Consider the following 72089-nt stretch of genomic DNA (forward strand, 5'->3'; position numbering starts at 1 on the left):
AATACGTTTTCTGCTTAAATGTTATTTTGCTAGAATTTAATGACTTGTAAGGGGCATGGAAGTTGACCAAGAAGGCAGTGTATTCCATATCTTAGTGCTACTCTAGTCTACAGTGTGCTTTGTCAGGAGTGTAATTTGGGTTAGTTTAGTGGAGATGAGAAATGGTTGCATCCCAAATAGCACCCTGTTCCCTATTTAGGGATAAGTGCCCCGTCAACGGGACAGTTGTAAATCATGCAGTAACTTGTGTCAAGATCGCAGATTTTAGAGAAACAACAAATGTCGGTACATATAAGTGTCTTATATCGACTGAAAGCTTAAATTCTTGTTAATATAACTGCACTGTCCGATTTACAGTAGCTATTACTGCAAAAAAATGCCATGCTATTATTTGAGGAAAGCTCCTAACAACAAAGCACTTTTTTCACCGCAATAGGTTTGATAAATTCACCTCTGAAGGTGAAATGTGTACTTACATTCTGAAATCTTGCTCTGATTTACTATCCAAAGGGTCCCAGAGATAACATGAAGTGTCGTTTTGTTAGACAAAATCCTTTTTCATATCCTAAAAAGGTTCAAATAGCATGCATGATCAATTTTGTAAACGCTGTTCCAACCAGTCTGTAACGTCCTGACCAGAGTTCTTATGTGTTTTGCTTGTTTAGTGTTGGTCAGGACGTGAGCTGGGTGGGAATTCTATGTTGTGTGTCTAGTTCGTCTGTTTCTATGTTCAGCCTGATATGGTTCTCAATCAGAGACAGCTGTCAATCGTTGTCCCTGATTGAGAATCATATATAGGTGGCTTGTTTTGTGTTGGGGATTGTGGGTGGTTGTTTCCTGTCTCTGTGTTTGTGTTCTGCACCAGCTAGGACTGTGACGGTATGTTCTTTTGTTATTTTGTATAGTGTTTTTGTTTTGTCCATTAAATTCATTATGTCAAATTACCACGCTGCACATTGGTCCTCTGATCCTTCTCGCCTCTCCTCGTCTGAGGAGGAGGACGAAGTAGACTGCCGTTACACAGTCAAATCACGTTCGTATGTATTCCTCAGAGATCCTAGAACGTAACCAGACTTCACTATATCATTAGGGGTGTAGTATATCCTATAGAACACCATATTTGGTCAGAGAGCGACGCCTTCATGGCATGCCGATGACGCGGGCGGTCTTCACTTGAACAACTCTAATTTTGTCAAATAAGTACCAATCGGGGTCAAACAAAGATAGCTAGATAGACAATGACCTGGGCTTTACGGAAGTATCTGGAAACCCTGTATCTGTCGTAAAATGTAGCTACTAACCTTGTGCGACAGTATGCCTTATCCTTTTGGACAAAAATTACAAGAATATTCAGAATTATGAAGTTATGAAAACTGGTTGTTTTGAACATTTTGAACTTATAATATGGCTACTAATACTGGAAAAGCTAAATCAAAGTCCAAGTATACAGATTTGACGATATTCCTGCAGAGAAATGTATATGAATTCAAATGTCTCCTTCATGATTTACCAAAATGTACCTGGGTGACTTCACACTAATGTCATGTAGTTCACTCATACTTCAAGTTATCTGTCTGAAACTTTGCACATACACTGCTGCCATCTTGTGGACACCATCAGAATTACAACCAGAGTGATGGCTAAAACTGGGACCTTTCTATTGCATTTCAAAGATGGTGGTAGAAAAAAGGTTGTTTTTTCTTTGTATTTTCTTCTACCAGATCTATTGTGTTATATTGTCCTACATTCAATTCACCTTTCCACAAACTTCAAAGTGTTTCCTTTCAAATGGTACCAAGAATATGCATATCCTTGCTTCAGGGCCTGAGCTACAGGCAGTTAGATTTGGGTATGTCATTTTAGGCGAAAATTGAAAAAAAGGGGGCTAACCCTAAGAAGAGTTGAGGAGATGAGCAGTGGTTGCGTCCCAATAGCACCCTGTTCCCTATATAGTGAACAACCCTAGCCCTATGGGCCCTGGTCAAAAGTAGTGCACCACATAGGGAATAGGGTTCCACTATTCCCTATCTGAAGGAGGAGGAGGAGCAGGTCAGTCTTCACACTCAGATGAACCTTAAAAGAGAGACATAAAAGAGAGGTCTCATCTTTAAATTATTTTTTAACTGACACATAAATGATATTACACTTACAGGGCACTTTCTCATGCTTATACCCCCCACCCACAAAAAAAACATGAGGTAGTCTAAAAGCTGGGTTATATATATATATATATTTTTTTTTATCCCATTTTCTCCCCAATTTTCGTGGTATCCAATCACTAGTAATTACTATCTTGTCTCATCGCTACAACTCCCGTACGGGCTCGGGAGAGACGAAGGTCGAAAGCCATGCGTCCTCTGAAGCACAACCCAACCAAGCCGCACTGCTTCTTAACACAGCGCGCCTCCAACCCGGAAGCCAGCCGCACCAATGTGTCAGAGGAAACACCGTGTACCTGGCCCCCTTGGTTTAGCGCGCACTGCGCCCGGCCCGCCACAGGAGTCGCTGGAGCGCGATGAGACAAGGATATCCCTACCGGCCAAACCCTCCCTGCTATGCCAATTGTGCGTCGCCCCACGGACCTCCCGGTCGCGGCCGGCTGCGACAGAGCCTGGGCGCGAACCCAGAGACTCTGGTGGCGCAGCTCGCACTGCGATGCAGTGCCCTAGACCAATGCGCCACCCGGGAGGCTCCTGGGTTATATTTTTAAACAAATGACCATCGGGTCTGGTAGATAGTGAGATTGAACTTCATGACATCCAGTATACTGTACCTAAGATAACTAGCATTCAGTGCTATTGACAACTCCTGTACAGACAACGAAATGTCCAAATCTGGGTGTATAACTCAATGGCTGTATTAGTAAGAGGATAGCATCTATCATGTTCAACATCATAGTTCAGTGTAAAAAACATTAAAAACACCTGCGCTTTCCATGACATAGATTGACCAGGTGTATCCAGGTGAAAGCTATGATCTCTTATTGATGTCACCTGTTAAATCGGGTGGCATGTAGCCTAGTGGTTAGAGCGTTGGACTAGTAACCGAGAGGTTGCAAGATTGAATCCCCGAGCTGACAAGGTAAAATCTGTTGTTCTGCCCCTGAACAAGGCAATTAACCCACTGGTCATAGGCCGTCATTGAAAATAAGAATTTGTTCTTAACTGACTTGCCTAGTTAAATAAAGGTTCAATAAAAATAATAATATAAAAAAATCATCTTCAATCAGTGGGGATGAAGGGGAGGAGACAGTTTGAAGAAGGATTTGATAAGCCTTGAGACAATTGAGACATGGATTGTATGTGTCATTCAGAGGGTGAATGTGCAAGACAAAATATGTAAGTGCCTTTGAATGGAGTATGGTAGTAGGTGCCAGGGACACTGGTTTGTGTCAAGAACTGCAACGCTGCTGGGTTTTTCATGCTCAACATTTTCCTATGTGTATCAATGGACATCCAGCCAACTTGACACAACAATGGAAAGCATTGGAGTCAACATGGGCCAGCATCCCTGTGGAACACTTTCGACACTTTGTAGAGTCCATGCCGCAATGAATTGAGGCTGTTCTGAAGGCAAAAGGGGAGTGGGGTGTAACTCAACAATTGGAAGGTGTTCCATGTTTGGTTTACTCAGTGTACATTTCCCTCCCTGATGTCCAGATCTAGACAGTACTACTGTAATCTAGACGCAAGTAGACAGTACTACTGTAATCTAGATCTGCATATGCAGATGTATGGTGGTCATGGACAGCTTGTGTCTGCTTCAAATATATGAAACATTCATGATTTGAGTACAGGAATGTTTTGGAGGTAGAGTTTTTCTACTACTGATGGTTTCAGGTCACCAACTAATCTACTAAAGACAAATACTGCAAGTGTTTCATTTTGCTTAAATCATTCAAATGATTTGCAAGACGCTGGATCTGGATCATATTATGGACATGGACTGGATAAATTGGTATACTACAGTGTAACTGAGGACAGCACATTTGGTTGTAAACCTATTGTAAATTGGAGAACCAACACATTTTAATAATCTATTATGAACATACTGCATAGTTGGATACTGTACTCACAGTACTAAATACCAACCTGGACATCTGTAATTCATTCAGCTGGATACTGTACACAGTAGTGAATATCAACCCGGATATCTGTCATTCATTCAGCTGAAGATACTGTACAGAGTATTGTACAACAGGTAGGTCTAATCCTGAATGCTGATTGGTTCAAAGCGCATTCCGGCCGGTGTCTATTCCACAAGTTACCACCGGCTAAATCTATGACGTTAATATACCTATTACTCTGTTCCATCTGACTGCAATCCACTGTCTCATCAGCCTGGCCAGGCAATTTATAAACTTGATCTCCTCTATAAAAAGCATCTAGACATTATCTCACTTTTCTTTTAGACTAACATTTAGTTTTCAACAGCAGAGATTTGTATAAACCTTGCTTTCTGTCTCTCTGACACCTACAACATTGTTTCAATATTCAAATTCAATCTCCAGCTGTCCCATAGTAATGAACATGTTGGGAGCCGGCAGGCAGCGTTTCTCAGCCAGTCGAAATCATGAATCAGCATAATTTTTATGAATATATACAATAAACTCTCTACACAAACAGGTAAAACGAAACGAAGTGCAGCTAGTTTGCAGTCTTTCCAGCTTCAGTTTGTAGTGATTGTGTTAGTTGTGTTGTTGGCTAGCTCCTCTGAACAACAGTGTCCTGACAAGTGTCCACATTTTTTATGCCAGGGGAAATCGTGGGACATTAGCTCATTGTTATGGATGTATCCAAATAAACGTCACTAGAAAACAGCTTTAAAAAACCCAAATGCAGCTACTTTGTTGTTATTCTGGCTGCACTTTTTGACGTGACTGTTAGCTGTACTTGGCTAGCTAGCAAGCAATGGATAAGAACGTTGCCAGCCAGTATGGCAATGGAACAATTAGAACGAACAACTGGGTCGCGAACATAGACACAGAACAAAAAGACTGAACGTCTAGGTCGTGTCTCTGACAACCGAACCGATAGAATGAATGATCAACCGGCTTGGATAGCAACCCTAGATTTGTGTCAGGACTATATCTTGTGGAAGGATAAAATAGTATGAATAAATTCATCACTTTATGAAAAAGAAATCAATCATTATTTGAATATGTTGGTAACTCGTTGTATAAAGGTCCTGTCATACTTACAACTCACCATGCCCTTCCTTAGGTAGGTGTGATGCTGCTCTCAAGGATGATGATGATGATGATGATGATGATTATGGGTTTTGTCTAGAAAGGATACAGCTTTTGTCAAAATGTTCTGTTCATAGCAGGTTTAGGAGAACTTACGCAGCAGATAGGATAATTAACATAGCCGTTAGGAGAATCAGGTTAAGATTAGGAAAAGGGTTAGGGTTAGCTAAAATCTAAAATAAACTTTGACAAAATCTATATCCCAACTAGACATGACCATGATGATTGGCCATGTGATCTAGGTAATCTGCTCTGTGCCACACAGTAGGAACAGAAGAAATTGAATTAGCCGACTGTCAGTCATTCATGTGGGTATTGAAGTGAGCCCACCATGAAACAACCAAACAGATGGCTTGCCATTAAGGCTTTGAGAATGCACCCCCACCCAGCCCAGCCGTGGACGTGCTCCCTGGGTAGTTTACAGTAAGCTCTTTAGTTTATGTCCATGCCTCTCACTAATTTGGTTCTTCATCAACGCAGTATTATAATTTTTTACACATAAATTGATTCACCAAAAAAGGCCCCTTTTAACGTGCCATGTCAATGCTATGATCTATACAATAGGTACTGTATAACACTTGTTTTTCTTTATAGATAATGCTGAAAATGGTTGAGTGTGATTTAATTATTTTCCTGCCAATAAATCTGAGCTAGCTGGTGCTTAAGACTATAGCATGCCATAGGGAGGGATGAGAGACAGGTCTATTTTGTGCCAGGGCAGGCGACCACCCCCAACACCAAAGCAAGCAGAAGACTAGAGGAGGAGACTATAGCCCAAGCAGAGCAGGTGTCTCTTGTGACATCTGCCTCAGTTCACTAGGGAACCACAAGCACCCTGCAGCAACATTCAGCCCTCACAATGCCACTGAAGTGCCCCGCTCTATCTTCATATAAATAAGGTACTCTTCTCACACTTCCTCACTCTTTCCCACTTGTTTCTATGTGCTATGATTCTTTCAGAAGCATCACAATATATTTTGTATATTGTTGTGCATCATTGGATCATGATTTTAAGAGTGGAATGATTAATTATTTGTATGAAAAATTCTAGAAAATTTGCATCATGCAAAATGTTTCGTTTTCTGAATCGCTGTCTCTCAGTATATACTTTCATTTTATGAACTGAAACAGCTACATTTCAGAATACAGATAGAATGATTATTTTCTACACACACAAAAAAAAAAATTGCTAGATTTTATCTCATGTAATATTGATGCGTTCATATTTGTTCATCAACCCAATTTCCTTTTGAATTTAATCAGGCTGTCAAGACAAACCCACAAGACTGTTGATCCAGACAAACTATTGATCCATGCAGATCCGTGTTAAATTGACCCATGGGCATCTTATAAAGAGGCAGTCATCATTGAACCTTTGCATTAAATCTGTCTATCCCTCCTCTACCCAGACCTGGCTTATCAGATTATCAGAAAGCTTGTTACAGTTTGTAGTTTTTGTGTGTGTATTTGTTGTAATCACTCATTGATCTAACAGGGCTAGAGTGGTGATGTGCTTATGGAAAAATATATGGTTGTGACAAAGAGGGTATATAGGGATGGGAATAGAGAGTGAGTGATGGCAACTTGAGGGAGATGGACGGGGAATTGAGGGTGAGTAAGGGGCTTATAGGAAGGAGCCTCTCATAGAAATTCAGGGCATGCTCATGACAAGTGATATGGATCCCAGTCCAAGCATATCCTCCTCCTGTAAATATGTATCTGTGGCTGTGTCCCAAATGGCACCCTATTCCCTAAATAGTGCACTACTTTTGACCAGGGCCCATAGGCCTCTATATAGTGCACTACATAGGAAATAAGGTGCCAATTGTGACACAACCTATCCCAACAAAGAGACCAGTGGCCTTATCAGTTTAATCATGGGACATTATTGCAGAGCACTGCTGAGAGAGCGGTGAGAGAGGTAGACGGCCTCAAGGTAAAGTTACTTTCGCATTCCATGTGAACTCACTGAGACGGGTGGCCATTTGGTTTTGATTGAAAATGGTTTTCTAAAAGGTCACTGAGACCATAGTTATTCCAGATGTATTTTAAGTGCCGGTAGATTTGAATGACTGCAGTACACACCAAAGATATATTAATGACTTATGGCCAGGTCTGATTTGTGCTCTCTCACGCATGGGTTGCTCTTTTCTGACAGGTTTTGGCACAATTTGTCAACTTGGTCTTTTTAAACTGACAAACCATCATTGCTTATCTTTCAACTGGGCGAATGAGAGACTCTAAAACCCAAATGTCAGGATGTGAAATTGATCTTTCATCATGGCCAGGTAACAGGCTTTGTGTATTTTGGCAGCTTTAGATGTCTCCCAGGTCATGACTTCTCTCTGTATGGTAGACTGTGGTAACCTGAAGAGCAGGGAGCACGTGGTCCCTGTGCTGGGTGGAGAAGGGTCCAAGCTTATTTTAGGCCAGGGGGACTTGAGACTGAAGCCGTGCGGAGCTGGCATCAGTCTGTCTGAGGATGGAATTAAATTGTGAGTGTGGAGGTGAGGGTTTTGAAACAGAGCAGCAGCCCCTGGACTGCCCTAGTATGATCTTCACACTCAAACATGATTTTCCTTAAAAAACTTATTGTCAATAGGGGGGTGTTATTTTCACTTTGGAAAAAATCGTGCCCAATTTAAATGGCCTCGTACTCTATTCTAGATCATACAATATGCATATTATTATTACTATTGGATAGAAAACACTCTCAAGTTTCAAAAACTGTTTGAATTATATCTGTGAGTAAAACAGAACTCATTTTGCAGCAAACTTCCATGCAGGAAGTGAAAAATCTGAAAACGAGGCTCTGTTTCAGGGCCTGCCTATTCAATTGCCTTATATTTATCGATATGCATGCACTTCATACGCCTTCCACTAGATGTCAACAGGCAGTGGAAGGTGGAATGGGGTGTCTATCTTGATCGAACAAGGTCGAACAAGAGCTTTTGGAGTGGCAGGTCAGGAATTTCCTTTCTCTACCAAGGCGCGAGGCGGAGCTCGACATTAGCTTCTGAAAAGCTTTCGGTTTACACGGCGAATATCTCCGGCTCTGATTTTATTTGATACATGTGATAATAACATCGTAAAGTAGTTTTTTTCAACCGAGTTTTATCAGTTTATTCAACGTTTATTGGGACTTTTGGAGTTTTCCATTCTTTGCGTCAAGAGAGGGTGGGAACGTTATCAACCTTGGCTAGCACTGTTGGCGCAAATTCGACAGAAGAAAAGGACATTCTAAAACCAAACAACGATTTATTCTCGACCAAGGACTCCTTGTACAAGATTCTGATGGAAGCTCAGCAAAAGTAAGAACAATTTATGATGTTATTTCGTATTTCTGTGGAAAATGTTGATTCCTATTCTCTGCCGTTTTGGCGAGCGCTGTCTCGCAATAACGCAAGCTGTTTGTTATGGTAAAGTTATTTTTAAAACTCTAACACGGCGGTTGCATTAAGAACCAGTGTATCTTTCATTTGCCATACAACAAGTATTTTTATGTAAAGTTTATGATGAGTTCTTTGGTCAGATTAGGTGAGTGTCCAAAATATCTCTGGAGATTCTGGTGAATCGATGCTACGTATTCACAATCTATAATCAGGATTTGTAGCTCTAAATATGCACATTTTCGAACAAAACATAAGTGTATTGTATAACCTGATGTTATAAGACTGTCATCTGATGAATTTGTTCAAGGTTAGTGATTAATTTTATCTCTATTTTGTCGGTTTTGTGCAAGCTATTTTTGCGGGGAGTAAATTGCGTTGTGTGTTTGGCTACTGTAGTGAGCTAATAGAAATATGTATTGTGTTTTCGCTGTAAAACACTTAAAAAATCGGAAATATTGGCTGGATTCACAAGATGTTTATCTTTCATTTGCTGTACACCATGTATTTTTCATAAATGTTTTATGATGAGTATTTAGGTATTTCACGTTGCTCTCTGTAATTATTCTGGCTGCTTCGGTGCTATTTGTGATGGCAGCTGCAATGTAAAACTATGATTTATACCTCAAATATGCAAATTTTTAGAACAAAACATAAATGTATTGTATAACATGTTATAAGACTGTCATCTGATGAAGTTGTTTCTTGGTTAGTGACTAATTATATCTCTATTTGGTCGGTTTTGTGATAGCTACCTATGCGGTAGAAACATGGTGAAAATATGCGGTTGAGTCTTTGGCTATTGTGGTTAGCTAATAGAAATACATATTGTGTTTTCGCTGTAAAACATTTTAAAAATCGGAAATGATGGCTGGATTCACAAGATGTTTATCTTTCATTTGCTGTATTGGACTTGTGATTTCATGAAAATTATATTATATGATATCCCTGTCCCGTTAGGCTAGGCTATGCTAGTCAGCTTTTTTGATGAGGATGCTCCCGGATCCGGGATGGGTATCACTGAAAGGTTAAATGCAAACAAGGGTGGTTTCTTGACAAGGTACATTTTTACCTGTCTAACATGGTTATTGTGCTGTGCCATTACGTCTATACAACAGTCTTTTAGAATGTAGAGGTGTTACATTTTCAGATATAGGCCAGTAAATTACCTTGTGGGTAACCGACATTGAGCCGTGAAAGGATCGGAGCCATCCATGTCATTATTTTCCATGTTTTATTTCAGAAGGTTCATACATGCTCTGAGCATTTTATAGCAGTGCATTAGCATGTTAAAAGCTGTGTCACAAAAGTGTTTCCTTTAAATTTGCCCCCAGGAAGCGCAGACCTTGGAAGTCAAGTAGATATTAGTTACTGCAGCCTTTGGCTTGTTCAGTCTCAATATATTACCTTGTGTTTTAACAATGAGCAATTGGAGTTGAGGTGTCTACATAATTCACCATGCAAACTTGTATGCATCTTCTCAAGTGTCAAAGACTACCTACATGTGTAGTGAATACTCAGGGGGGAAAAATTGTAGATTCACACGCAGAGCGCGGCAGGTGTTTATTTCGCCGTCACAGGCAGGCAATGGTCATACACAGGTAGGCAAACAGGCAGTTGAATCAAAACTAGGACTGAAGGCTATAACTGGTTCTCACAAACAAGCTAGGAAAAGGCTTAGTAGAGTCAAAATGAACAATACCTCACAAAGGCATAAACAGAATGAACTGAACTAAATAAGGAGCTGATGAGACCAGGTGAGTAACTAACAGGTGAAATCAATGAACAAAAATGAAACAGGGCTACACAACGAAGCAGAACACAAGGTCGACTAAGAAAATAAATACAGAACCTCAAAGTACACCCCCCCCCCCCTACAGAGGCTCTTGACGACCCAAAGGCTGATGTCCAGTGGGTCTGTTCGGGGGTTGACCCCGAGGTCGGGCAGCGGGACAATCCGGATGGTTACGGTGGAATGCCTGAATCATCTACGGGTCAAGGAGGTCCTGGTCGGGGACCCAGGACCGGTCTTCAGGCCCCTAACCTTCCCAGTCAACTAGATAGTGGATGCGACCTGAAGCATTTGGAATCAAGGACGGCCTGAATGGCATAGCCAGGTTCCCCTCCGACGTCCAACGGTGGGGGTGCACTGTGGGTAGAGACTGGAGGCTGAAGAGGACTGTAGGTGACCGGTTTTAACAGAGACACATGGAAGGACGAGGAGATTTTATACTGACAGGGTAACTGGAGGTGGTACGTGACAGGATTGATGCGATGGGTTATCTTGAAGGGATCAATGAAGCGAGGACAGAACTTTTGCAGGGGAGGCGGATCTCTCTGGGAGAGAGCCACACACACTGTCCGTAGGTCGGCAGTGTCCGCCGGCAAAGCGTTTCTGGGTATTAGAGGCTTCCTGCAGATGCCAGTGAGCGGTCTCCCATACCCGCTCACTACGCCGAAACCAGTCATCGACAGCTGGGAAAATACCAGGCTCGACCAAGTACACACGGAAACGGAGTAAGGAGGAGGGATGAATGCCTGAGTGAGTTCTGAGCGTATTCGGCCAGGCCATATACCGACTCCAGTCGTGTGGAGAGGCAGAACATTGTTTGCGGAGGTACTTCCCCATTTCTTGGTTCAGGCATTCCGTCTGCCCATTGGTCTAGGGATGGAACCCGGAGGGGAGGCTGACGGCGACCCCCAGTCGGTCACAGAAGGCTCGCCACACCCGGGAGACAAACTTGGGCCCACGGTCAGAGACGATGTCCTCCGGAATCCCATAAAGACGGAACACCTGCTGGAACATACACTCAACCAATTCCATGGTGTTAGGTAAATGAGGAGCCAGACACATTTTTGAAAAACGGTCCACTATTACAAGGATTGTGGTGTTACCAGAGGAGTCAGGAAGGTCTGTGATGAAGTCTACAGCTATGAGGGACCAGGGTCTGTGAGGGATTGGCAAAGGTTAAAGCTTCCTGGAAGGGAGATGACGAGGGCTTTTGGTTTGGGCACAGACTGGACAGGAGAGTATGTAATCTCTTACGTCGGATGCCAGTGAGTACCACCAGAATTTATGGGCTAGAAGTTCGGTGGTTCGTGTAATGCCCGGATGTCCTGACCCCAAGGACGTGTGACACAATTGCATCAGTTGGAATCTAACAGCTGCTGGTACGTAACTCTTCCCAGCTGGTGTCTCAGGAGGAGCCGGGTCTGAGGTTAGGGCTTCTTGTATGGCAGAGTGAACCTCCCACTGTACCGGTCCCATAATGCAAGAGGAAGGAAGAATGGGCGTAGGGTCTGATTTAGTGGTCGGAAGGTCAAACTGGCGGGAGAGAGCATCAGCTTTTATGTTTTTCCTTCTAGGGATGTAAGTAACATGAAAATGGAATCGTGTGAAGAAGATAGACCAGTGGGCTTGTCTGGAGTTTAATATCTTAGACCCTCTGATACATTCCAGATTATGATGATCTGTTAGGATGAGAAAGGGATGTTGTGTGCCCTCCAACCGGTGACACCACTCCTCGAGGGCCAGCTTGATGGCGAGGAGTTCTGTTCCCTACATCATAATTTCTCTCAGCGAGGGACAACTGAGGCAACAAAGGCACAGGGATGTGATTTTGGAGGTGTTTCCACCCGCTGAGAGAGTATGGAGTTCCTTAATGGTGGTGGGTTTGGGCCGGTTACTGAAGGCGGTGACTGTTCTAATCCATGCTGACCGCTCCAGGTGTCAGTACAAAACCGAGTTTGAGGTTACATGGAAGGTGCTCTTTTCAGTCTTCACATGAAGAAGGCCGAATGAAACCGTTTGAGTGTTTCATCAATGTAGTTCTCCATTGCCTCATTTTCTGGGATAGGGGGTAAACACGGCCCTTTGGTGGGGACACTCCAGGGAGTAAGTCAATAGCACAGTCCCCTGGGCGATGTGGTGGCAGAGTGGAGGCCTTGATTTTGCTGAAGACATTGCTGTACTGGACGTATTCAGATGGTATGGTGGGTGGCACTGCAGAGGCAGAGTCCTCAATGGTGGTGGTTGTGCAGGGTAGGCTGAGACAACTGGTGAAGCAGGAAGAAGACCAGGACAGTAGTTCACCTTGTCGCCACGAGATGGCAGGGTCGTGACAACAAAGCCAGGGGTGTTCAAGTATGTGTGGCTGTTTGGGGTATGACATTTCCATGAGTGAAATGGTTTCGGTGTGGAAGACTCCAATCCGGAGGGTGATGCTCTGTGTCAGGTGCGTAATGAAACCTGTGCACAATGGCTGCCCGTCCAGGGTGTTAATCCTTAAGGGAGGGGTGACAGGTGTTAAATCGATGTCAAGCTCTTGTACTAGCTGGTGATCGACAAAATTACCTGCTCCCGAATCTATCAAGCCCTCTACGTACTTAGTAACCCCCTTCACGGTTATCAATACTGGGACGGAGAATTGCTTCTGGACGATATTTAGAAATAAGGACACGCCTACCTGCATGGGAGTGGGGGGACCCTTCTCATCTCACCGTGGGGGGCGAACAGGGCAATGGCTGAGTAGATGAGCTTCCCTCCACAGTAAAGTCGGAGCCCTTCTTGGATCCGCTTTTGACGTTCGATACACGGGAGAGGAGCATTGCCCAACTGCATGGGCTCTGGAAGACTTGAACCGGATGACGGAATCGTGGAAAGAGAAGGTTTCAGGTTCCTGGGTGGCAGAGTTATTCGGCGGTCGGCGGTGGATGGAGATGGACATAAGAATCTATTGATTTAAATCCTGAAGGTCACCTCTACAGGCCAGCTCCGCCTGAAGTTCGGACTCTGACCAAACAGAGTTTGAATGAAACAGTTGTACACAGTTCCATTTGAAAGGAACAGTGAGCGGGTCAAGGAACTCTGGCACCAATACGTTCAGGTATGGTGTCCATCCAATATGTCTTGTTCTATAGTTAGTTTTACGCTATGCTACTCTACATGTATACAGTGGGGCAAAAAAGTATTTAGTCAGCCACCAATTGTGCAAGTTCCCCCACTTAAAAAGATGAGAGAGGCCTGTAATTTTCATCATAGGTACACTTCAACTATGACAGACAAAATTAGAAAAATAAATCCAGAAAATCACATTGTAGGATTTTTAATGAATTTATTTGCAAATTATGGTGGGAAATAAGTATTTGGTCACCTACAAACAAGCAAGATTTCTGGCTCTCACAGACCTGTAACTTCTTCTTTAAGAGGCTCCTCTGTCCTCCACTCGTTACCTGTATTAATGGCACCTGTTTGAACTTGTTATCAGTATAAAAGACACCTGTCCACAACCTCAAACAGTCACACTCCAAACTCCACTATGGCCAAGACCAAAGAGCTGTCAAAGGACACCAGAAACAAAATTGTAGACCTGCAACAGGCTGGGAAGACTGAATCTGCAATAGGTAAGCAGCTTGGTTTGAAGAAATCAACTGTGGGAGCAATTATTAGGAAATGGAAGACATACAAGACCACTGATAATCTCCCGCGATCTGGGGCTCCACGCAAGATCTCACCCCGTGGGGTCAAAATGATCACAAGAACGGTGAGCAAAAATCCTGTTAAGGAAGTGTGTTCACTGTTCAAAGATGAGGGATGGGGCAGACACACACACACACACACACACACACACACACACACACACACACACACACACACACACACACACCTCGAGCAACTGGAGATGTATGTAGTTATCTTTTGAATAGTTAATGAGCTTAACATGAATATGCGTGATGAGACCAACAGCACGGTGGTTAGGATGGATGGAGGAAACCCTGAGTAAGCTGTATGGCTCATGGGCTGCCAAATATAACACGCAGAACAATGCCTGGGGTGGGGGGGACAGAGAGGGAGCGGAATCCTCAGTGGGAGAAACTCGTAGAGGTATTTATTTGCAGAATTACCCCCACTTTACCTTGGCATGGCCCTAGGTCACACTCCACAGATGGGGGAAGTTGGGCTGTGTGTGCTGGGAGGCGGGTGTGCATTATTATGGTATAACGTTTAGAGAGCTTTCAGGGCTAACAACCACAAGAGGAGCATACTTTACTTGAACACGTTTGGTTTCCTATAGACTTTCATATGTCTACAGTTACCACACCCAAATCAATTAAAATCAAAGTTTATTGGTCATGTACATAGATTTGCAGAAGTTATTGCAGGTGCAGCAAAATGCTTGTAAAGTGAGAAACCCTAAGGGGTTGGAGATTCAGCTACCTTGTTCTTATGACCGACCGCCTTGATTCTGTCTTGTATAGCAACATTTGAAATTGTGTTTTTTACATTGGAGAAAAGCAGAGACATAGAGCAAAAAAAATTTATATCTAATGCTGCATTTGAGGAGCAATGGGAAAGTAATTCTGCTTTGAAAGTTGATAAAGTTGATAAACCTCACTGTTGAGAAAATGGCCTTTGAATGTTTTGGTACCTACTGGAGAGCTCTTATTTGTCTACACCCATTCAGCATTGTATTTTGAAGTAGTGACCATGACATACGACTAGTTTCCTGAAACGAGTCACCTATATTCATTAACTCGGGCCGGTATCAATGAGAGAGCATCACAGACGGTTACCTGATCCTCACTCACTTTGACATAACATAATGCTGAAACAAAAGTAATGACAGATTTCTGCTTCAGTACTTGGTGCGACAATCAAAAAATATCCAGTCAGCGGCAGTCCTGCGGGCGACAACAGCTCGTTGAAGAGAGAGGTCGAAGGAGAATGGCAAGAATCGTGCAAGCTGACAAATAATGGTTCAGTACAACAGTGGTGTGCAGGACGAAATCTTGGAACACACAACTCGTCGATGCTTGTCACAGATGGGCAATTGCAGCAGATGACTATACCGGGATACACTCTTATCAGCCAAAAACAAGAAGAAGCAGCTCCAATGGGCATGCATTCACCTACACTGGACAATTGAGGAGTGGGAAAACATTGCCTGCTCTGACAATCCCAGTTCCTGTTGTATAATTCTGATGACATAGTCAGGATTTGGCATAACAGCATAAGTCCATGGGCCCATCCTGCCTGGTACAGGCTGGTGCCAGTGGTGTACTGTACTGGTGTGGGGAATTTTTTCCTGGCACACATTAGGTATTTTGATACCGAATGAGCAACGAACGTTTCCAACACCTTGTAGAATCCATGCCCGTGAGAATTCAGGCTGTTCTGGAGGCAAAGGGGGTCTGACCTGATACTAGATGGGTGTACCTAATAAACTGGCCTGTAACTGTATATTTCATTGTAAAGATTGTAATTATGTGTTCAGGTGCAGGAGAAAATGGATTCCTTTACCATAAATGAAATGGAATCATGCATTAGTGAGACATTTCCAACGTTCCCATTGAAATCAGTGAATGATGCATGTATTAGTAGGTTGCAGTGCACCAGAGCAGAAAGAGATTGAGTGAACAAAGCTGATAGGCCGGTAATGAACATCCATTAAGCTGTGGAGGGTTACAGCAGGAGGGTTAATTTATTGGGCTGCTTTGTCCTTTCATCATTATCACATTTTAAGGTTTAATGGCTGAGTAGAAGCTCACATTTTCACTCTCCACTCTCTATTTTTATCCCCCAGTCATCATCATAGTACAGTCGTGGCCAAAAGTTTTGAGAATGACACAAATATACATTTTCACAAAGTCTGCTGCCTCAGTTTGTATGATGGCAATTTGCATATACTCCAGAATGTTATGAAGAGTGATCAGATGAATTGCAATTAATTGCAAAGTCCTTCTTTGCCATCCAAATGAACTGAATCCCCAAAAAACATTTCCACTGCATTTCAGTCCTGCCACAAAAAGACCAGCTGACGTCATGTCAGTGATTCTCTCGTTAACACAGGTGTGAGCGTTGATGAGGACAAGGCTGGAGATCACTCTGTCATGCTGATTGAGTTCGAATAACAGACTGGAAGCTTCAAAAGGAGGGTGGTGCTTGGAATCATTGTTTTTCCTCTGTCAACCATGGTTACCTGCACGGAAACACATGCCGTCATCATTGCTTTGCACAAAAAGGGCTTCACAGGCAAGGATATTGCTGCCAGTAAGTTTGCACCTAAATCAACCATTTATCAGATCATCAAGAACTTCAAGGAGAGCGGTTCAATTGTTGTGAAGAAGGCTTCAGGGCACCCAAGAAAGTCCAGCAAGCGCCAGGACCGTCTCCTAAAGTATATTCAGCTGCGGGATCCGGACACCACCAGTACAGAGCTTGCTCAGGAATGGCAGCAGGCAGGTGTGAGTGCATCTGCACGCACAGTAAGGCGAAGACTTTTGGAGGATGGCCTGGTGTCAAGAAGGGCAGCAAAGAAGCCACTTCTCTCCAGGAAAAACATCAGGGACAGACTGATATTCTGCAAAAGGTACAGGGATTGGACTGCTGAGGACTGGGGTAAAGTCATTTTCTCTGATGAATCCCCTTTCCGATTGTTTGGGGCATCCGGAAATAAGCTTGTCCGGAGAAGACAAGGTGAGCGCTACCATCAGTCCTGTGTCATGCCAACAGTAAAGCATCCTGAGACCATTCATGTGTGGGGTTGCTTCTCAGCCAAGGGAGTGGGCTCACTCACAATTTTGGCTAAGAACACAGCCATGAATAAAGAATGGTACCATCCAGGAACAGTTTGGTGACGAACAATGCCTTTTCCAGCATGATGGAGCACCTTGCCATAAGGCAAAAGTGATAACTAAGTGGCTCGGGAAACAAAATATCGATATTTTGGGTCCATGGCCAGGAAACTCCATAATCCCATTGAGAACTTGTGGTCAATCCTCAAGAGGCGGGTGGACAAACAAAAACCCACAAATTCTGACAAACTCGAGCATTGATTATGCAAGAATGGGCTGCCATCACTCAGGATGTGGCCCAGAAGTTAATTGACAGCATGCCAGGGCAGATTGCAGAGGTCTTGAAAAAGAAGGGTCAACACTGCAAATATTGACTCTTTGCATCAACTTCATGTAATTGTCAGTAAAAGCCTTTGACACTTATGAAATGCTTGTAATTATACTTGACTATTCCATAGTAACATCTGACAAAAAATATAAAGACACTGAAGCAGCAAACTTTGTGAAAATTATCATTTGTGCTATTCTCAAAACTTTTGGCCACGACTGTACAGTATATGGGATGGGTCCCAAGTGGCACTCTGTTCCCTTTATAGTGCACACATTTTGACCATTGGCCATAGGGTATATATGGAATAGGGTGCCGTTTGGAAAGCACACAAATACTGTAAAAAAGTTATCATCCAACAGTACAGTTTAGGATGCACTATAGAACTCATTCTCATTCCCTTTACTTTCAGAGAAAATTTTTCTGATGTAAGTAAGAAATGTAATGCTTTTGTCTTGTTAGTAGTCTCTTGTCACAGTCTTAACAAGTGGCTTTCACTAGTTCTGAGTGCCGAGATTGTGTAAGAGTATTGGAAAAACCGTGAAAGATTGAGGTACTCCATAGCAAGGTTAGTGCTGAGGTTGCCTTTTTCAAGTCTGTTGAACCCTGAATACTTCAACAGTCTAATAGGGTTTCTTGATTGACAGACTGATGACCAGTGGGACTGGTGACTTTGCTCCTTTGCTCCAGTCTCCAAAGTCAAGTACCTGCGTTCCAAATGGCACTATATTACTTACAAAGTGAACTACTTTCGACCAGAGCCCTATGGGTACTAGTCAAAAGAAATACACTGTATAGGCAATAGTGTGTGATTTGGGACGCATCCAAGCTGTCCGCCCCAACTGCCATAGGCTATTTTCTGTAAGGTGATCCTAATGTAATGGTTTTAAACCTGGCTTGGTCAAGACAATATTTACTCTGAAAAGCAGAAAAGTGGTGTTTACTCACTATGGAGTGTATCAGGTGAAGACTTTCTGACAAAACAGCAACTGTCAGTAGGTATTGTAGCACAAACTTACAGATTTTAATTTTATCACCCTGTTGCATACAAACTTTCCTGCAATGCAGGACATTTAACACTTGTAGTGTATAGTGTAAAAAGGGTTTTGAAGTTTGTAATTTCAGACTTTGTTTTTCCGTAGAAAAAATGTATCAACCCCTACAAAAATGTCCATTGATTAAAATCAATGTCATAATTCACATTTCATGTTGCTGCAGGATCATTTTCCTGCTGTAGCAAACTGTCTCAAATTAAAATCCTACATCTGTAGCCATCATGCGTGTATTATATGATCCCCATAGACAAACAACCCTAAGGACTGAGAGGTTAGGTGTAAAATTGGAATATCTTATTATTAAGCAACGCATGATTAAACGGAGTAGATAATTTACTGTCTAGACCAGTGGTTCCCAAACTGTGTGTCGTCGGTTAAAATGTTTAGTACATTGCAAAATATATATATATACATTGCCTTCAGAAAGTATTCATACCCATGGACTTTTTCCACATTTGTTATTTTACAGCCTGAATTAAACATTTATTAAATATATTTTTTTACAGAAATATTTAGAGTGTCATAGCAAAGGGGTGTGAATACTTATGTAAATGAGATACTCAGCTACACTGACTCCCTCAGTGTAGCTGATTATGCGATGGATTTCTGCACGTTGGCAGCTGAGAGTGCTTGGAATCAAGAGGCACTGTTCGATATTTTCCTGCACGACACCTCGGAGGAGGTCAAGGACGAGCTTAAAGCCCAGGAGTTACCAAGGAGCTCGATTCCCTCATCGCTTTGACCATCCGTATCGATGGGCTATTACGGAAATGACAGAGGGAGAGGAAATTGGATTTCAGCTGCACGCCCAGGGGTCCCACCTTGCCTCCGAGTCAACCCAGAAGCTCCCGATGGTCTCGTTACCTAGAGGACCCGAGGCTTCCCGACCTGCCCCGAGGGCTGCCGAAGACGGCCGAGTCACCACTTCCTGAGCCTATGCCACTAGGCAGAGCTGGGCTGTCGCCAGTGGAACGGCAAAACAGGATCGACACGAAGAGTTGTCTGTATTGCGGGACTTGGTAATTTCGTGTCCTCGTGTCCTTTATAGAAGCCAGGCTCACCGGTAGGAGCAAGGACTCTGGTGGGCCATATGGAGAATGTTCCTGCTTCCCCTGCTCGCACCCCTTTTAATGCCATTCTGCTCTGGGGAGACAAGTCCAAATCTCTCCGAGTTCTCATTGACTCTGGGGCCGACAACAGTTTTTTGAACGCTACCATGGCGTTCGAGCTGAACATCCCCACTCAGCCCCTCTCCATTCCCATGGACGTTAGAGCACTGGACGGGCACTCTATACGCCGAGTCACCCACAACACCACTCCCATCCACCTACGGGTGTCAGGGAACCACAGCGAGGCTATCCAGTTCCTACTCATTAAGTACCCTCTGATTCCTGTGGTATTGGGATTCTCCTGGCTCCAATGACACAATCCCCTCATTAACTGGTCTACTGGTGCCATCATGGGCTGGAGCCCGTTCTGCCACGCCCATTGCCTGAAGTTAGCACAACTTGCCCCAGGACGTCTTTCTGGGGGCTCGGAAGGTTCCCCGGACCTCTCGGCCATTCCCGTGGAGTACCAGGACCTCCAGGAGATGTTCAGTAAGGCCCGGGCCACATCGCTTCTGCCGCACCGAACCTATGATTGCGGGATTGACCTTCTCCCTAGCACCACGCCGCCCTGGGGACGTCTGTGTTCTCTGTTGGGCCCGGAGACCAAGGCTATGGATACCTACATTGGGGACTCCCTAGCTGCTGGATTTATCCATTTCTCTTCCTCTCCTGCCGGCGCAGGCTTCTTCTTCGTGTAGAAAAAGGACAAGACCCTGCGCCAGTGCATTAACTACTGGGGACTCTACGACATTCCTGGTGTTGACCAATTTTTATCACCGCTTTATCCGGGGTTACAGCACCCTGGCTTCCCCCCTGTCAGCACTCAACTCGCCCAAGGTTCCGTTCACGTGGTCCCCAGCTGCTGACCGGGCATTCCGGGATCTCAAACATTGCTTCACCACAGCTCCCATCCTGGTTCATCCGGACCTATCTTGTCAGTTCGTGGTGGAGGCCGATGCTTCGGACGTCGGAGTGAGGGCCTGACACTGTCTGCATTCGTTGACGCTTGCTCAGTTTGTGCACAGAACAAGACTCCTCGGCAAGGTCCGGCTGGTCTCCTCCAACCTCTGCCTGTTCCCCACCGTCCTTGGTCCCACATCTCCCTGGACTTTGTCACGGGTCTTCCCCCATCTGATGACAACACCGCCATCCTGACCGTGGTGGATCGGTTCTCTAAAGCCGCCCAATTCATTCCTCTCCCCAAACTACCTTCTGCCAAGGAGACGGCCCAACTCATGGTGCAGCACATCTTCCGGATCCATGGACTGCCCGTGGACATGGTTTCCGACCGGGGTCCTCAGTTCTCGTCCCAGTTCTGGAAGGCGTTCTGCACCCTCATTGGTTCGTCGGCAAGCCTATCCTTCGGGTTCCACCCCTAGTCCAAAGGCCAGTCGGAGCGAGCCAACCAGGACCTCGAGATCACCTTGCGTTGCCTGGTCTCCGCCAACCCCACTACCTGGAGCCAGCAGCTTGTGTGGGTTGAATATGCCCGCAACACCTTTCCCTGCTCTGCCACGGGCCTATCTCCCTTCGAGTGTTCCCTGGGGTAACAGCACTCTTCCCTGAGCAGGAAGAGGAGGTCAGCATACCTTCTGCCCAGACGTTTGTCCACCGCTGTCGTCGTACCTGGAGGAGATACCGGTCGGCCCTCCTCAAGACCACCTCCAGGTATTGACGACAAGCGGATTGCCATCAGACCCTGGCTTCCCGTTATCATCTCAGGCAGAAGGTATGGCTGTCCACCCGGGATCTGCCCCTCTGGGTGGAGTCTCGCAAACTGTCCCCCCGGTTCATCGGTCCTTTCCCCATCTCCAAGGTCATTAGCCCCTCTGCTGTTCGTCTTCTGTGTCCCCGTACCCTTCGTATACACCCAACCTTTTATGTGTCCCGTATTAAGCCCATGTCTCACAGTCCTATGGCTTCCATTTCCAGGCCCACCTTGTTGTCGGTGGCCATCCGGCGTACACAGTGAGATGCTTCCTGAGGCTTCAAGAGGGTCTAGTTGAAGTCATCCGTTGCCAAGCTGATCAGGCATATTTGGATCTTCACAGGACAGTCATGACAATATACAGTGCATTCGGGGAAGTGGTCAGACCCCTTGACTTTTTCCACATTTTGTTACGCTAAGTTACAGTTTTTCAAAAATTTATTAAATTCATTTTTTCCTCATCAATCTACACACAATACTCCATAATGACAAAGCAAAAACTGATTTTTTGAAATTTTAGCAAATGTATTATGAATAAAAAACACATACCTTATTTACATACATATTCAGACCCCTTGCTATAAGACTCGAAATTGAGCACGGGGTGGCAGCATCATGTTCTGGGGGTGCTTTGCTGCAGGAGGGATTGGTGCACTTCACAAAATAGATGGCATCATGAGAAAGAAAAATTATGTGGATATATTGAAGCAACATCTCAAGACATCAGTCAGGAAGATAAAGCTTGGTTGCAAAGGGATCTTCCAAATGGACAATGACCCCAAGCATACTTCCAACGTTGTGGCAAAATGGCTTAAGGACAACAAAGTCAAGGTATTGGAGTGGCCATCACAAAGCCCTGACATCAATCCTATAGAAAATGTGTGGGCAGAACTGAAAAAGCATGTGTGAGCAAGGAAGCCTACAAACCTGACTCAGTTACACCAGCTCCTTCAGGAGGAATGGGCCAAAATTCACCCAACTTATTGTGGAAAGCTTATGGAAGGCTACCCAAAACGTTTGACCCAAGTTAAACAATTTAAAAGCAATGCTACCAAATACGAATTGAGTGTATGTAAACTTCTGACCCACTGGGAATGTGATGAAAGAAATAAAAGCTGAAATAAATCATTCTCTCTACTATTATTTTGACATTTCACATTCTTAAAATAAAGTGGTGATCCTAACTGACCTAAGACAGGGCATTTTTACTTGGATTAAATGTCAGGAATTGTGAAAATTAGTTAATGTATTTGGCTAAGGTGTATGTAAACTTCCGACTTCAACTGTATATAAGGTCCCACAGTTGACAGTACATGTCAGAGCAAAAAGCATGCTATGAGTTTGAAGGAATTGTCCTTAGATCTCTGAGAAAGGATTGTGTTGAGGCACATATCTGGGGAAGGAAGAAAAAAAATGTCTGCAGACTTGAAGGTCCCCAAGAACACAGTGGCCTCCATCATTCTTAAATGGAAGAAGTTTGGAACCACAAAGACTCTTCCTAGTGCTGGCCGCCCAGCCAAACTGATCAGTACCGGTAGAAGGGCCTTGGTCAGGGAGGTGACCAAGAACCCGATGGTCACTCTGACAGAGCTCCAGAGTTCCTCTGTGGAGATGGGAGAACCTTCCAGAAGGACAACCATCTCTGCATCACTCCACCAATCAGGCCGCTTTGGTAGAGTGGCCAGACGGAACCACTCCTCAGTAAAAGGCACATGACAGCCTGCTTGGAGTTTGCCAAAAGGCACCCAAAGATTCTCAGACCATGAGAAACAAGATTCTCTGGTCTGATGAAACCAAGATTGAACTCTTTGGCCTGAATGCCAAGCATCACATCTGGAGGAAACCTGGCACCATCCCTACGGTGAAGCATGTTGGTGGCAGCATCATCCTGTGGGGATGTTTTTCAGCGGCAGGGACAGGGAGACTGGTCAGGATCGAGGCAAAGATGAACGGAGCAAAATACAGAGAGATCCTTGATGAAAACCTGCTCCAGTGCAGGTTTTCAGGTTTTCTGCAGGTTTTCTGGACCTCAGACTGGGGCGAAGGTTCACCTTCCAAAAGGACAACGGCCCTAAGCACACAGCCAAGACAACGCAGGAGTGGCTTCGGCACCAGTCTCTGAATGTTCTTGAGTGGCCCAGCCAGAGCCCGGACTTGAACCCGATTGAACATCTCTAGAGACACTCCCCATCCAACCTGACAGAACTTGAGAGGATCTTCAGAGAAGAACGGGAGAAACTCCCCAAGTACATGTGTGCCAAGCTTTTAGCATCATACACAAGACGACTTCAGGTTGTAAGCTTTGTCATTATGGGGTATTGTGTGTGAGATTTATGAGGTAAAAAGACAATTGAATCAATTTCATAATAAGGTTGTAACGTAACAAAATGTTGAAAAAGTTGAGGGGTCTGAATAGTTTCCAAATGCACTGACCTAAAATATAAACGCAACATGTAAAGTGTTTGTTCCATGTTTCATGAGAGGAAATAAACGATCCCAGAAATGTTCCATACGCACAAAAAGTTTATTTCTCTCAAACTTTGTTTACATCCCTGTTACTGAGAACTTCTCCTTTGCCAAGATAATCCATCATCTGATAGGTGTGGCATATCAAAAAGCTGATTAAACAGCATGATCATTAGATGCGCCTTGTGCAATCAACAAAATCAACACTAGACACTCAGACTCCCATTGATTTTGTTATAATATCTGAGCATAACAACAAAGCATTAGCCATGTCAAAATGAGTAGAATTGTAGGGACTTAGCTTAAAAACTGCAAATTGTTCTCTTAGCTCCATGGCAAAATGTATAGAATTGCAGGAAATTCGGCTTTAAAACGGCAACATTTTCTTTCAGCTCCATGGCAAGATGTTTAGAACTGCCGGAGATTTGGCATTAACACTGAAATATTTTCTCTCTTCTGCCAATATTATATTTTTTACATATTCCTTGATCTGTGTATGTTTTTCCCTGCTCAATGCTTATGGTGGGTCTCGACTCAAAAGACACCTCAATTGTTCAGCCTTAAAAAGCGCTATTTTCTTACAGTCCTTTACCTTGGTCAATCAATTGAGGAGAGAGAGAAAGTGAGTGAGAGAGAGAGAACGCAATTGTGTGAGAGAGAGATTGTGAGAGAGAGAAAACGACAGACTGACAAGACTGACAGACGTGTAGAGAGAGAGAGAAAGTAGTTATCTCCTCTTTGTGTGACACATGACGGCTATCTAATCACGGCAAATGCAAATGGCCTGACTCCATGGCTGCTTGGCACAGGGATCTGGCGCAGCTTGAACTCATCTGGCCCCCAGTTCCTCTGGGTTGAGCTAAATAACTACACAGCCTGAACTCATCTGGCCCCCAGTTCCTCTGGGCTAAGCTAAATACCTACTGAAATAGCCTTCAACTTGCTACAGTCAAGTGCTTTTGGCAACAAAGGAAAGGAGGGAAAAATCACCTTGCGCAGCACTTTTCTCAATCTCCAGTTTCCATGGGCACAAGCAGGGGGTTGTGTGAGTCACAGGTACTGCTGTAGCTGTAAGGACTGGTTCCTTGAGCTCAATTAAAGAGCAACTGAAGGCAATAAACAAATGCTCTGGTGTGGCATCAATATTAGTCAGAAACATTTATTCTAATGCTGTAATCGACTACAAAGTATAAATAGGATATTGTTGGTCATAAAGTCAGTCTCGTCCAAAACTGAGATTTGCAAGATAATTAGGGGAAACAATGGTATGTCACGGAATGAAGGGTGGGTTAATTTTAACTCTGCCCACATGCCCACAGCTGGCAGCACCCAATTAATCATCAATTCGGAGCGCAGCTGCAAGCAACCAGATTGTAATGCCCATGGTGAATTTGACATTCGATATCCGTATGGGGCTAGTTAGGGACCATCAGTAAATTACACCATTTTTATTTATTTAACCAGTCAAGCCAGAACAAATTCTTATTTACAATGACCGCCTTCCCCGGCCAAACTCTAACCCGGACAACACTGGGCCAATTGTGCGCCGCCCTATGGGACTCCCAATCACGACCGGTTGTGATACAGTCTGGAATCAAACCAGGGTTTGTAGTGACGCCTCTAGCACTGAGATGCAGTGCCTTAGACCGCTGTGCCACTCGGGAGCAAGGTACATGGGACAATATTTTTTTTATGTCAAAGCTCCACATTTCAATGACTTAAAAACATCAAATGAACAATAAATTGTAGAAATTCTTGTGCAAATATTGAAAGAATTTAATGAGACAACTCAAAGATGTTCAACATGAAACATGATATTGTCCCACTAACAGTGTGTATTTTATTGACACCATCGGTGGATGCTTCCGGTTTCAGCTGTCCCTGCTCAGGCATTTATTTTACGTCTGCTAACATAGCTTTGGTTTCACAACGACCGGCTGAAGCTAATTGGCAAAAGAAGTTGGGTAGCTTCCTAGCTAATCTAGGCTACTTTCAGGCACAAGACAGGTTAAGTCTGTTACAAGTTATCTAGAAGGGTGAGTGACTGCAACAGTGTACTGTTTTGGCAGTTTGAAAGTACAAATCAATCATATCAAATTTGTATTTGTGTCACACCCTGACCTTAGAGATCCTTTTTATGTCTCTATTTTGGTTGGTCAGGGCGTGAGTTGGGGTGGGCATTCTATGTTTTTGTTCTATGTTGTCTATTTTTTCTATGTGTTTCTATGTGGCCGGGTGGGGTTCTCAATCAGAGGCAGCTGTCTATCGTTGTCTCTGATTGAGAACCATACTTAGGTAGCCTTTTCCCACCTGTGTTTTGTGGGTAGTTGTTTTCTGTTTTGTGTGAGTACCTGACAGAACTGTTGCGTTTTGTTCCACTTGTTTTTTGTTTCAGTGAACAGGCTATATTAAAACATAATGAACACGTACCACGCTGCGCTTTGGTCTACTCCTTCTTTCTCAGACGAACATCGTTACAATTTGTCACATGTGCCGAGTGTAGACTTAACCGTGAAATGATTGCTTAAGAGCCCTTCCCAACACCAACGAACAAATAACAATAAAAACAAATAATAAAATGAAAAATAATAATACAATAAATAAAATACACAAGAATTGACAAGTAGCAGAACCACATCAATGCACAGGTGTATGAGGTACTTGAGGTAGAAGGCAGGGTAAAGTGACTAGGAATCAGGATAGATAATAATACAAGTAAAGCAAGGCCTTGGGCGATTTGAGATATTGCTTGTGACTAACACATTTCAGTTATCATGTGTGACCACAGATTATCCATTATATTGACCAGATACTCAAGTGGTCGCTCTAACGATGAAAAACAAAATGAAAGGCAGTTAGCCCAGTCTCTTAAACTGATCCACTCCCTGTACTCCATGTCATGTGCCATTATTTGGCCATGGCAAGGATTGGAATGTTACCTAATGAAACTGGCACGCAGACTAGAAGGCAGTCGGGAGGAGGCAAGATCAGGTGGGAAAATTCTAGCCAATGAGAGTGCAGATACGGGTGTGAACAACAGGCACTTTGATAAAAAGTGTTGTCACGGGATGTCACGTGTCTTACTTATCAGTACAGTTCGATCAAATAAGACACACTTAGCAAATAAGCCATGCAAATGTGTGTTAACCAAATTCAAGACTCTCTCATTGGCCTCCATACTAATACTCCTTGCTTGGTAAAAAAATATAATCCTGCTCGGGAAGACATATTTTGTGCCCAGTTATCCCTCTCACTTCACCTCTTCCTCTCTGGTGTGACTCACAAATTCAATTTGATTACTATAACTACTGCCTTAGGACAATCAGTGTAAATTTGTAAATGCCAGATCTCTATGGCAAGACGCATCCTTCACCCAAGTTCCATCAAAATCAGGCCAGTGCTGTCTGAGATATTGCGTGTGACTAACAAACAGACGGAGACCGATCCACAGTCCCCTCCTCACCGTGGGGGAAAATAAAGAACAGAGTAGCAGCAGCATGTGATGACTGTAAAAGTGTGTGTGTATGTGTGTGTGCGTGCGTGTATCTGTGTTTGTGTTGTTGGTATGCGTGTGTGTGCTATTAGTGTGTGTGTGAAAATGTAGTGTATGTAAATGTGTGTGTATATAGTGTGTAAATATAGTCTTGTGAGTGTCCATAGAGCCAGTGCAAGATAGGGCCAATGCAATCTTTATTTAGCAGTCTTTTGACTTGGGGGTAGATGTTGTCTCTGAGCCTGTTGGTCCGAGAGCCGATGCTCCGGTACTGTTTGACGGATGACAGCAGAGTGAAAAGTCTATTGCTTTGGTGGCTTGAGTCTTTGGCAATTTTTGCAAACGCTTCCCACGTTCGAACACATACACACACACACACACATACACACACGAGACACCCACTTCATGAGGAGAATTAAAATAGAGTAAATTCAGGCCCCCTTTAAATCTTAGTTTTTTTTTATCAGCTGGTAACTTTGTATGTATGATCTGTTGTGGACCACCACCATCAAAATGTGTTTTTTCCTCTCCCACTCCTGGCCAGTTTGGTTATATGATATGAAAACAGTGCCTATTCCAATCCAGGGCCCGTATTCATAAAGCATCTCAGAGTAGGAGTACCAGGTCTCCCTGTCCATATAATATCATTCATTATGATCTTAAAGGGGAAAACTGATCCTAGAGCCGTACTACTCGGAGACTATTTATGAATACAGACCTATACCTATGTTTTTTCCCCTGAGAGAGGTTGCCCCGGCACTCTGCCATCGGACTGAGTGCCAGTTCCTTTAGTGTGTATGTGTGTGTGTTTGCGTGTGTGCCAGCTACTTTTTTTTCTACAGAACAAACGGCTGCATTATTCAGCCTGCCATCTCATCTCAGTACAGCGGGCTACAGAGCCTAGCCTGTCACTGTGCCATTAGGCTTGCCCCGGCCACCGTATGTCTGTGTCTCAAATGCCACCTTATTTCCAATACAGTGCACTACTTCTTGCCAAAGCCCTATGGGCCATGATCAGAAGTAGTGTTCTACATAGTGAATAGGGTGCCATTTGGAACACATGCATTCGGTTTACTACAAGGCAATAGGATATTAGTGAAACACTCATGTCCAGTATTGATGCCACTGTCTGCTTCATACCCAACAACATTATCTTGTAGAAGTTCAAGCCAGGCCAAAATAAAGACATGCGTTTCATAGCTGTTGAGCCAAGTCAACACAGCAGTTTACTTGTTGTGTGTTTTGTACATTTATTTGATGGTAACCTCGTCCCCAGGCTCAATTGCTATCGCATATAGTGTTGGACAGAGAGAGAGAGAGAGAGAGAGAGACTGGCTGGCTGGTGGACCACATTTTGACGGTTGTAACCTTAAACATTGTTCAGTTAAGACTGTTGACTTGTGGTGTGTTGGTAATATGTATTCTGACAAGCCAGGCACTGAGCAGCCAGCAACAACAGCCTATCCCATTCCTCACCAGAGGATGAATGAATGCGTTTACATGGCATGCTTGGCCTCACATACACAGATACAGTTCACTTTGCTTGAAGTGGCTGTTAAAGGGTGGGAGTGCCAGTATCTCTGCATGGTCATGGAGTCTGCCTAGCTAGTGCTTAGTGTCATTACATCCACTGTTGAATCCCATCAAGCCATAGTGTAGTGGTGGTTATGGCTGGGAAGGGTCCCGCTCTGAGATGTAATCAACAGATCTGGGTTCAAATGCTATTTGAAATCTTTTAAATACTTTGAGCATTTAAATACCTTGAGCATTTAAATACTTTGAGCATTCTACAGTGCCAGATGGGTGGGACTTGCAGTTTGAGGACAAAGTACATTAAGCCAGGCAAGCTCAATCAAGAGCAGATAAAGTATTTGAAATTATTTCAAATAGTGGTCATTTGTCTGTCTGCTGCGAACCGGAGGTCAAGTAGGATTTGCTCTCACCTCATCGAAACAAACGAGTCTCAACCTCCTCTAGTCTGCTTCTCTCCTGATAGAATTCAGCTGAGGAAGTCATTATCCAAAACTAGAGGACTGGGGCTGTTTTCATAAAGAGAAGGGAAAGGGGATACCAAGTCATTTATGCAACTGAATGCATTCAACTGAAATCTGTCTCCCGCATTTAATCTTAATCAGAGAGGTGTGGGGGCTGCCTTAATCGACATCCCCGGCCCCGGGGAGCAGTTGTTGTTGCCTTGCTCAGGGGCAGAACTATTATTTATTTTACCTTGTCGGCTCAGGGATTCGTCCAGCAACATTTTGGTTACTGGCCCAATACTCCTACCTGCCAGGCTACCTGCCACACCAAAGCATCGCAGAGTATAAGTGCTGATCTAGGATCATGTTCCCTTTATCACTATAATCCTGGTCATTATGATTTAAAAGGTAACAATGGTCCTAGATCAGCACTAAGTGACTCTTAGTCGTTTGTCTCAGCATGACTGGTTGTTACTGGTGGGGAGATTCAGTCACAGTTTCACTGTCATACACAGAATCAGATTCACCTTTACACACCAACTATACTAGAACAATTTAACCAACACAGAATCAGATTCACCTTTACACACCAACTATACTAGAACAATTTAACCAACACAGAATCAAATCAGTGTGGTTGTTGTACAAACATTTACACTGATTTTGTTACATACGGTATCAACAATGTACACAGTGTATGTAGATTAGTACAGTAGATTACAATATACATTATATTTTGCAGATGTTATCGCGTGTCTAGTGAAATGCTTGTGTTCCTACCTCCAACAGTGCAGTAATATCTAACACTACAAAACTATACACGCAAATCCCAAAAATAAATAGAAAGGAATTAAGAAATTAGAATGAGCAATGTCCAGAATATTAATACAGTGCCTTCAGAAAGTATTCACGCCGCTAGACTTTTTCCACATTTTGTCGTTTTACAGCCTCAAATGAAAATTGATTGCATTTACGTTTTTGGGTCACGGGCCTACACACAATAACCCATAATGTGAAAGTGGAATTATGTTTTTCAAAATTGTACAAATTAATTAAAAATGAAAAGCTGAATGTCTTGAGTCAATAAGTATTCCGCCCTTTTGTTATGGCAAGCCTAAAGCAGTTCAGGAGAAGAAATGTACTTAACAAGTCGCATAATAAGTTGCATGGACTCTCTCTGTATGAAATTATAGTGATTAACATGATTTTTGAATGACTATTTCAACTCTATATCCCACACATACGATTATCTGTAAGGTCCCTCAGTCGAGCAGTGCATTTAATTTACAGATTCAACCAGAAAGACCAGGGAGGTTTTCCAATGACTCGCAAAGAAGGGCACCTATTGGTAGCATGGTTTGAGCATGGTGGCTGATATTAATTACACGTTGGATGGTGTATCAATACACCCAGTCACCACAAAGATACAGGCCTTCCCAACTCAGTTGCCATAGAGCAGTGGTTCCCAAACTTTTATTGTCCCTTACCCCTTCCAACATTCAACCTCCATCTGCGTACCCCCTCTAGCACCAGGGTCAGCGCACTCTCAAATGTTGTTTTTTGCCATCATTGTAAGCCTGCCACACACACACTATACGATACATTTAATAAACATAAGAATGAGTGTGAGTTTGTCACAACCCGGCTTGAGGGAAGTGACAAAGAGCTCTTATAGGACTAGGGCACAAATAATATAATAATAATAATAATTTTCCTCTTTATTATTTATTATTACATATAAAATCTTATTTGTTCATCAAAAATTGTGAAAATTGAAAATTGCTTGAAAGATTGCATTGGAGAGAGTCTCAGTCTTAAGTAATTTTCCACACACAGTCTGCGCCTGTACTTCGTTTTCATGCTAGTGAGGGCCGAGAATCCACTCTCACATATGTACGTGGTTGCAAAGGGCATCAGTGTCTTAAAAGCGTGATTTCCCAAGGCAGGATACTCTGACCGCAGCCAAATCCAGAAATTTGGCAGTGGCTTCTGATTGTATTCCATTTTCACAGAACCGCTTGTTTTTTATTAGTTTTTTTTCTTGTTTTTCTTAGGGGGTGGATAAGCTTTAATATTGAGGATAGATTGTTGCTTCCATCAATGTAATTGTCTGCATCATTTCCAATCCCCCATATATTTTTGGGGTAAAAAATACACTACCGTTCAAAAGTTTGGGGTCACTTAGAAATGTCCTTGTTTTTGAAAGAAAATCAAATTTTTTGGTCCATTAAAATAACATAAAATTGATCAGAAATGCAGTGTAGACATTGTTAATGTTGTAAATGACTATTGTAGCTGGAAACGGCTGATTTTTAATGGAATATCTACATGGGCGTACAGAGGCCCATTATCAGCAACCATCACTCCAGTGTTCCAATTGTATGTTGTGTTAGCCTATACAAGTTTATCATTTTAAAAGGCTAATTGATCATTAGAAAACCCTTTTGGAATCATGTTAGCACAGCTGGAAACTGTTGTCCTGATTAACAAAGCAATACAACTGGCCTTCTTTAGACTAGTTGAGTATCTGGAGATTCAGCATTTGTGGGTTCAACAGTGAAGAGGCGACTCCGGGATGCTGGCCTTGTAGGCAGAGTTCTTCTATCCAGTGTTCTTTTGCCCATCTTAATCTTTTCTTTTCAATGTCCAGTCTGAGATACGGCTTTTTCTTTGCAATTCTGCCTAGAAGGCAAGCATCCCGGAGTCGCCTCTTCACTGTTGACGTTGTGACTGGTGTTTTGCGGGTACTATTTAATGAAGCTGCCAATTGAGGACTTGTGAGGCGTCGGTTTCTCAAACGAGACACTCTAATGTACTTGTCCTTTTGCTCAGTTGTGCACCGGGGCCTCCCACTCCTCTTTCTATTCTAAATATACTTGAACATTTATGGCAAGGCCTGAAAATGGTTGTCTAGCAATGATCAACAACCAATTTGACAGAGCTTGAAAACTTTTTCAAAGAACAATGGGCAAATGTTGCACAATCCAGGCATGGAAAGCTCGTAGAGACTTTCACATCTGTAGTTGCTGACAAAGGTATTTCTATAAAGTACTCACTCAGGGTTGTCAAACATTTGCAAACATTTGCAAAAATGTAAAAAAAAAAAAAAAAAATCACTTTGTCATTATGGTGTATTGTGTGTATCATGGGTGATTTATTATTATTATTATTATTTTAATTCAGACTATGACACAACAAAATGTGGAATAAGTCAAGGGGTATGAATACCTTCTGAAGGCACTGTATATATGTACCGTGCATTCGGAAAGTATTCAGACCCCTTGACTTTTTCCACATTTTGTTTCATTACAGCCTTATTCTAAAATCCCTCATCAATCTACACACAATACCCCATAATGACAAGTTAATACAGGTTTTTTGAAATTTTAGCAAATGTATTAAAAATAAAAAACAAAAATACTTTATTTACATATGTATTCAAACCCTTTGCTATGAGACTTGAAATTGAGCTCAAGTGCATCCTGTTTCCATTTATCATCCTTGAGATGTTTCTACAACATGTTTGGAGTCCACCTGTGGGTAAATTCAATTGATTGGATATGATTTGGAAAGGCACACACCTGTCTATTTAAGTTCCACACTTGACAGTTCATGTTCTAGCAAAAACCAAGCCATGAGGTCGAAGGAATTGAAGGTTCCCAAGAATACAGCATTGAAGGTCCCCAAGAATACAGCATTGAAGGTCCCCAACATTGTTAAATGGAAAAGACTCTTCCTAGAGCTGGCCACCCAGCCAAACTGAGCAATCAGGGGAGAAGGGCCTTGGTGAGGGAGGTTACCAAGAACCCAATGGTCACTGACAGAGATGCAGAGATCCTCTGTTAAGATGGGAGAAACTTGCAGAAGGACAACCATCTCTGCAGCACTCCATCAATCAGGCCTTTATCGTAGAGTGTCCAGACAGAACCACTCCTCAGTAAAAGGCACATGACAGCCTGCTTGGAATTTGCCAAAAGGCTCTCAGACCAGGAGAAACAAAATTCTCTGGTCTGATGAAACCAAGATTGAACTCTTTAGCATGAATGCCAAGCTTCACGTCTGGAGGAAACCTTGCACCATCCCTACGGTGTAGCATGGTGGTGGCAGCATCATGCTGTGGAGATGTTTTTCAGCGGCAGGGACTGGGAGACTAGTCAGGATCGAGGGAAAGTTGAATGGAGCAAAATACAGAGAGATCCTTGATGAAAATCTGCTCCAGAGCACTCAGGACCTCAGACTGGGGCAAAGGTTCACCTTCCTACAGGACAAAGAGCCTAAGTACACAGCCAAGACAACGCAGGAGTGACTTTGGGACAAGTCTCTGAATGTCCTTGAGTGGACCAGCAAGAGACTTGAATCTGATCTAACATTTCTGGAGAAACCTGAAAATAGCTGTGCAGCGACGCTCCCCATCCAACCTGCCAGAGCTTGAGAGGATCTGCAGAGAAGAATGGGAGAAACTCCTCAAATACAGGTGTGCCAAGCTTGTAACGTCATACCCAAGAAGACTTGCTTCAACAAAGTACTGTCACTTTTTATTACATTTGTAAAACTTTCTAAAAACCTGTTTAGGCTTTGTCACTATGGAGTATTGCGTGTAGATTGTTGAGGGAAAAAACGATTTAATCAATTTTAGAATAAGGCTGTAACGTAAAAAATGTGGGAAAAGTCAAGGGTCTGAACCTTTTCCGAATGCAATGTATATAATAGTGCGTATAGACAGTATGGACAGTGTATGAATAGAAAAGGTGTGTACAGCAGTAGTTATATAGGATGAGCCTTGACTAGGATAAAGTATATAAATATGAAGTGGGTAAAACAATATGGAAACATTATTAAAGTGACCAGTGTTCAATGACTATGTACAGTCTCTAGGATGCAGGGTTGAGTACTGGGTGGAGGCTGGCTAGTGGTGACTATTTAACACTCTGGTGGCCTGGAGATACAAGTTATTTTTCAGTCTCTCGGTCCCAGCTTTGATGCACCTGTACTGACCTCACCTTCTAGATGGTAACGGGGTGAACAGGCTGTGACTCAGGTGGCTGAGGTCCTTGATGATCTTCTTGGCCTTCCTGTGACACCTGGCGCTGTAGATGTCCTGGAGGGCAGGCAGTGTGCCCCCGGTGATGTGTTGGGCTGACCGCACCACCCTCTGGAGAGCCCTGTGCTTGCTGACAGTGCAAATGGTCCCAATGGTGCATCTATTGAATTTTGTGAGGGTCTTAAAGGCCAAGCCAAATTTATTCTGGCTCCTGAGGTTGAAGAAGCAGATCGACCATTTTAGGTTGTCAGTGATGTGCACCTGCCAAGGAACTTGGTTTTCACCCTCGCCACTTTGACCCCGTCGATGTGGATGGGGGCGTGCTCCCTCTGCTCTCTCCTCAAGTCCACAATCAGCTCCTTCGTTTTGTTGACATTGAGGGAGAGGTTATTTTCCTGGCACCACTCTGCCAGGGCCCTCACCTCCTCCCTGTAGGCTGTCTCGTTGTTGTTCGTAATCAGGCTTATTACTGTTGTGTCGTCTGCAAACTTGATGATTGAGTTAGAGACGTACGTGGCGACATCTGTCGTTCTGCCCCTGAACAAGGCAGTTAACCCACTGTTCCTAGGTCGTCATTGTAAATAAGAATTTGTTCTTAACTGACTTGCCTAGTTAAATAAAGGTTAAATAAAACATAAAACATAGGCATGGGTGAACAGGGAGTACAGGAGGGGGAGTCTCTTTGTGGGGCCCTTGTGTTGAGGATCAGTGTAGTAGAGGTGTTGTTGCCTAGCTTCACTACCTGGGGTATGCCCGTCAGCAAGTCCAGGACCCAGTTGCACAGGGATGGGTTCAGACCCAGGGCCCTGAGCTTAGTGACGAGCTTGGAGGGCACTATGGTGTTCAGCTGTAGTCGATGAGCAGTAATCTTACATAGCTATTCCTCACATCCCATCCTAATTCACACACCGTACCTAAATATAGAACCTTATTTTGATTAAAGGGAACAGCCAGTACTCTTACCTGTATGGATGCATATGGAAAATGCTTGCTCACAGCCACAGTCCATGAACCTGTTGAGCTACTGTGATCATCAAAAACATTGAATACCTGGACTTGTGGAGAGAAGCTCTGAGAGAAGCTCTCTGGTTGCATGCCTGATCTATAGTTCAAACGAGAGGAGCCACAGGTGTATGCCTTTGGGCTCCTTTAGGAATCATCTGGGACCAAATGTCACCCTGTTTTGCACTACTCTGGTCAAAATTAGTGGACTAGATAGGGAATAGGGTTTCATTTGGGATGCATCTCAGTTCCTCAGATGGATCTTTCACACTGTTAATGCAGGGGACATTGATAAATCTTAACCTCTCTTAGACTGTCAGTGATCCCCACAGCAGGCTCTGTAGGCTGTCAGGTCATTGCGGTAATTGTAATTGACTGTACAGGCCACTGGAGAGCTTTAACTGTCCTCTAGGCCAGAGTGTTTGGGGAAGGGATTGGCAGCAAGTGTCCCATTTAATAGCATTTTTCCTTGTTGGGACTGGCAAAATGTCATTGTTTTACTATCCTTGTGAGGACTTCTGGTCCCCACAAAGATAGAAAACCAAAAAGACACACACTGCACACACACAAACACACACAAGGCACACAGCCACCCGCAAACTGTTTATTAGATTTTTGTTGGATAAATGGTTACTGCAGTGCTGATACAATAATAGCTTTAGGGAGCCAATGCACACATCACAGACAGGCAGTATATTACAGCCATATGTCGGTCTAGAGGGGATCGGTATGAATGTGTCTACGAGCTGCTGGTGTAGAGGTGGATAGAGGTGGAAAGGCTGGTGCTCCATCAATTCTCCCTTTGAATCCCTCAATATGATGAGTGGGCAGGGGCGGGATGGGGTGTGGAGTGAAGGAAGGAGTCCGTCGGTGACAGAACACAGGATAATATTTCAGGTTTTGTGCTGTAGTGCAGATTGCTAACTCTTATAAATGCTTTCACAATGCAGGTGATTGTTTAGGGTAGGGTGGGGTGTGGTGGCAGGTGGGGTGGGGTGGGGGGTTGGAAATAAACTAACCCAGACACTGGGTTATTTGACACAGGACGTAGAGGAGACATTGGGTGATCCATCTGGTCTGTACGACATGTCATCATGGAGGATAAGACCCAGCGGAGGACCCAATTTCCCCCACTCCTCAAACAGACCCTGGCTCAGTACTCACAGGGCAGCACCTTGACTAGAGCCCCCAGTACCAGCTCCCAGACCCAGCCTCCCCAGACCCAGCCTCCATCTGCAGAGAGAAACCTGTGGTTTGGGGTTCTACACATGTGACTGATTGTAGGCATGGCAGCTAGCTATAACCTTTCCTTTCCTTCACTTTACCTTTCGTTTGTTTATTAATAGTACCAGGTTGTAGCCAGTAAAGTGTGTGTGTGTGCGTGTGTGTGTGTAGGTGTGTGTGTGCATAATTCTGTGTGTGTGTGTGTGTGTGTGTGTGTGTGTGTGTGTGTGTGTGTGCGAGCACGCATATATACTTGTGTATGTCTGTGTGTGTATTTCAGTGCAAATATACGTATGGAGCACGTTAGTTCCTCTCTTTCACACCTACAGAGTTAGACACTGAGCTCTTTGTATGGTTCCTGCCGGGGGGCGCACAGTGGAAGTGAAGGACAGAAATCTAAACAAGTAGACCACCATTCCCATTCATTCAGCCCTGATACTTTCCCAGCATGTCAATGTATAGACTTTTTTTAATGGACTTTGCAGGCGTTCCCAGTCTGCCATGCAATGGGATTAAGGAGCTTGCAGTGCTTGTCTGTCACACAACAGTGACTGCTATGATACTAAAAGCTTGTTGGTTGGTTCAATGCATAAGGATGGAATACTTTGAATTTGAAAATATTTTTCAAATTATCTTTGTGTAGGGTGTCTACCCATTCTGCCAAGAGCGTGCTTCAGTGATGAAATTTCACATCCTTATGTTATAAAATACATTTTACCAAGACAAATCTGATTATTCATGTTCTGAATCATTCACTGGGGTCTTTCTCTAACATTTCATCAACAGTATATACAAACAGATTTGCTAACCTAATACATCCGATAATTTTACATGTTGTGGTGGGCGTCTTCAAAGTTCGCAAAAAACTAGGTTAGCATGACAAGAGCTGAATTAAATGTAAAAGGCTTTGAAAATGCTTGCGGTGCACTCACTGTTCCATTGACATGTTAAAGCGATACACTTGTTTTTGTGACAAATCTTCAAATGAATATGAAAAGCGTATGCTAAAATATAAAAATGCTACATGTCATGTCTAAAATTGATATCTATCTTTACCTTTAATTGTTTAATGTCCTGTGGATTCAATAAAAGAAAGATGACGAGTTCAACGGGAAAGTGAGCCTGTCATGTAGTTAATTCCTGCTCAGCATCCAGCCTAGCTGATGTCACACTGTGCAATTTTCTGTTTTTTTACTACTTTTTATCTCTGGCCTCCATTGATTTCGTCGCCCTAAATTTGGCCATCCTAAAAGGGTAAAAACTTCAAAAACTTTTAAATGGATTATGATAGATACATGAGGTTTGGACCATTTACCCATTGGTCAAAATACAAGTTTTTAATTGGGCACCCTACTTTGATTTGATGCAGTGTTGATCCTGTTGAGGGTTAAGATGTTTTCAGAGCCCATAGATTGACAGCACACTATATCAGTTATCATTAGGGTTTAACGTATCGCTGCAGGAAAGCTATGCTTTACCTCTATGGGGCTTGCTTAAGTTCACGGAAGTTGTTTGGGATCAGTTTATTGGGTGGGATCATGCTGCAAAGCCCCACAGCCCATCACAGGCACAATTAGGTTGCCAAACAAAACCCTCCAAAATGATGTTCTGTGTCCCAAATGGCACCTATTCCCTTTATAGTGCACAATATGCTCCTGTCAAAAGTAGTGCACTAGGGAGTCATTTGGGAAACAAATGTTCTGATTCAACATCCCCTCTGTGTGTTACAAAATATACTGCTTTGTTCAGTGTACTGGCTTTCAGGCCTCGTCCAACATCTCACCTCAGGCCAAGTGTTCAGACAGACAGACCTGCTGAATAGAAGATGAAGAATAAGAGTGTTGGTGCTCCAGCCAAGTTTTCAGGGCTACTTCCCAAATGGTACTATGGGTCCTGGTCAAAATTAGTGCACTATAAAGAGAATAGGGTCCCATTTGGAATGCACTTCAGGTCTTCACCCCCAGCAGACAGGACAACTGCTGAAAAGCTGAGATGAGTCATGTGCTGCTGTGAATGTCTGTCTGACTTTCTCTTTCTCTCTACTATTTCTCTCGTTCTCTCTACTCTCTCTTCCTCTCTACTCTCTTTCTTCTCTCTTTTCTTTCTCTCTACTCTCTCTACTTTCCCTCTCTCTTTCTCTCTACTCTCTTTCTACTCTCTCTCTCTTTCTCACTACTTTTTCTCTACTCTTTCTCTCCCCCCATCTCTCTCTCTCATTCTCTCCCTCTCTCATAAATTCCCCATACTGGAGCAGGGGCTGCTCCCCTCCATCCCACAAGGCTTTGGTCAAAACTCTGGATCCGTGTTTTAATGCCTTTCTGAAAAGTGTATTAAAGAACAATTGTATTAAATGTATTGTATTAAAGAACAATTTACTGTTGGATGCTGCGGTTGGGTGCACCAGCGATAGATCCCGATGTATATACAGCTTTGTGATTTGCTTGTAAAATATGAGTGGGTCAGAGTGGAAGTAATGAGGTCTCTGTCTGTGGCAGCTCAAAATGGTGATTCATTTCACACCAAATAAAAGCCTTGAAACTGAAGAAGAAAAATCTAACAAAGTTTGCTTTGTTCTTCAAGTATATACAACCTTCAATCTGAAGGACAGATGCTACCAAACACAAACACACATACAAACACACAAAAACAGTGCTGACGTATATAAGTCTACCTGATGTTGTCTTGATGATGTTTCGTGGTCAGAGACCTGGCCGTGTGGTGCCAGGACAACAACCTCTCCCTCAATGTGATCAAGACAAAAGAGATGATTGTGGACTACAGGACCCCCATTTTCATCGACAGGGCTGTAGTGGAGCAGTTTGAGAGCTTCAAGTTCCTTGGTGTCCACATCACCAACAAACTAACATGGTCCAAGAACACCAAGACAGTCATGAAGAGGGCATGACAAAACCTATTCCCTCTCAGGAGACTGAAAAGATTTGACATGGGTCCTCAGATCTTAAAAAGGTTCTACAGCTGCACCATCGAGAGCATCCTGACTGGTTGCATCACTGCCTGGTATGGCAACTGCTACGTCTCCAACCGCAAGGCACTACAGAGAGTAGAGCATACGGCCTAGTACATCACTGGGGCCAAGCTTCCTGCCATCCAGGACCTCTATACCAGGCGGTGTCAAAGACTCCAGCCACGCTAGTCATAGACTGTTCTCTCTGCTACCACATGGCAAGCGGTACCGGAGCGCCAAGTCTAGGTCCAATAGGCTTGCTTCTAAACAGCTTCTACCCCCAAGTCATAAGACTCCTGAACATCTAATAAAATGGCTACCCAGACTATTTGCATTACCACCCCTCCTCTTTTACGCCGCTGCTACGCTCTGTTATTATCTATGCATAGTCACTTTAATAACTCTACCTACATGTACATATTACCTCAATTACCTCGACTAACTGGTGCCCCCGCACATTGACTCTGTATCGGTACCCCCCTGTATATAGTCTTGTTATTGTTATTTTACTGCTGCTCTTTAACTACTTGTTACTTTTATCTCTTATTCTTATTCATATTTTTTTAACTGCATTGTTGGTTAGGGGCTTGTAAGTAAGCATTTCACTGTAAGGTCTACCTGTTTTGTATTCGGCGCCTGTGACAAATACAACTTGATTTGATACAAATGTGACAGATTTACCGAAGTCTGTGACAGATATACCGAAGTCTGTTTGAATTGATGCTTCATGCTGGTGGTTCATGAAAACTCCATTCTATAGGGGATGAAATGCACAGCTTTGACAGATATTTGATGTGTGAAGGAGAGGGCTTGATGTGATATTATATGTACTCCTCCAACATTTCAACCCTCATTCTCATAGCTGTACAGTACTACATGTTTTAAAGCTAAACTGTGAGGGAGCAGAAATGTGGTCTGGTTGTTGAGGGGCATGACAATTCTGTATGTAAATCATCATAGCATTTTCAACTGTTAAATATTCTACCAAATTGATTTGTGGATACTGGAAAGAGACCAAATGGTTATAATCTATTCTTATTGACTTGATATCAAATAATCTAGGAAATAATTAACTACAGCAATTGATTTCATAGAATGAATTACGAATCAATTTTGGAGCCGAAAAAGCCTGAATTTAATCCGGAGAGCTCTTCTGGAAATTGAAATGGAGATATTCAGTGCTTGAACCATTAGCCTCATCACTTGACTGATATGAGTATAGGCCAATGTAACAACAACAACAACAAGACAGGGGGATGTAGATAGCTCCACTATCTTCTAAAAGCAGGCTTGCCTTAGTTGATTCATCTTCGATTATAGAACAATTCCCATAAAGCCATCCGCATCCACCAAATGAGATCATGTAAAGATGGAGATGAGTAGTTTCACAGCTGGTGTGTGCAATGTTCTTTTGGTGAGTCCGACGAGAACACAATATATCTTACAGGGTCCAATGCAATGGGATGCTCTATATCATTTGATAAGATGCCATCATAGTCTATACAAATCTTCAGATCAGAAACATATTGCAGAATGTTCTTGTGTTGTTTTATGGCCAGTATTTTATTTTTTCAAACTGGCCTTCACATTTGGCAGAATGAGCTATGGGTGACTGGAGGTGGCTATATATTTGCTGTGTGTTTTGTGTGTGTGTGTGCCTGAGTGTCTGCCTGCGTGTGTGTGTGCAGGTTTGTGTTTCCATAAATTGTTGGGTCCCTCAGACAAGGCTGTGACCTGCTGCCAGCTGCCCTGGTCCACTGGGGCCTCTCAGGTTCCTAAGGTTGGGGGGGGGGGCACATGGCCCCCCTCTGTGATTCACATTCCAAGGGGCTTTGAAGACCAGAGACCAGATCACCTCTGGGTTTTATTTGTGTGCTAGGACAGCACACCAAGGCCACCGAGCCTCCATAACTCTCTCTTTATATATTTGCTCTTTGAAGCCATTAAGCCACCCATATATTAAAATAAAATAAAATAATGTTTTTTAAAAATGCAGTCGTCACATGCTTCATAAACAACATGTGTAGAATAACAGTGAAATGCTTAATTACTTCCCATCAATGCAGTGAGAAAGAAAATAGAGAAATAATAGAAAAGTAATAACGCGTAATAATAAAAATAATAATAAATACACACTGAGTATTGATAACTTGGCTATATACATCAGGTACCAGTACCGAGTCGATTTGCAGGGGTACGAGGTAATTGACATAGATATGTACAGTACATAAAGTGACTAGGCAACAGGATAGATAATAAACAGTAGCAGCAGTGTATGTTTATAGGTATAACTATGTGGATCTTACTGTATGTAGGTTTAACTATGTGGATCTTACTGTATGTAGGTATAACTATGTGGATCATACTGTATGTAGGTATAACTATGTGGATCTTACTGTATGTAGGTTTAACTATGTGGATCTTACTGTATGTAGGTTTAACTATGTGGATCTTACTGTATGTAGGTTTAACTATGTGGATCTTACTGTATGTAGGTTTAACTATGTGGATCTTACTGTATGTAGGTTTCTTTACCCTTTTGTTTTCTCTTATAATCTTACTGTTATCATCAGAGGGAAGGAGTTCTTGGAATTCGTTTTTTGACCTGCTCATTTTGTGGGGCGGTTTGAGTTGGTCCATTTGAATAAGTGCTGAAAGTAAAGGAACCATACTTCCTCTAGTGCTCTTAGAGCAAATTACCCATTAGGCTCTCTGCTCTGCTCTCACAAAGAAGCTGCCTCTATAATTACAGGCTGCTGCTCTAGGCCAGGGCTGTCTCTCATCATCAGAGTTGGCTTGTGTAAACACACACACACACACACACACACGCAGGCACACACACACACACACACACACACACACACACACACACACACACACACACACACACACACACACACACATCTACCTCATGTGAAGGGAACCAGATTTTGAAAGGAAATGTTTATTGCGAGCATGGCTTTGAACAAGCCATAGGTTTCTAGTACATTAGGACAGCACATACATGTAAACTTACACATGGAGACAATTCACATTTTCAGAGGTTATTTTTGTTGATTTACAGTATGTGTGGGAAAGTAAGGGGTTCTCACCTTACCGCAAGGGCTCTTCATATTTTGGAGAAGTTCCTTCCATGCCTACAAAGCTACTATCTGAATGCTGATAGCATACAGATGTGTGGTAGATGAAAAGGTTAAAACCAAAGCTACTATCTGAATGCTGATAGCATACAGATGTGTGGTAGATGAAAAGGTTAAAACAAAGCTACTCTCTGGTAGAGAGGTGGGATAGGCATGACATAGCTGTTTAGTTCTTCACAGTAGTGAACAACCAATATGTAGCCATATCTCTTCTACCTGCAGGCCTGAAGTAGGCACATTATCCCACACATAGTCATCTACCATCCTGTAAAATCATCTCTGTTTTAAATCTATTACGGACCAGAGGGAAGACTAACATAATAACCTGCTGTCTGTGCTAGAGTCAAAGAGGAGATGGATGATGTGTTTGTCTCCAGTGTAGAGACAGTGTGTCCTTTGTGAAAAACATTTCACCAAAACTTCTTTTGGCAAGACGTCAGCTCTATGTGGTAATGGGAATCTTGAGACTAGAGGTCGACCGATTAATCGGAATGGCCGATTAATCGGGGCCGATTTCAAGTTATTTTTTATTTTATTTTATTTTTTTACACCTTTATTTAATCATTATTTAACTAGGCAAGTCAGTTAAGAACACATTCTTATTTTCAATGACGGCCTAGGAACGTTCTGCCTCGTTTAGGGGCAGAACGACAGATTTTTAACCTTGTCAGCTCGGGGGATCCAATCTTGCATTGATTACATTGCACTCCACGAGGAGCCTGCCTGTTAGCGAATGCAGTAAGCTAATGTAAGTTGCTAGCTAGCATTAAACTTATCTTATAAAAAACAATCAATCAATGACTGTCATTGCTCCAATGTGTACTTAACCATAAACATTTTTTATTTATTTATTTCACCTTTATTTAACCAGGTAGGCTAGTTGAGAACAAGTTCTCATTTGCAACTGCGACCTGGCCAAGATAAAGCATAGCAGTGTGAACAGACAACAACACAGAGTTACACATGGAGTAAACAATAAACAAGTCAATAACATAGTAGAAGAAAAAAAAGAGAATCTATATACAATGTGTGCAAAAGGCATGAGGAGGTAGGCAATAAATAGGCCATAGGAGCGAATAATTACAATTTAGCAGATTAACACTGGGGTGATAAATCATCAGATGATCATGTGCAAATAGAGATACTGGTCAACATCAATGCCTTTCTTAAAATCAATACACAAGTATATATTTTTAAACCTGCATATTTAGCTAAAAGAAATCCAGGTTAGCAGGCAATATTAACCAGGTGAAATTGTGTCATTTCTCTTGCGTTCATTGCACACAGAGTCAGGGTATATGCAACAGTTTGGGCCGCCTGGCTCTTTGCGAACTAATTTGCCAGAACTTTAAGTAATTATGACAACATTGAAGGTTGTGCAATGTAACAGGAATATTTAGACTCATGGATGCCACCCGTTAGATAAAATACGGAACGAATAAACATTTTGTTTTCGAGGTGATAGTTTCCTGATTAGTCAAAGGTATATGGTTTAGAGAGAAATAGTCGACGTGTTATAATTCCTGTAATAACTTAAGGCTGAATTTGAAAGGGGTTCCTTCGTTATTTTACCGTTCATGTCTTCCATAGAGAATGTCTTGATCTACTTCAAATTAGGTCTGTGTTTCGTGCAGGCTTAAACCGCCTCGACGTTTTGATACCCGTGTAAATCTCACTAGGATAAGGTAACGTTTGTCAACATATTTTCATAAATCCACTCTACAATTTTTTTTTTATCTTCGCTTATATTTAGCCAATATTGATCAGAGTTACCTTGTCCTATGGATATCTACACAGTTACAAAATTGGCACGGTGATGTAAGCCTACACGAAACACAGACCTTATTTTAAGTGAATCTAAAAATATCCTATGGAATAAATGAAGGAACCGCTTTTCAGATTTTGCTAGGTGTCATGGGAATTATGACTCGCACTTTGGTTGTCAATTCTTACCATGCCCATTATTAAAATAGGATTTCCTGCATATAGAAATTAAAGTTTTTGTTTTCAACATTCATCACAGGTAACTTAAACTCTATTTTTATTCAAACAGTTGAGAGTATTTGTCTCCTAAGCAGACTCTTCAGTATCATTGTCACTTCAGAGCTGTGTGCGTGTGTGTATTTATGTATTATATTAAGTTAAAATAAAAGTGTTCATTGTTCATTCAGTATTGTTGCAATTGTCATTATTACAAAAATGTGTGTGTGTATGATATATATATATATTTATTATTATAATTGTAGAACAAACTGAGAAAGCCATAATTTGTACTACAGTGTTGACTAGTATGGTGGCAATAGCCTGCGGCTTTCTCACTGAGCCTCACTGGCGCTTTTGTCATTTAGTATAGTTAGCTTGGTCTCTAGTGGCCAAGCCTGGATGGGGACAATCAATTGCCAAGTAATAAGAGTGTGTATTGGGACCTGGGGGTCAGTGTTGTCTTGGTCCAGGGGGAACATCACAACACTGCAGGTAGTTTGGTCCAACTAAACCTTTACCACCAGGGCAATCTTACTGCCAAGCTAGACCTTATTGCTTTTTGGACAAGGAATGCTGTCGTAATGTACATAAATTATTCTTTGAGCTGTTATGAGAAATGTCACATGAGTTTCATGTGTGGTATTCTTTTACAGTAACAGAGCATGCATTTACGACACAACACAAGATGACAATTGGAGTTTTGCTATTTGGTGTAAATTAGCATGTGTTCCATAAGTCAATCGGAACACAGAGAATTAGTGACATTATGAAGATCTCAATTTCACCTACTGAAGCTTTCCATTGGTACCTTAGGCTCAGCGTGAGGCTCTGGTGTAAGGATGAACTACTGTGAACATCAGCATGATTCTGACATTCTTCCTGCTGTCACGTGTGCTCCCTCTCCAGCCTCAAGGTCACCAGGCTGCTCGTTATGGCGCACAACTGTCACCATCGTTACGCGCATCAGCGCATTATGACACTCACCTGGACTCCATCACCTCCCTGATTACCTTCCCTATATATGTCACTCCCTCCCACTCCCTCCCTCTCCTTCCCCAGGCGATATTGTTTCTGTGTCATGTCTGTGCGTTGTTCGTGTTTCTTGTTTTGTGTTATGTTGTGTTTATTTATTAAAACACTCACTCCCTGAACTTGCTTCCCGACTCTCAGCGCACATCGTTATACCTGTATAGCCCTACTGCTGAACCAAGTAGAAAACATCTTAATGGTATATCCATCGAGGCAGCTACAACTTAATGGATGTTTAAAGCATCACTTAAGGTTGACTATACTAATATACAAAACCGCTTCTCTGATCTTTGCAGACAGGGATTGCTTTCCTGTTGGGCCTGAATCCTGACCGCTGACCTTGTGTCCATCACGGGAGTCCACATCATTATGATGGATGCTTGTTTTCTCTGAGCTGTGCTGTTCAGGATGTACTGGCAGCTCAAAGCTGATTTATTACAGTCCGCGGTCAATGGTTAGATAACAAACTGTATCTTCCTGACTGAGGTTTCCCTTCCATGTTGAGCTATTTGGCTATATATGATCTTTCTGGCTGTAGCAGCAGGCTTCAAGCAGGGGGCAGAGAGGAACAGAGAGACAGACCAAAGCCCCCAGTGGTGGGAGAAAGTTCACCAGACTAGATGTCCTCACCTCCACCTCCTGAACTCTGATCACTGCTGTGGGAGCTAGGAGGATCTGGCCAGTGTTTTAATGGATCTATAAACCATGCAATAACTCCATCTCTTCCTTATTCAGCTCTCTTCTTGTAATTGACCAGGTCTCCCTTGTAAAATAAGTCCCCTGACCTGAATGGATAAATAAAGGTTAAATATGTTTAATGTCCCAGCTGTGCAGACAACTGCAGATGAAGAGTTAAATAATAATATGACATTAGTAATACGACCATCCCTGAGCACATGACTCAATCAATCAATCAATCAAGTTTATTTTATATAGCCCTTCGTACATCAGCTAATATCTCGAAGTGCTGTACAGAAACCCAGACTAAAACCCCAAACAGCTAGTAATGCAGGTGTAGAAGCACGGTGGCTAGGAAAAACTCCCTAGAAAGGCCAAAACCTAGGAAGAAACCTAGAGAGGAACCAGGCTGAGGGGTGGCCAGTCCTCTTCTGGCTGTGCCGGGTGGAGATTATAAGGGCTCAGGGCTCATAGGGCTCAGGTCCTCCGAGAGAAAGAAAGAGAGAAGGAGAAAATTAGAGAGAGCCAAGATTTTCAAAATGTTCATAAATGACAAGCATGGTCAAATAATAATCAGGAATAAATCTCAGTTGGCTTTTCATAGCCGATCATTAAGAGTTGAAAACAGCAGGTCTGGGACAGGTAGGGATTCCGTAACCGCAGGCAGAACAGTTGAAACTGGAATAGCAGCAAGGCCAGGCGGACTGGGGACAGCAAGGAGTCATCATGCCCGGTAGTCCTGACGTATGGTCCTAGGGCTCAGGTTCTCAGAGAGAGAGAGAAAGAAAGAGAGAACGAGAGAATTAGAGAGAGCATACTTAAATTCACACAGGACACTGGATGAGACAGGAGAAGTACTCCAGGTATAACCAACTGACCCTAGCCCCCCGACACATAAACTACTGCAGCATAAATACTGGAGGCTGAGACAGGAGCGGTCAGGAGACACTGTGGCCCCATCCGAAGATACCCCCGGACAGGGCCAAACAGGAAGGATATAACCCCACCCACTTTGCCAAAGCACAGCCCCCGCACCACGAGAGGGATATCTTCAACCACCAACTTACAATCCTGAGACAAGGCCGAGTATATAGCCCACAAAGATCTCCACCACAGCACAAACCAAGGGGGCGCGCCAACCCAGACAGGAAGATCACGTCAGTAACTCAACCCACTCAAGTGACGCACCCCTCCTAGGGACGGCATGAAAGAGCACCAGTAAGCCAGTGACTCAGCCCCTGTAATAGGGTTAGAGGCAGAGAATCCCAGTGGAGAGAGGGGAACCGGCCAGGCAGAGACAGCAAGGGCGGTTCGTTGCTCCAGAGCCTTTCCGTTCACCTTCACACTCCTGGGCCAGACTACACTCAATCATATGACCTACTGAAGAGATAAGTCTTCAGTAAAGACTTAAAGGTTGAGACCGAGTCTGCGTCTCTCACATGGGTAGGCAGACTGTTCCATAAAAATGGAGATCTATAGGAGAAAGCCCTGCCTCCCGCTGTTTGCTTAGAAATTCTAGGGACAATTAGGAGGCCTGCGTCTTGTGACCGTAGCGTACGTATTGGTATGTACGGCAGGACCAACTCGGAAAGATAGGTAGGAGCAAGCCCATGTAACGCTTTATAGGTTAACAGTAAAACCTTGAAATCAGCCCTTGCCTTAACAGGAAGCCAGTGTAGGGAAGCTAGCACTGGAGTAATATGATCAAATTTCTTGGTTCTAGTCAGGATTCTAGCAGCCGTATTTAGTACTAACTGAAGTTTATTTAGTGCTTTATCCGGGTAGCCGGAAAGTAGAGCATTGCAGTAGTCTAACCTAGAAGTAACAAATGCATGGATTAATTTTTCTGCATCATTTTTGGACAGAAAATTTCTGATTTTTGCAATGTTACGTAGATGGAAAAAAGCTGTCCTTGAAACAGTCTTGATATGTTCGTCAAAAGAGAGATCAGGGTCAAGAGTAACGCCGAGGTCCTTCACAGTTTTATTTGAGACGACTTTACAACCATCAAGATGAATTGTCAGATTTAACAGAAGATCTCTTTGTTTCTTGGGACCTAGAACAAGCATCTCTGTTTTGTCCGAGTTTAAAAGTAGAAAGTTTTCAGCCATCCACTTCCTTATGTCTGAAACACAGGCTTCTAGCGAGGGCAATTTTGGGGCTTCACCATGTTTCATTGAAATGTACAGCTGTGTGTCATCCGCATAGCAGTGAAAGTTAACATTATGTTTTCGAATAACATCCCCAAGAGGTAAAATATATAGTGAAAACAATAGTGGTCCTAAAACGGAACCTTGAGGAACACCGAAATGTACAGTTGATTTGTCAGAGGACAAACCATTCACAGAGACAAACTGATATCTTTCCGACAGGTAAGATCTAAACCAGGCCAGAACTTGTCCGTGTAGACCAATTTGGGTTTCCAGTCTCTCCAAAAGAATGTGGTGATCGATGGTGTCAAAGGCAGCACTAAGGTCTAGTAGCACGAGGACAGATGCAGAGCCTCGGTCTGACGCCATTAAAAGGTCATTTACCACCTTCACAAGTGCAGTCTCAGTGCTATGATGGGGTCTAAAACCAGACTGAAGCATTTCGTATACATTGTTTGTCTTCAGAAAGGCAGTGAGTTGCTGCGCAACAGCTTTTTCTAAAATTTTTGAGAGGAATGGAAGATTCGATATAGGCCGATAGTTTTTTATATTTTCCGGGTCAAGGTTTGGCTTTTTCAAGAGAGGCTTTATCACTGCCACTTTTAGTGAGTTTGGTACACATCCGGTGGATAGAGAGCTGTTTATTATGTTCAACATAGGAGGGCCAAGCACAGGAAGCAGCTCTTTCAGTAGTTTAGTAGGAATAGGATCCAGTATGCAGCTTGAAGGTTTAGAGGCCATGATCATTTTCATCATTGTGTCAAGAGATATAGTACTAAAACACTTAAGTGTCTCTCCCGATCCCAGGCCCTGGCAGAGCTGTGCAGATCCAGGACAGCTAAGCCCTGGAGGAATACGCAGATTCAAAGAGGAGTCCGTAATTTGCTTTCTAATGGTCATGATCTTTTCCTCAAAGAAGTTCATGAATTTATTACTGCTGAAGTGAAAGCCATCCTCTCTTGGGGAATGCTGCTTTTTAGTTAGCTTTGCAACAGTATCAAAAAGAAATTTTGGATTGTTCTTATTTTCCTCGATTAAGTTGGAAAAGTAGGATGATCGAGCAGCAGTGAGGGCTCTTCGGTACTGCACGGTACTGTCTTTCCAAGCTAGTCGGAAGACTTCCAGTTTGGTGTGGCGCCATTTCCGTTCCAATTTCCTGGAAGCTTGCTTCAAAGCTCGGGTATTTTCTGTATACCAGGGAGCTAGTTTCTTATGACAAATGTTTTTCGTTTTTAGGGGTGCAACTGCATCTAGGGTATTACGCAAGGTTAAATTGAGTTCCTCAGTTAAGTGGTTAACTGATTTTTGTCCTCTGACGTCCTTGGGTAGGCAGAAGGAGTCTGGAAGGGCATCAAGGAATTTTTGTGTTGTCTGAGAATTTATAGCACGACTTTTGATGCTCCTTGGTTGGGGTCTGAGCAGATTATTTGTTGCGATTGCAAACGTAATAAAATGGTGGTCCGATAGTCCAGGATTATGAGGAAAAACATTAAGATCTACAACATTTATTCCATGGGACAAAACTAGGTCCAGAGTATGACTGTGGCAGTGAGTAGGTCCAGAGACATGTTGGACAAAACCCACTGAGTCGATGATGGCTCCGAAAGACTTTTGGAGTGGGTCTGTGGACTTCTCCATATGAATATTAAAATCACCAAAAATTAGAATATGATCTGCTATGACTACAAGGTCTGATAGGAATTCAGGGAACTCAGAGAGGAACGCTGTATATGGCCCAGGAGGCCTGTAAACAGTAGCTATAAAAAGTGATTGAGTAGGCTGCATAGATTTCATGACTAGAAGCTCAAAAGACGAAAACGTCATTTTTTTTTTTGTAAATTGAAATTTGCTATCGTAAATGTTAGCAACACCTCCGCCTTTGCGGGATGCACGGGGGATATGGTCACTAGTGTAACCAGGAGGTGAGGCCTCATTTAACACAGTAAATTCATCAGGCTTAAGCCATGTTTCAGTCAGGCCAATCACATCAAGATTATGATCAGTGATTAGTTCATTGACTATGACTGCCTTTGAAGTGAGGGATCTAACATTAAGTAACCCTATTTTGAGATGTGAGGTATCACGATCTCTTTCAATAATGGCAGGAATGGAGGAGGTCTTTATCCTAATAAGATTGCTAAGGCGAACACCGCCATGTTTAGTTTTGCTCAACCTAGGTCGAGGCACAGACACAGTCTCAATGGGTATGGCTGAGCTGACTACACTGACTGTGCTATTGGCAAACTCCACTAAGCTGGCAGGTTGGCTAACAGCCTGCTGCCTGGCCTGCACCCTATTTCATTGTGGAGCTAGAGGAGTTAGAGCCCTATCTATGTTGGTAGATAAGATGAGAGCACCCCTCCAGCTAGGATGGGGTCCGTCACTCCTCAGCAGGTCAGGCTTGGTCCTGTTTGTGGGTGAGTCCCAGAAAGAGGGCCAATTATCTACAAATTCTATCTTTTGGGAGGGGCAGAAAACAGTTTTCAACCAGCGATTGAGTGCTGAGACTCTGCTGTAGAGCTCGTCACTCCCCCTAACTGGGAGGGGGCCAGAGACAATTACTCGATGCCGACACATCTTTCTAGCTGATTTACACGCTGAAGCTATGTTGCACTTGGTGACCTCTGACTGTTTCATCCTAACATCGTTGGTGCCGACGTGGATAACAATATCTCTATACTCTCTACACTCGCCAGATTTAGCTTTAGCCAGCACCATCTTTAGATTAGCCTTAACGTCGGTAGCCCTGCCCCCTGGTAAACAGTGTATGATCGCTGGGTGATTCGTTTTAAGTCTAATACTGCGGGTAATGGAGTCGCCAATGACTAGGGTTTTCAATTTGTCAGAGCTAATGGTTGGAGCCTTCGGCGTCTCAGACCCCGTAGCGGGAGGAGTAGAGACAAGAGAAGACTCAGCCTCAGACTCCGACTCGCTACATAATGGGGAGAACCGGTTGAAAGTTTCTGTCGGCTGAATGAGCGACACCAGTTGAGCATTCCTACAGCATTTCCCTCCAGAAGCCATGAGAAAGTTGTCCGGCTGCGGGGACTGTGCGGGGGGGTTTATACTAACGTTACTATCTGTACTTACTGGTGGCACAGACGCTGTTTCTTCCTTTCCTACACTGAAATTACCCTTGCCTAACGATTGCGTCTGAAGCTGGGCTTGTAGCACAGCTATCCTCGCCGTAAGGCGATCGTTCTCCTGTATATTATGAGTACAGCGACTGCAATTAGAAGACATCATGTTAATGTTACTACTTAGCTTCGGCTGTTGAAGGTGCTGACGAACCATGTCCAGATAAAGCGTCCGGAGTGAAAAAGTTGAATGAGGGAAAAAAGTTGCGATGGAAAAACTAAAAATATAAACGGTAATTAAAAGGGAAAAAAAAAAAAAAACGTAAAGTTGTCAGCTAGCAAAGTAAAGTTGGCAGCAAAACGCACAGCAACAAAACGCACAGCAACACGTCTGCAAATTCAACAGGATGACTGATACATGTACTCATGTTACACCTGAAGGAGAGGGCATTGTGACATCTCCTAATCAAAGGGCAACATGTCAAATCTGTGGACCACCAACAGGCCTGTCCCACGGTAGACATCAATCATATGAGGCTTCTATCCCTTGTCTGGTGGCAGGGCCTGGTATTTCCCTGAAATGAGGAGGGCTGACAAAAACCTTTATTCAGACAGACCACCTCATCCCCTGTCACCCCTGCAGCCTGTCGCACGCAAGCACGCACGCACGCACGCACGCACGCAGACAGACAGACAGACAGACAGACAGACAGACAGACAGACAGACAGACAGACAGACAGACAGACTGACTGACTGACTGACTGACTGACTGTGTGGATCTGTACATGTATAACATGGTACCATTTGATGTCATTTAATGGGTTGTATTCGGGAATAATGTAATGGCAGAATCATTTATTTAACTGACATTGAATGTTGGTTTGCGCAACTGTGGCATTATATTGAAATACACAGTGAAAGCATAATAAAACAATAGTTCTGTTGTCTCATCTCCCGGGACCATCCTTGGGAACCCTACCGTTATGTTTTCTGTGACATTCTCTACTTTGTGCAGATATGATAGATTTACACCCTTAGCACGGTGAAGGATTTTTTTAATGCCCCCATGTAGTCTTTTTTTATTTTTGTAAATCATCATTGTGTGTGCTTATTTCATTAAAATAACTCCAAATATACGTTTTATTATTAATTTCCTCCCGTTGCCTCCTTTTGCCATTGAAATGCTCAGTCTGATCGTGTTGGCGTGCTGATACAAAGTGTAATATATTTCCATACAGTACACAGCCCTGACTGTTGGATAGGATCGTCTAGACTCTAGTCTAAAGCCTACCTTGCCTACCCTTTCAAACTAGGAGGATACAAATATGGATATGCAAATAATGACTGGTAATGACCAGTCATTATGGTCAGAAGAATCAGATCAGATTGTGATGTCATGATCTGGACCAAAAACTCCATCCCATCTGAACACTGCATTAAAAAAAAAACAACTCTTCAACAAAAAGGGCGTTATCATAATCTTCAGAATTTCAGTGTTATTTTTGACGTCATAGTGTAGAAATATAATTAAAAAATTAATAGTAAAATCACTTTTTTGACTGCACTGCCCCTTTAATATTTGTATTAGTAAAGTAGATTTCTGTGTGTGTGTGTGTGTGTGTGTGAGTGTAGGAAGAAGAGTTGACAGGGCTTGCTGCCAGTAGTTCTGAAGCGTGACTTCTATTTAGCCTGTGCTGGATTACTGACACTGGGGACAGAGAAATTTAGCTGAAAGGAATTGGTGATAAGATGAAACCGACAAGAAAGACCAAAATGGGGGGTGGAAGGGATGGAGACTGAGGTGGGAGGGAGGGAGACTGGGGTGGGTGGGGGTGGACACAAAGAGATGGCTTTGCCGCAAAATGAAATATCAAGTCTGAAGGAGATGCATGGGAAAAAAAGCGGAAACCAGCAGCAAAGCAGGGTGAATCCAAATGGCAATTCCGAGAGGGTGACATTTCAAGAGATTTTAACTCAATTTCATATCAAAGGAAAGGTTTTGGAGCTATATTAAAGGGGACAGTGCAATTTCAATGCTGATTAAATTTATGCAGTTTATGAAAAAATCTTATACCGTAGGTCCTAAGCATTTTTTAATTTATTTTTGAATATATTACAACATATTTGGCCAAAAGAGAACCAACCATACCATAGCCCATCAGCATATAAATGAACGGGTTTTCCTTTCTTCATTCCTGGTTTTCAAATAGCTTTCTCCTAGCTTGCAGCCCCCCTGTCCCATTCTCCATGCACTTGACGACAGAATCAATCATGTTACTGATAAGTAGTGATAGATATTGATGAGGTATGTGTATGACACAGTCACATGCTGTGGCTGCTATGGGAAGGAGGAACTCAGCTGTTCTACTACACACAATTACTCATCCCCTTCCTTTCTAACCATCCTGGTCTGGAGAATGAAGGTAATCTAGCCCCAGCCCCCCTTCTTCAACATTGTCCAGACCTCCCTTTTACATTGGCTACCATAACCCAAACTAAGCTCATTTGTCCCCAGAATAGACCCATGATCTCTCTTTTGTCCCGTCCACAACCTCCCATTCATTTCCCCCAAGAGAGCGGACAAAAGAGTAAAAGGGAGAGCTGAACCTTTGGCCCAGACAGGCTGTGGAGAATGGCCCATAAAGACTGCTGGTGTCTGAATGGGGTTGGGGATGCTGTGGTGGGACTGAGGATGGGGATCGCCTTATAACTCTGCCTCTGCTCTGTTAAGACACCCCCCTCAGCCAATGTTTGCCTGTCTCGACCACCAGGAGGCTTTCATTGTTCTATGAAATCAATATTCTATCCATGGAATTACAATCATTCTAATTCTATGATTATATCTCAGCTAGTCACCGTGATCCTTGCCCTATTTGATTACCTCCACTAATTGCTCTTTACAAGTCATCAGTGAGCCTGATTTTATGCATGTGTATGAGCCAGACATAGGCTGTATTCTATTTTATCGTTCAAATGTTCCTTTTTGCTTCCTCTGTTTCTTGGTTAAAAATAAAGATTTGAGACTGAAGACTTGTTGACAGCTCGAATCCTCAGCTCAGTCCTTCCTCGCGTCTAGTGGGGCCAACAACATCACATTTTGACATTAGCTCATGGTGCTTTACAGACTGGAAGACATGTAGTTAACTGCCACATGTTAATCTAGACAGGAAATAATCCTGACAAATAGCAGTAGTCTGCCTCCTCTCCTACCTGTGTCACATGAATAAGCCATCAGTTCAATGCTGGAACACACAGTGTGAACTGCCATCAGCTTCCACAGTTATCTCTCATTCTATAGAGTTTAAAGCTGGAGCAGATGAGGAAGGTCTCAGCAGGTATTCAGAAAGATGGATATTCCACAAACTGTCCGTTTATGACATAATATATTCTAGAATACGTGTTCCACAGACTGATATTCCACACCAGTGTTTAATGTAGTCATTGGAACATTGTGGGTTCAAAATGAAAATGAAATTGAGAAACTGTAAAAATAGTGATGCTCTTGTTAGATGTTAACCTCTCTTGGGTACGTGAGACGTTAGCGTCCCACCTCTTCAACAGCCAGTGAAACTGCTGGGCGCCAAATTCAAATACAGAAATACTCATTATAAAAATTCAGAAAACAAAACATATTTTACATAGGTTTAAAGATTAACTTCTTGTGAATCCAACCACGGTGTCAGATTTTTAAAAAATGGTTTACGGCGAAAGCATACCTTACGATTATTTGAGAACATAGCCCAGCAGACAAATCATTACAAAACAGTAACCAGCCAAGTAAAATAGTTACACAAGTCAGAAATAGAGATAAAATTAATCCCTTACCTTTGATGATCTTCATATGGTTGCACTCAGCAGACATTCATTTACTCAATAAATGTTCCTTTTGTTCGATAAAGTCTCTTTATATCCAAAAACCTCCGTTTTGTTTGCGCGTTTTTTTCAGTAATCCACAGGCTCAAACGCAGTCAAAACAGGCAGACAAAAAATCCAAATTGTATCCGTAAAGTTCATAGAAACATGTCAAACGATGTTTATATTCAAGCCTCAGGTTGTTTTTCGCCTAAATAATCGATAATATTTCAACCGGACAATAACGTCGTCAATTTAACTTCTCTGGGGCAGGTGGGACGCACCGGCCAATAGCCAGGGAAAATACAGCGCGCCATTTTCAAATAACATGATATAATGATATAAAAATCAAGCTTTCATTAAATCACACATGTAAGATACCAAATTAAAGCTACACTCATTGTGAATCCAGCCAACATGTCAGATTTCAAAAAGGCTTTTCGGCGAAAGCATAAGATGCTATTATCTGATGATAGCACAACAGTAAACAAAGAGAGTAGCATAATTCAACACTGCAAGCACGACACAAAACACAAAAATATAAATCATGCCTTACCTTTGACTAAATTATTTTGTTGGCACTCCAATATGTCCCATAAACATCACAAATGGTCCTTTTGTTCGATTAATTCCGTCGATATATATCCAAAATGTCAATTTATTTGGACCGTTTCATCCAGAAAAACACAGCTTCCAACTTTCGCCAAGTCACTACAAAATATATAAAAAGTTACATGTAAACTTTACCAAAACATTTCAAACTACTTTTGTAATACAACGTTAGGTATTTTTAAACGTTAATAATCGATCAATTTGAAGACGGGATGATCTGTGTTCAATTCACCAGAACAGTCAGATATCATATTAAAAACTGCAAACATTTTTCAATGTTTAGAATTGAGAAAATTACCTGTAAAATCGCAATTTCTTCTCAACATGTTGTATAATTGCATGCAATTCGTTTTAAAATTGCACAATCATCTCTTCACCCTATGTGATTTAAAACTGTAAAATGTTGTCTACGCCCCATGGTATGGTGTGTCACTGTGGCATATCCCTGGCATTTACCGGGGCTAGTTCTGCGTCCAAACTCTGGCTGCCAGGCCGCCATCTCTGGGGTGAGGTTGGGCAGAGGTCCGGTCTCAGGGGGCACACTTTCCCCAGGAGACCACGACTCCCCAGCTCTGACCTGGCTCACATTAGCACATTCCACACACTGTGCTCGCTCAAGCTGCCACCCAAACGGCGCCCTAGTCCCTATATAATACGCTACGTTTGACCAGCAGCACCCTATTCCTTATATAATACACTACGTTTGACCAGTAGCACCCAATTCCCCATATAATCCACTACATTTGACCAGCAGCCCCCTATTCCCTATATAACACACTACGTTTGACCAGTAGCACCCAATTCCCCATATAATCCACTACATTTGACCAGCAGCCCCCTATTCCCTATATAATACACTACTTTTGACCAGTAGCACCCAATTCCCCATATAATCCACTACATTTGACCAGCAGCCCCCTATTCCCTATATAATACACTACGTTTGACCAGCAGCACCCTATTCCTTATATAAGGAATAGGGTGCTCCGTCTTTCGTGCTGCCAAACATACCCTCGTAAAACTGACTATCCTTCCGAACCTTGACTTCGGCAATGTCATTTACGAAATAGCCTCCAACACTCTACTCAGAAAATTGGATTCAGTCTATCACAGTGTCATCCTTTTTGTCACCAAAGCCCCATATACTACCCACCACTGCGACCTGTATGCTCTCGTTGGCTGGTCCTCGCTACATACTCGTCGCCAAACCCACTGGCTCCAGGTCATCTATAAGTCTTTGCCAGGTAAAGCTCCGCTTTATCTCAGCTCACTGGTCACCATAGCAACACCCACCCGTAGCACGTGCTCCAGCAGGTATATTTCACTGGTCATCCCCAAAGCTAACACCCCTTTGGTCGCCTTTCCTTCCAGTTCTCTGCTGCCAATGACTGGAACGAACTGCAAAAATCACTGAAGCTGGAGACTTATATCTCCCTCACTAACTTTAAGCGTCAGCTGTCAAAGCAGCTTACCGATCGCTGCAGCTGTACACAGCCCATCTGTAAATAGCCCATCCAACCAACTACCTACCTCATCCCCATATTTGTTTTTGTTTTTCTGCTCTTTTGCACACCAGTATTTCTACTTGCACATCCTCATCTGCACATGTATCACTCCAGTGTAAATTGCTAAATTGTCATTATTTCGCCACTATGGCCTATTTATTCCCTTACCTCCTTACTTTATTTGCGCACACTGTATACAGATTTGTCTGTTGTGTAATTGACTGTATGTTTGTTTATTCCATGTGTAACTCTGTGTTGTTGTTTTTGTCGCACTGCTTTGCTTTATCTTGGCCAGGTCACAGTTGTAAATGAGAACTTGTTCTCAACTGGCCTACCTGGTTAAATAAAGTTAAAATACACTTAAAAAAATAAATAATACACTACAAGCAGCACCCTAGTCCCTATATAATACACTATGTTTGACAAGCAGCACCCTAGTCCCTATATAATACACTACGTTTGACCAACAGCACCCTAGTCCCTATATAATACACTATGTTTGACCAGCAGCACGCTAGTCCCTATATAATACACTACATTTGACCAGCAGCACCTTAGTCCCTATATAATACACTACCTAGGGGGTTCCCGAGTGGTGCAGCGGTCTAAGGTACTGGGGACTCCCAATATAGGGACTCCCAATATAATGCACTATGTTTGACCAGGGCCCAATGAAAACATTGCCCCTTTGAATCATTAACAGTCAGGGGTAAGGATTAGTTCATCGTTTCCCTGGGTGCAGGTTAAATATGTTCCATTGGCTCCGTTAGTAGAGAGGAAACAGCCCATTAAAAGTCCCCCGATAAAGTTCTCATTCAGCAGCCCTATCTGTGCTCCTTAGACCCCCCCCCTACACTGTCGAGCCCTTTGTCAGAAGCCAGTCAGGAGAAGATGGTAAACACTCAGTCCCATGATGTTTAAAATGGGCCATATCTGAGCCAATAGAAAAACATACAGAACTGAGAGAGAGAAATATATGGAGAGGCATCTGTTTATGTTTAAACAGGCTCGACCTTTCAATCAACCTTAACTGGAAAATTAAATGTAGGCCTTATGTCAGATTGTGTTAAACTGGTTTAATTGTTTTCTCTTTCTACAAGGGATGGACCGGGTAATGATTTAGTAATACAACAGTGTTTAAACATATCCATAGCAAATGTGGAGAAAATTACACTGACATGAATTGAAAACGTTAATCGTTGATTTCATGCATTCATATGCATGAGTGTCAATCATGTCGGCCAGACATTAAAGTGTCCTGAACCCTGAGATGGTTAGCAGCAGTTGTGTAACGAAAAGCAGTGGTCAGTCAGTCACTGTGGACACAGCACCAACTGTGGCAACACAAAAGGTGGGAGGACCTTGCTTACTGGGATTACACAGGTCAGGAGCATTAAAGTCACTGTCATTATGATGGGAGATTTACAGGCGTTGTATGGGGCTCCACACAGCTGAGGCCCTATCATTATGATGGGAGATTTACAGGCGTTGTATGGGGCTCCACACAGCTGAGGCCCTATCATTATGATGGGAGATTTACAGGCGTTGTATGAGGCTCCACACAGCTGAGGCCCTGTCATTATGATGGGAGATTTACAGGCGTTGTATGGGGCTCCACACAGCTGAGGCCCTGTCATTATGATGGGAGATTTACAGGCGTTGTATGAGGCTCCACACAGCTGAGGCCCTGTCATTATGATGGGAGATTTACAGGCGTTGTATGAGGCTCCACACAGCTGAGGCCCTGTCATTATGATGGGAGATTTACAGGCGTTGTATGGGGCTCCACACAGCTGAGGCCCTGTCATTATGATGGGAGATTTACAGGCGTTGTATGAGGCTCCACACAGCTGAGGCCCTGTCATTATGATGGGAGATTTACAGGCGTTGTATGGGGCTCCACACAGCTGAGGCCCTGTCATTATGATGGGAGATTTACAGGCGTTGTATGGGGCTCCACACAGCTGAGGAGTGTGGGAGGTTGGAGTGTGTGTGTTCTGTGTGGTCAACGGCATCAGCCAGACTTATTAAGAGGCACCTGCAGGCTCCCAGCAGTGTCTTCTACCGTCTTTGTGTGTTTTTACAGGTATCATCTTAATTTTCACATAAGTAGATTCGTAAATAAGTATAGTCTAATTGGTTCCATTTTTATATTTCCGCCAATTCAGCATGATTTGTTTTGCCAAATGTTCATCGTTTTAAAGAAACATAAGAACCGTAGAACAATGAAAGAGAAAGCAAGGATCCTCTGTCCTCTAGCTTTCTGCTTGAGCCTATCCTGGAGACATGTATTTTCCCTCCCTGGGTTATGAATTATTGATCCCTTATAAACAGCGTTTTTCTCTCTTGTTTAACTTACTGCAGCCACAGGCTTATTGTGTTGATGACTGATTTTAATGGCAAAGTCACTCCACCCTAGCTGAGTACTCTCCCCTTACAAATCCACTGACAGATTCCTTCCCTCCCATCGTTATGTTATCGTCTGCATTACTGCGTTATGCAGCATGGGTTCCTGTACACTCCTGTAGCGTCAGTGGGAGAGGAGAGAGACTGGAGGATATCTTCTCCTTTCAGGGCTGCTCTACTGTCCAAGTTGACCCTCCCTGAGAATTTATGCCCACACCTCGACAGCTAGTGGGCATAAAGGATGAAGGATGAAGGATGAGAGAGAGAGAGAGAGAGAGAGAGAGAGAGAGAGAGAGAGAGAGAGAGAGAGAGAGAGAGAGAGAGAGAGAGAGAGAGAGAGAGAGAGAGAGAGAGAGAGAGAGAGAGAGAGAGAGAGAGAGAGAGAGAGAGAGAGAGAGAGAGAGAGAGAGAGAGAGAGAGAGAGAGAGAGAGAGAGAGAGAGAGAGAGAGAGAGAGAGAGAGAGAGAGAGAGAGAGAGAGAGAGAGAGAGAGAGAGCCCATTATTACCTGTGAATTCATTTTTAATGAGGTAAACAGGTCTTTCCAGGTCAGCTGTACCCTCAGTGGGTGGTGTGTCTACTCCATCAGCTGCCTGACTACCTCCCTGCCTACAGCTTTGACACAGAGCATTGCTGCAGGGGCTCCAACCCATAATTAGGTCTCACTGTCATTGACCGAAAGTGTCTCTCACTTTCCGCCGAGTCCTTTTCCTCGCCTTCAAGTTGAGTGCCACTAATTATACAGTGGCAGGAAGACCTTATTAAATGTGCTCCAGGCAACCTTTGCCTTCGTTTTTCTTCTCACTATGGCAAACTATAGCTCTATATTGATTTCATCCTAATTTGTTGTCTAGCTATTAGACAAGCTGGCTTGTCTAATAGCTAGATGTTCAATGTCGTTCTAGAGAGAGATGAACTAAATAGATTGATAAATAGTTATAAAGTTAACCAATAGCTACCTGGACTATCTGCATTTACCATTTTTTGCACTAACTCCTTTGACTCATTATATATGCTGCTGTTACTGTTTATTATCTATCCTGTTGCCTAGTCACTTTATTCCTAGTTATATGTACATGTCTACCTCCATTACCTCGTTCTCCTGCACATGGACTCGGTAGAGGTACCTGATGTTTATAGCCATGTTATCGTTTCTCATTGTGTATTTATTCCTTGCGTTATTACTTATCTTTTTCTTTCTCTCTGCATTGTTGGGAAGGGCCCGCAAGTAAACATTTCCCTGTTATTCTACACCTGCTGTTTACGAAGCATGTGACATACTGTATCCAACTCGTTGTCCTTTTGCATGCTGTCTCTCCAGGTACACTATATCTTCATTCTTACGCCATACATTATCAATAAGGTAGCTGCATTTAGTGCAGGTTGTCAGGCCCTCCCCACTTGACATATCCTAGCAGCATAGTTTCATCAGACATGTACATTTAAATGCCAGTCGATAACTCAGAACATGCTTCTGCAAGTATCTGGTTCCTGAGTGCGACAAGATTGGATGACAGGGAAGGATGCGCTTGCACACATAAACGTCAGCAGGGAAATCAAACTCTGTTCCATGCTCAGTAGACGGAGGTAATAGCATGACAAACAGAGACTAGTCAAGCTCCCACAGCAATTCCCTGTGAATCCTCCCTCTCCTCCCTGGCTGCACTGCTGTGAAGGAGAGATGAGGAGAAAGAGAAGGAGAGAGAGGAGAGACATTTTTATTTAGTCACATGCACAGGGTCGCTGCAACTGCATCGCAGATTAAACTCTTAAGCTCTGAGCTCCAACAGTGCAGGTGTGACTGAAACAATAAACAAACAAATGTTTACAACCACATGAGAGAAGAAGAGAGAGAAGAAGAGAGAGAAGAAGAGAGAGAAGAAGAGAGAGAAGGAGTGAGAGGAGGAGTGAGAGGAGGAGTGAGAGAAGGAGCGAGAGAAGGAGAGAGAGAAGGAGAGAGAGGAGGAGAGAGAGAAGGAGAGAGAGGAGGAGAGAGAGGAGGAGAGAGAAGATAAGAGAGAAAAGGAGAGAGTGTGACAGGAAGGTGAAAAGAGGAACAGATGGAGAGGCAGTACGTGTTCCACAGGAACGTAGGGACTCTGTGTGTAAAGACATACTCATTTAAAACAGGTGCTATACTTAGACATGGCTCCACAGCCTCTTTCCATCCTATAGTGAACGAAGACATTGATTTCATTAGAACACTTATAAGGACTGAGTGTTCACACAACTATAATTCTATATGCTAGATCATTTTTACCCTCAGGAGAGCCAAAGCAAAATGAATCAGGCCCCTCAAGTAATGGAATATTCTTTGTCACCCAATGGCCGTGCTACATATACAGTATGTGCCACTGTGTTTTGTATTGGATTTGGGTGGGATCTTTTCTGTCTGACTGGTAACTGGCTCTCAATAAGAAGAAGGAGATCATTTCCCCTGCTGATAGAAAGCCTCTCTCTCTCAGGCTGCAAGTCTCCCTGTCTCAACCTCCCCTCACCACACACCACTACGTCCTCTGCCTCACACACCAGCCATGCTTATCACGGTTGTATGTGTCCCAAATGGCACCATATTCCCTATGTAGTGCACTACTTTTGAACAGAGACATATGGTACCCGCTCAAAGGTAGTGCACTATATAGGGAATAGGGTGCCATTTGTGACATTAACTGTTTTATATGGAGAACTTCCATAGACTGGCACCATTAGAATATTCAATATTTTGTTTTTTTGTGTCACATCAGCATGATTTCATATTGAAGGACAGAAAGCTAATGAGGGTAGATTTATTTTTTATCGTCAAAGGGGTTTTTGAATGTTCCCTAAGGAAAGGTCCCCCCCCCCGATGCACCATCATCATCAGCACCAGAGCCTTTGTAGCCCCCGATTCGTTAGGAGGTCGGGTCACAGACTGACTTAATGAGTGTCACTCAATTCTCCTAGCTGGCTCTTAAGAAATATATTTAATGCATATCTTCTCCTTTTGATGTCCCTGGGAATGAGGGACAACTGCCTGAGAGCATTTAGGCTCTGTCTCTGGCTGGGTCCTGCATCGTCCTTCTTGGTTGTTCCTGTGTTTATTGGGTGGGACTGACTGTTTTCACAACCAGCATCCTCTGGGTCCTGCTGTTCCTATAGCCCCTGTAGTCTTTAAATGAGGAGGTCAGGCTCTAGCCTCTGTAGTATCTAAATGAGGAGGTCAGGTTCTAGCCCCTGTAGTCTCTTAGTTAAGAGGTCAGGTTCTAGCCCCTGTAGTCTCTTAGTTAAGAGGTCAGGTTCTAGCCCCTGTAGTCTCTTAGTTAAGAGGTCAGGTTCTAGCCCCTGTAGTCTCTTAGTTAAGAGGTCAGGTTCTAGCCCCTGTAGTCTCTTAGTTAAGAGGTCAGGTTCTAGCCCCTGTAGTCTCTTAGTTAAGAGGTCAGGTTCTAGCCCCTGTAGTCTCTAAATGAGGAGGTCAGGTTCAAGCCTCTGTAGTCTCTAAATGAGGAGGTCAGGTTCAAGCCCCTGTAGTCTCTTAATTAAGAGGTCAGGTTCAAGCCCCTGTAGTCTCTTAGTTAAGAGGTCAGGTTCTAGCCCCTGTAGTCTCTTAGTTAAGAGGTCAGGTTCTAGCCCCTGTAGTCTCTTAGTTAAGAGGTCAGGTTCTAGCCCCTGTAGTCTCTTAGTTAAGAGGTCAGGTTCAAGCCCCTGTAGTCTCTTAGTTAAGAGGTCAGGTTCAAGCCCCTGTAGTCTCTTAGTTAAGAGGTCAGGTTCTAGCCCCTGTAGTCTCTTAGTTAAGAGGTCAGGTTCTAGCCCCTGTAGTCTCTTAGTTAAGAGGTCAGGTTCTAGCCCCTGTAGTCTCTTAGTTAAGAGGTCAGGTTCTAGCCCCTGTAGTCTCTTAGTTAAGAGGTCAGGTTCAAGCCCCTGTAGTCTCTTAGTTAAGAGGTCAGGTTCAAGCCCCTGTAGTCTCTTAGTTAAGAGGTCAGGTTCTAGCCCCTGTAGTCTCTTAGTTAAGAGGTCAGGTTCTAGCCCCTGTAGTCTCTTAGTTAAGAGGTCAGGTTCTAGCCCCTGTAGTCTCTTAGTTAAGAGGTCAGGTTCTAGCCCCTGTAGTCTCTTAGTTAAGAGGTCAGGTTCTAGCCCCTGTAGTCTCTTAGTTAAGAGGTCAGGTTCTAGCCCCTGTAGTCTCTTAGTTAAGAGGTCAGGTTCTAGCCCCTGTAGTCTCTTAGTTAAGAGGTCAGGTTCTAGCCCCTGTAGTCTCTTAGTTAAGAGGTCAGGTTCTAGCCCCTGTAGTCTCTTAGTTAAGAGGTCAGGTTCAAGCCCCTGTAGTCTCTTAGTTAAGAGGTCAGGTTCTAGCCCCTGTAGTCTCTTAGTTAAGAGGTCAGGTTCTAGCCCCTGTAGTCTCTTAGTTAAGAGGTCAGGTTCTAGCCCCTGTAGTCTCTTAATTCTTATTATTACCCCTTTGGATTAATAAACATTGTAAGACTCCAACCATCTGCCTCCTGTGTCTGTATCTGGGTCTCGCCTTGTGTCTTGATAGCTGTAGACTCTAAATAAGGATGCCAGGTTGGTTCACTCCAGACATGGGTACAGAGCAGAGGGACGGAGGTAGGTACTGGGCTTTGTCTCAAATGGCACACTATTCCCTATTAAGTCAACTACTTTTGACAGGAGCCCTATGTGTCCTGGTCAAAATAAGTGCAATATGAAGGAAATAGGGATGCAGCTGTATTTCAATACACATTCATCAAGGGCTGTGTGGTTGGTAGAGTGCTGTATGGAGAGCAGGCTAGCTTGGTTCTGTTCAATGTTATGCATCAGGTTTCAGAAGTTTCATTATTCTGGTGGATTTGAGGATGGTATTGCCGATATTATAAACATTTACATTACATTTTACATTTAAGTAATTTAGCAGACGCTCTTATCCAGAGCGACTTACAAATTGGAAAGTTCATACATATTCATCCTGGTCCCCCCGTGGGAATTGAACCCTGGTCCCCCCGTGGGAATTGAACCCACAACCCTGGCGTTGCAAGCGCCATGCTCTACCAACTGAGCCACACGGGACCGGGTTGTTCAATCCCCTGATTGGCTGAAAGCCGTGGTATATCCAACCTAATACCACGGTTATGACAAATAGTACCTTTTTACTGTTCTAATTACGTTGGTAACCAGTTTATAATAGCAATAAAGCACCTTGATTGTTTGGAATACAGTATAGCCAATATACCACGTCTACGGGTTGTATCCAGGCACTCAATTGCGTTGTGCTTAAGAACAGCCCTTAGCCGTGGTATATTGTCCATACCACACACCCTCGTCCTTATTGCTTCATAACAAATAACTTAGAAAACTGATCCTCATCATTATCCCCACCAGCATTATCATCATCACCACCAGCATTATCACCATTGACCACCGCATTATCACCATCATCACCAACATTATCACCATCTCCATCAACATTATCACCATCGATCACCGCATTATCACCATCATCATCAACATTATTACTATCTCCATCAGCATTATCATCATCGCCACCCGCATTATCACCATTGACCACCGCATTATCACCATCATCACCAACATGATCACCATCTCCATCAGCATTATCACCATCGCCACCCACATGATCACCATCATAACCACAATCATCACCATAGCCACCAGCATTATCATTATTGTCACCAACATTATCATCACCGCCATCGGCATTATCACCATCATCACCATCATCATCATCATCGTCGTCGTCACCCACATTATCATCATCGCATCCAGCATTATCATCAACATCGCCACCATTATCATCATCGCCACCAGCATTATCACCATCATCGCCACCATTATCATCCTCATCAAAAAGCAGAGGCAGTCACTCTAGCTACTTTTCCTGTTTATATTCTAGTCTAAAATTATATGTTAATGCAGCCCTGAATTCACTAATTTATTCCTCTTCCATTGGCTGCTCCACTTTGTGGCTAATGGTCCACCCTCCCCCCAAACCCTCAGTCCCCCCCCCCTCTCTCTCTATTTCTCTCCCCCTCTCTCCAGCCTTGAGGCATCCCGTTTCAACTCCTCAGCTTCCATTCATAGGGGGGGTATTCAAGAGCGCTAGGTGGGAGTGGGGTCTGAACGCATAGTCTACTATTTAAGAGAAAGGGAATTCTCCCTCCCTCTCTCTTTCACTCAGTCCCCAGCTCTCCTGGCTTCTCTCTTTCTCTCTCTCTCTTTCTCTCTCTCCTCTCACTGACTACATCAGCAGCAGGCTGGGTCTCTAGGTAGATGGAATAGACTGATTGAGAGAAGGAGAGGAAAATGACTAAACTGGCATTGCTTTAGAAGTCAAAGTCACAGACCCATAAGAACATTTGTTTGAGGCTTTGGTTTCTTTGAGCCAAGTTCTCACATACTTTCTTTTTGTTCTATTACGTTGATTTAGCTCCGGTGGAGAGATTCTGTGAATTCAGTGGAAGGTAAGCTGCTCCTGTGTTTAGCTGTGTGGTACTTGATGATGTTCTGTTTGAATTAGAATTAATGCTGATGTCTAGATTTTGTGTGATCAGATCATTTAAGATTTTTGTTAGTGTGACTTAATTTAGTATGGATTTTTATTAATATTACAGAAATAACACATTGGGAAATACAATCAATTTAATGTTTTTGGTTTATTTTAAAATATGTCTTGACGGGAAATGATGTATTTATTGCAACCAAATAAATACAAAGCAAAACATGTCAGAACGGTAAACTGTGGATTATAATGAGATATATTTCATTCATCAAAGTGGAGTCTTTTATTGTTTGCCTTTTATACTTTTTAACAAGCGAAGACTTCTGAAGCTGGCTTAGTTTGTTCCATCATTATTCCTTTACTGTACATGCTCAAAGGTGCCTTTACAGTTTATGAGTTTACCACATGTTTGCATGTTTCTACTATTTACTTCTTACCTAATCTCATCCACCAGCCTGCTCTCTCTCTCTCTCGCTTGAGCCTGGGGGTGAGGATAGCTGGGTCTTACCTGAACAGAGGGGAAAATGACATTCAGTGATCCAAGATGTTGATCATCTACTGAATAATTCTGCCTGTGGAGGTGTTGAGTTGCAGTCAGCTGGGGTTCGGGATACTAGGGTTGTTCTGTGTGTGTTGCCTCCCGCAGCCTGCCAGATATGAGTCTGTAGATCTACTGTATGTGTGCCAGCAGACATTGAGCTTCTGTAGCTCGAGAGACAGACAGCTGCTGTGCAATACAGTTGCTCTCTCTACTCTATACTCTCTCTCTTCTCTCTCTACTCTCTACTCTTACTCTATACTCTCTCTATTCTCTCTACTCTCTCTACTCTATACTCTCTCTATTCTCTCTACTCTCTCTACTCTCTCTACTATTTGTTCTCTCTACTCTCTCTACTCTCTCTACTCTCTTTCTATTATCTCTCTCTCCAGTATCTCTTCTCTCTCTACTCTCTCTCTACTTTGTTCTCTCTACTCTCTCTACTCTATACTCTCTGTATTCTCTCTACTCTCGCTGTTCTCTCTACTCTCTTTCTATTCTCTTTACTCTCTAGTATCTCTACTCTCTCTACTCTTTGTTCTCTCTACTCTCTCTGTTATCTCTACTCTCTAGCAGCTCTACTCTCTCTACTCTTTGATCTCTCTACTCTCTTTACTCTATACTCTCTCTATTCTCTCTGTTCTCTGTTCTCTCTACTCTCTCTATTCTCTCCTCTCTCTTGTCTCTCTTCTCTCATCGTTACTTGCTCTACTCTCTCTATTCTCTTTATTCTCTCCTTTCTCTCTACCCTATCTACTCTCCCCTTTCTCTCTACACTCTCTTATCTCTACTCTCTCCTTTCTCTCTAATCTCTCCTTTCTCTCTAATCTCTCTATTCTCCCCCTTCTCTCTACTCTCTCTGTTCTCTCTACCCTCTCTACTCTCTCTCTTCTCTCTCTATCTCTACTCTCTCTACTCTCTAGTATCTCTACTCTTTCTACTCTCTCTATTCTCACTAATCTCTCTATTCTCACTATTCTCTACTCTCTCCTCACTCTACTCTCTATTGTCTCTACTCTCTACTCTCTGTTGTCTCTACTCTCCACTCTCTCCACTCTCTACTCTCTACTGTATCCCCTCTCTACTCTCTATTGTCTCTACTCTCTCTACTCTCTATTGTCTCTACTCTCTCTACTCTCTACTCTCTCCTCACTCTACTCTCTACATTCTCTCTACTCCCTCTACTCTCTACTCTCTACTGTCTCTACTCTCTCTCCTCTCTCCTCTCTACTCTCTACTGTCTCTACTCTCTCTCTACTCTCTCATTCACTCTACTCTCTACTCTCTCTACTCTCTCCTCGCTCTACACTCTACTCTCTCCTCACTCTCCTCACTATACTCTCTACTCCCTACTCTCTACTCTCTCTACTCTCTACTCTCTATTCTCTCCACTCTCTCTGTTCTTTCTATTTTTTCTATTCTCTACTCTCTACTCTCTACACTCTACTCTCTTTCTATTCTCTACTCTCTAGTTTCTCTAGTACATCTAGTTTCTCCACTCTCTCTACTATTTGTTCTCTCTACTCTCTAATCTCTGTTCACTCTATCCTCTCTACTCTCTACATTATCTCTACTCCCTCTACTCTCTATATTCATTCTAATCTCTCGACTCTCTTTACTCTCTACATTCTCTCTATTATCTCTACTCTCCCTATTCTCTCTACTCTTTCTTTTCTCTCTGTTCTCTCTTATATCTCTATTATCTCTACTCTCTCTACTCTCTACTCTCTCTGTTCTATCTATTTTCTTTACTCTCTACTCTCTATACTCTCTCTACCCTAATCTCTCTAATTGCTCTGTTCTCTCGACTCTCTCTGTACTCTCTACTCTCTCTATTCTCTCTGTTCTCTCTACTATCTATATTCTCTCTACTCTCTCTGTGCTCTTTACTGTCTATATTCTCTCTACTCTCTCTGTTCTGTCTACTATCTATATTCTCTCTACTCTCTGTGTTCTCTCTACTATCTATATTCTCTCTACTCTCTTTGTTCTCTCTACTATCTATATTCTCTCTACTCTCTTTGTTCTCTCTACTAGCTATATTCTCTCTACTATCTATATTTTCACTACTCTCTCTGTTCTCTTGACTCCTCCTGTTCTCTTGACTCTCTCTACTCTCTACTCTCTCTACTCTCAATATTCATTCTACTCTATCTACTCTCTCTACTCTTTGTTCTCTCTACTCTCTTGTTCTCTCTACTAGCTATATTCTCTATGTTCTCTCTACTCTCTAGTATCTCTATTCTCACTTCTCTCTCTACTCTCTAGTATCTCTAGTCTCACTACTCTCTACTCTCTACTGTCTCTACTCTCTCAACACTCTCGACTCTCTCGATTCTCTCGACTCTCTCTGTTTCTTATTTTCTCTACTCTCTACTCTTTCAACTCTCTCTACTCTCTCTACTCTCCCTATTCTCTCTGCTCTCTCTACTCTCTGTTCATTCTATTCTCTACTCTCTACTCTCTCTACTTTCTCTATTCTCCCTACTCTCCCTACTCTCTCTATTCTCTCTACTATCTCTATTCTCTCTACTCTCTCTTTTCTCTCTACTCTGTTTTCTCTCTGTTCTCTCTTATCTCTCTATCTCTACTCTCTACTCTCTCTACTCTGTTCTCTCGATTCTCTGTTCTCTCTACTCTCTCTATTTTCTCTATTCTATCTACTCTATATTTTCTCGCTATTATTGCTTATCTCTACTCTCTGTTCAATCTATTTACAACTCTCTACTCTCTCTACTTTCTCTAATCTCTCTATTCTCTCTTCTCTCTCTACTCTCTCTATTCTCTCTACTCTCTCCTCTCTCAAACTGTTTCTACTCTCTCAACTATCTCTACTCTCTCTAATCTCCCTATTCTCTCTATTCTCTCTACTCTCTCTGCTCTCTACTCTCTCTGTTTTTTCTATTCTCTACTATCTCTACTCTCTCTACTCTATCTAATCTCTCTAATCTCTCTAATCGCTCTGTTCTCTCTACTATCTATATTCTCTCTACTCCCTCTGTTCTCTTGACTCTCTCTATTCTCTCCACTCTCTCTGTTCTTTCTATTTTTTCTATTCTCTACTCTCTACACTCTCTACACTCTCTACACTCTCTACTCTCTATCTATTCTCCAATTTCTAGTTTCTCTAGTACGTCTAGTTTCTCTACTCTCTCTACTCTCTCTACTATTTGTTCTCTCTACTCTCTAATCTCTGTTCACTCTACCCGTTCTACTCTCTACATTCTCTCTACTCTCTCTACTCTCTATATTCATTCTACTCTCTCTACTCTCTTTACTCTCTACATTCTCTCTATTCTCTCTACTCTCTCTACTCTCTATATTCTCTCTACTCTCTACATTCTCTCTACTCTCTCTGTTCTCTTGACTCCCTCTGTTCTCTTGACTCTCTCTACTCTCCCTATTGTCTCTACTCTTTCTTTTCTCTCTGTTCTCTCTTATCTCTCTATTATCTCTACTCTCTACTCTCTCTGTTCTATCTATTTTCTCTACTCTCTATACTCTCTCAACCCTAATCTCTCTAATCTCTCTACTATCTATATTCTCTCTACTCTCTCTGTTCTCTCGACTCCTTCTGTTCTCTTGACTCTCTTTACTCTCTCTTTTCTCTCTGTTCTCTCTTATCTCTCTATTATCTCTACTCTCTCTACTCTCTACTCTCTCTGTTCTATCTATTCTCTCTACTCTCTATACTCTCTCAACCCTAATCTCTCTAATCTCTCTCTGTTCTCTCTACTATCTATATTCTCTCTACTCTCTCTGTTCTCTCGACTCCTTCTGTTCTCTTGACTCTCTCTTTTCTCTCTTTTCTCCCTGATCTCTCTAATATCTCCGCTCTCTCTAATCTCTACTCTCTCTGTTCTATCTATTTTCTCTACTCTCTATACTCTCTCAACCCTAATCTCTCTAAATGGTCTGTTCTCTGTGCTCTCTACTCTCTCTGTTCTCTCTACTATCTATATTCTCTCTACTCTCTCTGTTCTCTCTACTATCTATATTCTCTCTACTCTCTCTGTTCTCTTGACTCTCTCTGTTCTCTCTACTCTCTATATTCTCTCTACTCTCCCTATTGTCTGTACTCTTTCTACTCTCTCTGTTCTCGCTTATCTCTATATTGTCTCTACTCTCTCTACTCTCTCTGTTCTATCTATTTCCTTTACTCTCTACTCTCTATACTCTCTCTACCCTAATCTCTCTAATTGCTCTGTTCTCTCGACTCTCTCTGTACTCTCTACTCTCTCTATTCTCTCTGTTCTCTCTACTATCTATATTCTGTCTACTCTTTCTTTTCTCTCTACTATCTATATTCTTTCTACTCTCTCTGTTCTCTTTACTATCTATATTCTCTCTACTCTCTCTGTTCTGTCTACTATCTATATTCTCTCTACTCTCTCTGTTCTGTCTACTATCTATATTCTCTCTACTCTCTTTGTTCTCTCTACTAGCTATATTCTCTCTACTATCTATATTTTCTCTACTCTCTCTATTCTCTACTCTCTCTACTCTCAATATTCATTATACTCTATCTACTCTCTCTACTATGTGTTCTCTCTACTCTCTTTGTTCTCTCTACTAGCTATATTTTCTCTACTATCTATATTCTCTCTACTCTCTCTTTTCTCTTGTCTCCTTCTGTTCTCTCGACTCCTTCTGTTCTCTTGACTCTCTCTATTCTATACTCTCTCTACTCTTTGTTCACTCTACTCTCTATACTCTCCAAATTCTCTCTACTTTCTCTTTTCTTTCTCCTCTCTCTGCTCTCTATATTCATTCTAATCTCTCTAATCGCTTTAATCTCTCTACTATCTCTATTCTCTCTACTCTCGTTGTTCTCCTGACTCCCTCTGTTCTCTTGACTCTCTCTACTCTCTCTATCCTCTCTTTCTTTTCTCTCTGTTTCTCTTATCGCTATATGTTCTCTACTCTTTCTACTCTCTACTCTCTCTACTCTCTCTGTTCTATCTATTTTCTTTACTCTCTACTCTCTTCTCTCTGTACTCTCTCTACTCTAATCTCTCTAATCACTCTGTTCTCTCGACTCTCTCTGTTCTCTC

Source organism: Salvelinus namaycush, chromosome 18 (assembly GCF_016432855.1).
Source record: "Salvelinus namaycush isolate Seneca chromosome 18, SaNama_1.0, whole genome shotgun sequence".
Lineage (NCBI taxonomy): Eukaryota > Metazoa > Chordata > Actinopteri > Salmoniformes > Salmonidae > Salvelinus > Salvelinus namaycush.